We start from the raw sequence: 72,089 nt of genomic DNA on the forward strand, positions 1-72,089 counted from the left end.
GGGAGTCCCTGCTGGGGTAAAATCGCCAAACATGCATTGGACACAGTCTCGGCCTCACAGCCAGTGAAGGGAGATTGCAAAGCATGAGCCCCAGCACAGAGAGGTGTGATTAAGTCAGGTGGTCTAAGAGGATTTCCGTAACGTAAGAAGGAGGACAAGACTTTCCTGGCCCTGGAGAGCAGCAGGTGCAAAATCCCTGTGCCTGGAAGAGCACTGTCCCGCGGCTGGTGCCTGGAAGAGCACTGTCCCGCGGCTGGTGTCTGGGAAGAGCACTGTCCCGCGGCTGGTGCCTGGAAGAGCACTGTCCCGCGGCTGGTGTCTGGGAACAGCACAGTCCCTGCGGCTGGTGGGAGAGGCAGGGCTGGCCTGGAGAGGCGCAGCTGGAAAGGGAGGCAGCGGCCGGAACACGCAAGACTCTGCTGCCTGTGTGACCAGGGTTTCCTCCAATGCAATTAGCAGTGGAAACCCACTGAAGCTCTGGAAAGCCATCTGTTGTTTAAGTGGTGTTAAGGATGAGAGCATGTGTTTGCCTGTTAGGATCAGTTTTTGTTTTCAAGGAGCCTCCTGGTTTTAGAATGAAGAGTAGATTGTAAGGAGGACAGATAAAGGCAAAAATTATGAGCTATTGCAGGTAGACTGGGATGAGTTCTGACAGTGCCTTTACTAGAGTGTTATTGATGAAGCTAAATAGAAGTTTCATCAGAACATTGATAGGAATTGGTAATGGATTGGATGAAGAGTTACCCAGAAAAATGCGAAAGTTTATTCCTGGTTTCTTACTTACATGATTGTAAGAAGAATGTAAGGAAAGAAATATGGGATAAAGACCAAGTTTTCTGGGACGATCATGAGTTTGGTTCTAAATCTATTTAATTTGAAGTACTTTTGAAAAAATAAAACAAGAGAGGACAAAAAGGTAGTAGAAAGGAAGTCTAAAGTAAAACTCTGAACTAGAGATGGCCACTGAAGCTCTGAGTGGGGATGGCACTGACCTAAAAGTATACAAAGTGCAATAAGAAGACGCAGAAGTAGCCTTGAGTCCTCTACTATTCGGGGCTTCCCTGGTGGCTCAGACAGTAAAGAATTCGCCTGTAATGCTGGAGATCTGAGTTCGATCCCTGAGCTGGGAAGATCCCCTGGAGGAGGGCATGGCAGCCCACTCCAGTATTCTTTGCTGGAGAATCCCCATGGACAGAGGAGCCTGGCGGGCTACAGTCCCTAGGGTCGCAAAGAGTTGGATATGGCAGAAGTGACTTAGCACGCATAAACGCACTCTCATATTTAGTGACTCGACAGATAAATCTAGCAGGTTACCACTTGTGGAATGAAGAATTCATCAGTGAGCTGAAGAAATGATGTTCTTAGTTTGTTGTCAGGCAGAATAAACATCTGGTAAAATTGACAATTATGGATTCCTTTCCTTTCCTTCTTGGTTGGAAAAGGAACTCTTCAAAGCGGAGAGGAGAGAATTTGTTTCATTCATGAGGTAAAGGGAACATTTTTAACAGAAAGCAAATGTATCTTCTTCTTGTTCCCTGTTAAAACTTCACGTTCTTGCTGAAACACAAATTTCTCACCAAGCACCTTGAGCAGCACACCAACCATGAGATCAGCCCCTCTTTGCCTAATGATGACCCATCTCGGACCAGTCATTTGCCGAGTCCCAGGCACCTCTGAAGAATGTAACGGAAAAGTTGAAATTCAGTATGACTCCTGTGCTACCAATTAGAGCCGAAGAACCCAAGAGCGAGCTTGCTACATCCTCTGATGGAGAGCAGGCAAGCCTCTGAACAAACATGCCATCTGAAATACACAGTAGCCTGAGGCTCCAACGGAGAAGAAATCCAAAAGCAACAAAAAAAGAGCATCTCTAGCTCACCTGGGTGATTGGGATTAATCTGTCACCTTTTCCAGGTGTAGGCTACGGCCGTCCTTGGGCAACCTTGCCTGGCAACCTCGCCTTTGTCTCACCCTATCAACAGGGACAGACCAGGTTCCTTTCTCACTGTTCACTGGGCTCACTGCAGACAAATAACGTGGGGAGGTTGCAATTCACTGAAAATAACACTCAGCAGATTAAATCTATTGCACATGTGCTGCCTTCCAGATAAGTTCAAGAATATGGTGCATTTTATTATTTTATTTTTAAGTAAATATGACAAAAACATGAAATTGTCTTCTTAACAGAGGTTTAAGCTTAAAAATTGAAATCCCAGGTCAACGGAGGAAAAGCAGCTTTGTCCAGCTGGCCAGTGCGGTCACAGGCTACCTTGCAGAGAGACTACAGGGTGTGTCCTCATGCCCACCTGCCCCTGTGGCTCTCCTTCAAGTTTCCTTTTTTAATCTCTTCTTTATTTTTAAATACATATTTGTTTGTTTCACTGAGTCGGGTCTTAGTGTCAGCCCCCGGCCTCTCTAGCTGTGGCGTGGGGGCTGAGTGTCCCTGCCTCGTGTGCGGTCTTAGTTCCCTGATGAGAGATCAAACCTACATCCCTTGCACCGCAAGGCAAATTCTTAACCACTGGAATTGTTAACCCCTGAAAAAGTCCCTAGCCTTTAAAAAAAATCTTTATCCCTCAGAGGCTCCTTGGTTTGGAAATTGTCAACAGGCTCCCTTAGAGTTGAAGTCAGTTGCCTCCTGACTTAGAGTTGAAGCAGCTGATGAGAAGTGCCTGCCCAGTCCCCAGTACAGAGAGGAGTGAAGCGGAGGCGTTCTGTGGTTCTGGTCTCCGGGTTCCTGAGGGTGACGTGCTCCCTTTGTCACAGATCAGCACCCCCCATGGCCCTCTCTGCCTCCTTTCGTGCCCAGTGAGGCCTGTGGACGGATGCTGTGACCCCCCGTGAAGCCTGTGGACTGACACTGTGACCCCCCCATGAAGCCTGTGGACTGACGCTGTGACCCCCTCGGTAACCAGCCCCTAGGCGCCCTACTAACCCTTATAGTTCCCCTACCCTCAGTCTACATCTTAGCGTGTAGCACCATTATGAAGCCACATTAGTTCTCTGGGGTCCCTGACCCACACTAGTAACACAGTTCAGTTCACTTCGGTTCAGTCAATCCGTCGTGTCAGACTCCACGGGACCCCATGGACTGCAGCACGCCAGGCCTCCCTGTCCATCACCAACTCCTGAAGTCCACCCAAACTCATGTCCATTGAGTCAGTGATGCCATCCAACCATCTCATTCTCTGTCATCCCCTTCTCCTCCTGCCCTCAACCTTTCCCAGCATCAGGGTCTTTTCCAATGAGTCAGCTCTTTGCATCAGGTGGCCAAAGTATTGGAGTTTCAGCTTCAACATCAGTCCTTCCAATGAACACCCAGGGCTGATCTCCTTTAGGATGGACTGGTAACACATATCACAGCCAAATCACTCTGGAACCTCAAATCAGGAATTAAAAACAAATAGAGACAAAGTAAAATGCCTTAGAATGATGCTGATGGACAGACGCTAACTCAAATTATAGTCATTGTTAAAGGATCTCTCAATTCACAGTGACCTTCCTTCTAGGGGCATCAGTTCCCTGGGGTGTGTTTTAGGCCAGTACGTCTACACGGCAACTTCTCCCGTATCCACATTTGGCTGGTCACATGACCTGATAAGGGCCAGTCAGGTCCTTTTCCTGGAAACTGCCAAAGGTCAGTCACTGAGCTGTGGGGTCAATGGCCTGAGCAGTGGGAGGAGGAAGTAAGGAAAGAAGGCAGAGATTGCAACACAAGAGAGGGCTTCCAAGTGGCAGCGCCTCCCCAGACTCAGCCTCGAGTCTCCCTTGGACAGAGTTATCACCACATCTTTAAATAAAACCCTCCATTTTTATCTGTTACCCAAAACTGGATTCTGTTACCTGCAACTTAAAGAGTCCTAACTGATCCATTAAAGCACAAACGATGCTTTTCAGCCGGCAGGAGTGTGATGGGCACCTGTGGCTCTATTCCAGCACCAGTCTAGTGGAACTTCCTGCAGGGATGGAAATCTTCTGTAAAACCTTCAGTGTCCGGTGCAGTACCCACCAGCCACATGTCGATATCAGACATGTGAAATGCAGGTGATGCAATTAAGGACGCTTTTGTTTTATCTTACTTTAATAGCCGTGTGTAGCTAGTAGCCATCATATTAGACAGCTCGGCTCCAGACTTTCGGGTTTTCCTTACTTTTGTGAAGTCAGTTTCCAGAGAAGCCTTGAGGTTGAGGGCTATCTGCTAGCAACACATGCCACAGCTGAAGAGGCAAAATCAGTCAGCCCGGCAGAGGGATCTATGCAGCTTATTAAAGCAACCAGGACACCATCCTCTCAGCCCTTTGGACGGAAAACCTTTGAGCTCTCCATCATTTCTCTACGATTCCATGCCAGCTCTGCCTTCAGAGTATGTCTAGAATACGACCTTATTTGCCACCTCTGCTGCTGCCGTCCTTATTCAGGCCGCTGTCCTCTCATTTAGAATGAGTAACATTCTTACTGGTTATTAGCTGTCCTGATTTTGCCTGCGTTCTGCTTCTAGTTCGTGCTGTGTGCCTGCTCAGTTGCCCACTCATGCCCCGCTCTCTGGGACCCTATGGACTGCAGCCCACCAGGCTCCTCTTTCTAGGGGATTTTCTAGGCAAGAGCACTAAAGTGACATTTTCCTCCTCCAGGGGATCTTCCTGACCCAGGGATCGAGCTTGTGTCTCCTGCGTTGGCAGGCAGATTCTTCACCACTGAGCCACCAGTTTATGCTGGAATATCTTAAAACATATGGTGGCTACGTCACTTCTCTGCTCCAAACTCCCAAGTTTTCCCACCTCATTTAGGGTAGAAGTCAGCATTTCTAGAGCTTTCTACAGGGGTCACGCCCTGTCCGTCCACAGCAATTCTGACACTGTTTCTTATGGATGCTCTGCATCAGGCCCTCTAGGCACCTCCTGACGAGGGACTTTGAGGGAGACTGTGTGCCCGTCCGAGAATACATACCGCCTCTCTTCCCGCCGGGCTTCGTCCCCATTCTACGAGGCCTCTGCTCATGCGTCACCTTCTCAGCAAGGCCTTCTCAAACAGCCTCGGAGTAAACAATGGTTCCCCTACCCTACCATTCCTCAGCACCTTCCTGGACTAAGCAGGGAGATGCTCTTCCTGGGGGAAGCAAACGGCAGTGAACCGAACCTCCACGGTCACCCTTAGCAGCTGGAATTCATGAAGCCACGCGAGGCTGGACTCGGACCACTAGCCTTCACCCCCGCCTCAGGTCAGCAAGACCCCAGTGGGGAGCTGAGCCTGCACCCAGCCTTGGCAGCAGTCAGGCAGAAAGAGGGAGGGCAGGCGGGTGAGGTAGTTGATAATCTGCTTTCTCCTTCCTGCAGAGGATCCCAGGGGAAGCTAAGACTCCACCTTTCCCAGCACCAGTGAGGCAGGGAGAGATGGTAGGTGCTGGACCACGTGGTGCTCCACTTGGCCCTTCTCCCGCCCTGATGTCAGCCGAGCCTAGTGGGAAGCTGCCCTTCCAGGTGCACCTGGAGGCAGTTAAGCACACGGGAGGGTGTCAGCCAGGCTGAGGGGGAGTTAAACCTCCACCTCCCCCTCTGCTGGGAGTCAGCGCCCCACTTTGCTGCAGAGGTTGATGAGGAGCAGCAAGAAGCTGAGCAGACACACCCACGTGCCCCTGGCACGCACCTCAGCAGGGGGACTGCCTGCTACAAACAGGAGGCTAAGCAGGACCCAGACTCTTACAGAATCAAGCATTTTACAGCACATTTGAAAGTCACTGAGACCCAGAAAATAATAGCATGAGAAAATCCGCTGGCACCAATACTGATAGGAAAAAGATACTGGATTATTTACCAGAAAACAAATGAATGTAAATAGTACAAATACCCAGTCAAAGATATCTCCAGGCTATGATGATTTGATTAGGGAACTCTACTGAGCATTTGAAGTCCTAACATGAATTCTACTCACTCTGTTTCAGAAAAGAGAAGAGGAGGAAACATGTCCTAATTCTTTTCACGAGGCTAGCGTTGCTCTGATATCGAAGACAACAAATACAGACAGACCAATAGGCAAAACGATAGACCAGCCTCTCATTAACTTAAACAATTTCTCAGTAAAATATTAGCAAATACAACGAAGCGAAATATGAACGAAGTTACAGACCGTGACAAAGCGGATTTACTCCAAGGGTGTAGGGCTGGTTCAAACTCGAAAGCCAATCACACTGGAGTTTTAAAATCATGAACTAAATTTTCATTGGTAATTATTGTGCTTAAATTGTCCATATCATATTGGGTATGGAGATCATAGTTTGTGCTTCTGATGGATTGATTCATTCCATCTGAATTATAAAATGTCCTCGTCATACTATTGAATGCCCTTACCGTCTCTTCAGGGGTTGTAGACTCTGTAGTGATTACCATTTGTTTCATTCTTGATATTGGTAATTCATATCTTTTTACTTTTCATCTCTGTCAGTTTTGCTAGTGAATTATCAGGTCTTTTTTTTTTTCTTTTCCTGAAGCACCAGCTTTATTTTACCATTGACTTTGTTTTCCTGTTTTTAATTAAATTCCTAACGCTCTATCCACATTGCCTAAATCCATCGTGCATGCAATAAGGAGACTGCCGTATTTCGATCACATCAAATGATGACAAATTTGAAATATGAAGTAGCAAGTAAAATAGAAAACTTAAAGGTTGTCTGTTGATCAACTAAAGTTCTAATTAAAACCTGAGCCTATACTCCTATTTATGACGTTCTCTAACATAAATTTAACACTCTTCTTTGCTTCATTTATTTCTAACTAGGCCTGAGTAGTGTTTAATAGGAAACGGCAGTTACATCAATTGACTGGCGCTAATATGTCTCAAGCATCTCAATTTGATCTCAGTTTCTTTTCATTTGTTGGGTTGTACTTAGGTAAATAATTTCCAAATAGTGCATATATTGAGAACAGTGCTTTTTAAAAAAAGACATCAGGGTTATATTTTTAATAAAAATAGAATCACTTTGAAATTTTGTTTCCTCAGGTAACACCTTAATCATCATGTTATTTAGGATTTTCCATTGTGATATAAACAAAAATTTTGATGGATAGCATTAGTTAATATAAAGAATTAGATGCAACTTCTAAAAGTAGTTTTTAGCAGTTTATATTCGTGGATTTTATACTGCAGACAAAAAAAAAAAAAAAAAAGAATAGCATTCAAATTTCTTCACTTACCATGGTGTTAAAATGCAAATAGAAGTGGGTTTAACACAAAGCTGTCTGCCCTTAAGATACAGTTTGATATGCGAGAAGAGTCTCTTACAATAACTCTAGTAAATTAAAACATTTGCAGACTTTAGGGCATTGTGTTGTAGCTTAGTTAAATTTTACTTCAAAAGACCATTAAGCGTACTATAGAAAGCTGATCTTTATGAGTTGTTTTATGAATGAGACATAAATAAATGAGTAAACATTGAAACTAAAAGTCTTAAGCTTTAAGTGGAATGTAGACATATTTAAACAAAAACAAGATAAATCTTATTGTGATTTGTTCTGTTGATCTCTTCTGTCTTCTGAACATAAGATTTCTTAGAGATATAACAAGTCATAAATTCAAAGGTATGGGATATTTTTTAATCACACAATGATGTTGCAAGCTTATAAAATAAAGCAAATTTGTGCATACAGCTTCGAAAATGAAAATCTACATTCAAATATTCTGTTTTAGTATATTATAAAGAAAATCATGCGAGTGGAAGCTGCTTCCTGTCTAGGAAATAGGATGCCGAAGTAATTACAATGCAGCTGAAATGCCCAAAGATATGGAATAGTAGAGAAAAAAGATGATAGCAGTAGAAACTTAGGAATAAATAGATCAGATTTTCAGAGCCCTCCTAGGAGAAGGCAAATTCAAAGTATAGCTATTTCCTGATTATTTGAGAGATGAGCATCCACTTTATACAGTAGGGCGGGAGTGTGAAGGGCTTCTAGTGAATTGCTTCAGGCAAAACCCAACTCATCAGTCTTTCTAAGCAGCAAAACCAGATTAACACTGAAATGAAAGAAACTAAAGAAAGAAAGAGGACGAAACAAAAGTCTACAGTCTTGGAGAAAAGAAGGGATGAGGTGGAGTGTAAAAATTAGCGTTTAGATGCTCAGGGCTTCCCTGGCGGCCCAGCGGCTAAGAATCTGCCTGCCAGCGGAGGAGACACAGGTTCAACCCCTGGTCCCAGAAGAGCCACACGCCACGTGGCAACAAGGCACTGTGCCGAAACTGCCGGGGCCCATGCAGCCCGGAGCCCCAGCCCTGCAGTGAGAAGCCACCGCAATGAGAAGCCCTGGGCTGCAACTGGGGAGATGGCTGCAGGCGGCGGTGAAGACCTGGCACAGCCAAAAATAAGTGAATAAATAGAACTGTTTTCTAAAAAAAAGGGTACATGCTTAGAGTTCAGTGTGGTTAGCAGGGACAAGATGAGGCTCTGTCCTAAGTGGAATGTATATAAGCCATTTGTCCATTTTATAACCATCACAAGTATGCATATGTTCTTTGCAAGACTTCACTTATAAACACTACAGACATAATTTTTCAAGCCAGATAATGATTTTTATCTCATATAAGATACACGTTTATTCATGAATTCAACACATATATATTAAGCATGTATTATGTGCCAGACCCTATTCTAGGCAGTATGGACTCAGCAATGAAGACGAAAAGCGGTGGCCTTGGGTGGTTGATAAGGGGAGAAAGATAATAAAACCGAAAAGCAAAATACATAGTATGTTAGAAAAATGGTGACCGCTCTGGAGAGAAACGAATCCAGAAAAGTAGCTCAGAAATTCTGGGGCGAGGAGAGCTGCACGCTTAACAGTGACCAGAGCTCGTCCAGTGAGAAGGCGACCTTTGCGTCAGGAGCTGGAGGGTGAGAAGGAGAGGGCGGCTTGGACTTCTGCTGCCGCGTTCGCTCGCTCGGCCGTGTCCGACCCTTTGCAACCCCATGGACTGCAGCCCGCCAGGCCCCCCTGTCCTTCACTGTCACCCAGAGCTCGCTCAAACTCATGCTCGCTGAGTCAGTGACGCCATCCAGCCGTCTCCTCTTCTGCCTTTCCCCTCTCCTCCTGCCCTCAGTCTTTCCCACCATCAGGGGCTTTTCCAATGAGTCTGCTCTTTGCATCAGGTGGCCAAAGTATTGGAGCTTCAGCTTCAGTCCTTCCAGTGAATATTCAGGACTGATTTCTTTTAGAATGGACTGCTTTGATCTCCTTGCCATCCAAGGGACTCTCGAGAGCCTTCTCTAGAGCCACGGTTTGAAAGCATCGGCTCTTCGGTGCTCAGGCCTCTTTATGTAGATTTCTGTGCGTGGGCCTAAAGCAGAGCGTACCTGGAATTTTCTGAACTAACCAGTGTTGGTGACTGGTGAGGACCTGTGAAGGAAATGAGATCATTTAGGATGCTGTGGGCCTTCCTCCAGGCTTGGCTTTTTTTTTTTTTTTTTTTTCTGAGTGATGTAGGAATCCCTCAGAAAGTTTAGGTTACAGGACTGTCTTGACAAGACTTAGGTGACAGCTGCTGTGCTGAGAATAGGGGCTTCCCTGATGGCTCAGTGGTAAAGAATCCACCTCCCAATGCAGGACACTCAGGTTCAATCCCTGGGTCCAGAAGATCCCCTGGAGGAGAAAATGGCAACCCATTCCAGTACTCTTGCCTGGGAAATCCCGTGGACAGGAGTCTGAGGGGGATGCAGTCCATGGGGTCACACAGGGTTGAGCGTGACTGAACAGGCAAGCACGTGCTGAGACTGGACCCTCGCGGTGGCACAGACCGTAGTGCAGCCGGGACCCCGGCTCTGCCATCTTCAAGCAGCTCACTTTCATGAAACGCTAAGCCCCTCAGTTCCCTCATCTGTAAAATACGGATGCAAGTGTGCTAAACTGCTTCAGTCGTGTCTGCCTTTGCGACCCCACTGACTGTAGCTCTCCCGGCTCCTCTGTCCGTGGGACTCTCCGGGCAAGAACACTGCACGTGGGTTGCCATGCCCTCCTCCAGGGGACCTTCTGGATCCAGGGATCGAACCTGAGTCTCTCTGTCTCCTGCTTTGGCAGGCGGGCAGGTTATTTACCACTAGCGCCACCTGGGAAGCTCACAAACAATGATAAAAGTACATATTTCATCAGGTTGGTATGAGGATGAATTGAAGTATTAGGTATAAAATATACCTGTTACATTAGCCTGTGGGCATGCTGAGTTGCTCAGTCACGTCTGAGTCTTTGAGACCCCATGGACTGTAGCCGCCAGGCTCCTCTGTTCATGGGATTTCCCAGCCAAGAATACTGGAGTGGGTTGCCATTTCCTTCTCCAGGGTGTCTTCCTAACCCAGAGATTGAACCCATGTCTGCTGCTTTCGTAGGCGAGTTCTTCACTACTGAACAACCCCGTGTCAGCTACACTTCAAAGAAGTGATGAGATTCTGGATACACATTTGAAAGTGAAACTGATGGAATTTGCCAATCAGCTGGATATGAGCATAAAAGAAAGAGGATGACATCAAAGCTGGTTCCAGCAACTGGGAGTATGTAGTTGGCGTCTAACAGGTCGGGGAGAGTACTTTAGAAGAGCTGGAACTCTGTCAGGAGCTCAGTTTGACTTGATTTTTGTGATGCCTTCTCCTAACCCCAAGGAGAGCTTGGGTGAGCAGCTGCATGTAGGTGGGGGCCCTCGCTGAAGCCTTAGCCCAGGCTGCTAGCCGTCCATAGGTTACCATGCCCACCATGCTTTCCATACTTAGCATTAGTTGATGTGGATTTCCACTCATATGTTTAACTGGCCAATGTGTTTACACTGAAATATCATTTGATATTAAAAACTGGCAGTACAAAAATGGTTTCTCAGTGCAGTATAAGAATCACCACTTCCAAACCAACTGCGCAAATCAATGAAGACAGCTAATGGTCCTTGCAGCTGCTACAGAATCCCAGCTGCTTGTGGAATTTTCTGTGTTATTAATGTAATAGCAGCAGTTAGCATTATCTGTGGCAGGCAATTATGAGCTCGTCTCATCAGTGTTAACCAGCTTCATACTTGAACTTATTTTCCATTACGGGAACCATTTCCATTTCTAAAGTCACCAGACAGGGAGCTAGTGGTGACTTAAGCGCATTTCCTTCCCCTGGCCGGAATGTGGGTGTTGCTGATGCCCATTTAGAGCTGGGTGAGGAAAGCCTCTTGGACCTGTCAGGCCCTCTGTCCTTTCTCCACCCATCTTTAGTGTAAGTAGAAACAGATGTTGCAAAAATAATAACAGGTAAAACCCATGGAGTCACTTGTGTCCTACTGGCTATGCTCAAGGCGTTCCATTTATAGGAAAGAACACTGAAAGCCTTTTTGACTTTCAAGCCTGCAGTCCTCACCCCCTGCCCTCGCCCCTCCCCCAGCACAGGACGCCAAGCCCCGCCCTCCTGTGCTCCGCACTTCACCCCCTAGAGTTTCCCTCTCCTCCTACTTCCTGCTTGGTTTGTTTAGTTGCTTCCCAGGTGGCGCTCATGGTGGAGAACCCGCCTGCCAGGGCAGGAGGCCTAAGAGACGAAGGTTGGATCCCTGGGTGGAAGACCCCCTGGAGGAGGGCGTGGCGATCCACTCCAGTATTCTTGCCTGGAGAATCCCGTGGACAGAGGAGCCTGGCGAGTCATGGTCCATAGGATGACAAAGAGTCGGACATAACTAAAGCGACTTAGCAGGAACAAAGTCGCCAAATTGTGTCTGACTCTTTGCAACCACACGGACTGTAGCCCGCCAGGCTCCTCTGTCCATGGGATTTCCCAGGCAAAAATATTAGAGTGGGTTTCCTTTTCCTCCTCCAGGAAATCTTCCTGCTTCCTAGTGGTCATTTTTAGATGGGATGAAAAGTGTGCAGAATAGTCGAAGCTTAAACCAGGAAAGCTTTCTCTATTTTAGGGACACTTTTAGATGGTCCAACAATGAACAGTTAGTGGATAAAGAGAACGGGGTGATTCAGAACAAAGTTAAAAGCAGATAGGTCTGTGTATTATCTATGGGTTTGAGCTTCTTGTCATTCCACTCAATAGAGTGTGTTCTTTCTAGTGGCCAGAAGTCAGGGGTTGCATAAAGCTCTTTAATTCCCTCTTAAACAACTGGTTTGTTTCGTGCGCTTCTAATCCTATCACATTTCACAGATACCAACCCCTAAAGATGAGGATGGAAAACATGGGAAGTGCTGACGCAAACCTGATCCACCGGGAAAGAGACTGCCCCTTTCCTGTGGATTAAGTTAATGGCGCATGCTTGCATCTGAAATGAGTCCTGTGACTGACTGGAGAGGGGAGGGGGCAGGACTTCAGGAGATCTAAAATATCTTCCGGAGAGGGGGAGGCTATTTTATTGGGGTCAGATTAAATTACTTAGTGAACGGCTTTACTTTTCTTTCTGAAAGGAAGAAACAAAAGATAATCCCTTTGGCTGTCCTCACTGATAACACGCACCGTGCCAGACCACACTATGCAGTTTGTTCATCCGCAGTGAAGAATGGGTCTCTTGCCTGGAATGTCAGGGTGACCTCCCAGGATTTGAATTAAATTAATGTTAAGAAAAATTCTAATGTTTGGAATTAGCTCTTTATTAGAAATAGACATGAGCGAGTGGTGTTGATTAGGTGCATATATTATTCTCTGTATGGATAGATAGATGCCACTTCTGATTATAGGCTTAAAGAATTGTTCTGGTTAGTTTTGTTTCCCAAGCATACAACCTAGCAAATATAGACGCATAAAAGGTGAAAATATTACCTAAAAAACAAGAGCTAGCCACCAAAGTGAGCCCAGTGGCTACGGCATCTCAGCCTCTCTGCAGCGATGAGGCTGCTCCCATCGCCCGGCCTCGGCCTTGGCCTGGGATGCGGCTGATGCTCCTGGGATGCGCCTTTCACGCCTGGCTCCCCAGACTTCTCATCACCTCTGTGACCGTAGCCAACCACACTGCTGCCGCTACACACCTCCTATTCCAGTAACCAAGAGTTGGTTCCTGCAGTTTTCAACTCAGGATCTGATCTATAGAGCCTTTGTAGATATTTACTTTAAATTTGCTTTTCTGATTATTAAAAGAACCTGTGCTAAATCATAGATTACAAGAAAATATATGAACGAAAGAGAAAAAAAAATAACTATAATCCCACCGTCCAGATCTAACAGATTTTAACACTTTATTGTATGTCCTTCTCATAGTATTTTTCATACTCAGGAGGAGATAGTCACTAGTCTTCTGCCTGATTTTTGCTTAAAAATATATAACAACTTTCTGTTTCAGAAACGTTCTCTGATAACTTTGCTCTTTTTAATGGGGCTGGGGGAAAGGATATGGGATTTATTATAAAATCCTGGTTTCAACCGAACATTACTTTGCTGACTAAGGTCCGTCTAGTCAAGGCTATGGTTTTTCCAGTGGTCGTGTATGGATGTGAGAGTTGGACTGTGAAGAAGGCTGAGTGCCGAAGAGTTGATGCTTTTGAACTGTGGTGTCGGAGAAGACTCTTGAGAGTCCCTTGGACTGCAAGGAGATCCAACCAGTCCATTCTGAAGGAGATCAGCCCTGGGATTTCTTTGGAAGGAATGATGCTAAAGCTGAAACTCCAGTACTTTGGCCACCTCATGTGAAGAGTTGACTCATTGGAAAAGACTCTGGTGCTGGGAGGGATTGGGGGCAGGAGGAGAAGGGGACAACAGAGGATGAGATGGCTGGATGGCATCACGGACTCAACGGACGTGAGTCTGGGTGAGCTCCGGGAGATGGTGATGGACAGGGAGGCCTGGGGTGCTGCGATTCATGGGGTCGCAAAGAGTCAGACACGACTGAGCGACTGAGCTGAACTGAACTGAACTGAAGAGATATACAATTAAATATAAAATTTTAATCACTGTATATGGGAAGATGTATATGTATCACTGATTCTCATCTGGGAGTGATTTTGCCATCGGGCGACATTTGGGGATCTCTGGAGTCATTCATGGTTGTCACCCCTGGAGGGTGTCCCTGCCGGTGGGTAGGGGTCAGGGGTCAGGGGTCAGGGGTGCTGCTGGACATTCTGCGTTGCACAGGAAAGCCCCAGAGCAGAGTCGTCTGGCTCAAGATGGCAGGAGCACAGAAACTGGTTGCTGTGTGTACACGCATGAATGTACTAACCGACTGCTTACTATTAGTTTGTTTCCAATTCTTCAATGTTATGATTAGGGCTGTTATAAATACCCTTTGCATGCACACACCTTTCCACACATTTCTAATTGTTCCCTCTAGGTAAATATCTAGAGTTAGAATTGCCAGAACAATCGAGATAATGATTTTTAGAGTTCTCTTTTTTTTTTTTTTAATAAACACAACGAGATTCCCATTTTAAAGAGTTGTACCACCTAATACTCTCCTCATCAGCCGGAAACCCTGTCATTTCCATATCTTTGTCATAACTGTGCATGGCTGTTTGTAAATTTATAATCAATTGAATATTTTCTGGGAAAATGTAATTAATTTTGTATGTATTTGTTTCATTACTGACAAGGTTGAAACAGTAGCATTAAAAATGGCTTTTCTCACTTTAATTATAATGCCATTTCCGTTCAGTTCAGTCGCTCAGTCGCGTCCGACTCTCTGCGACCCCATGAACCGCAGCACGCCAGGCCTCCCTGTCCATCACCATCTCCCGGAGTTCACTCAGACTCACATCCATTGAGTCCGTGATGCCATCCAGCCATCTCATCCTCTGTCGTCCCCTTCTCTTCCTGCCCCCAATCCCTCCCAGCATCAGGGTCTTTTCCAAAGAGTCAACTCTTTGCATGAAGTGGCCAAAGTATTGGAGTTTCAGCCTCAGCATCAGTCCTTCAATGAACCCAGGACCGAACTCTTTTAGGATGGACTGGTTGGATCTCCTTGCAGTCCAAGGGACTCTCAAGAGTCTTTTCCAACACCACAGTTCAAAAGCATCAATTCTTTGGCACTCAGCTTTCTTCACAGTCCAACTCTCACATCCGTACGTGACCACTGGAAAAACCATAGCCTTGACTAGATGGACCTTTGTTGGCAAAGTAATATCTCTGCTTTTTAATATTTAGTAAACTTGATGTTGGTTGTTGATTCTAGAACAGTTTAAGTTTAATAACTGTAAGTTGGTGTTGACCATTGGACAAATGATCTTGTGAGTGAAAGAATCTTTCATTCTGTGAATGAATGTCAAGGCCGTGTGACCTTTGAGTTACTCTCCCAAGGACTGTGTGGGTTCTACACAGATGAGATGAAGGAAAAGTGGAGATTGATTGGAGAGTTAATTTTCTCAGTTGGGGTACCTGGGAGAATTTGGAAGGAATTGAACAGCAGGCAGTCTGGAGACTTTTTAGTGAAGCATTATTCCTCGTAGCTGTAGCAGCAGTCTAAAAGCCCAGTATCTATGTGTATTTGTGACAGGTTGATGATGATGAGAGATACCATGTATTGAACACGTGTGTTCCAGTTAACTATTTCTGTGTGTCTGAAAAGCAAAAGTGGGATGGAAGATACAAGTGTGTGCGTCGGTTAGGAATTCGTACAGTCTTGAGTGAGACATGGCTGATGTCAGCAGGCTGGCTCATTCTTATGGGTGTGTCACAGTCAGTTTAAGGCAAGCCGACCGCAGGCAGAGTAAAGCCCTGGCTGGGGTCTGTCTGTCCCTCTTCTCTGGGGTCTGTCTGTCCCTCTTCTCTGGGGTCTGTCTGTCTCTCTTCTCTGGGGTCTGTCTGTCTCTCTTCTCTGGGGTCTGTCTGTCCCTCTTCTCTGGGGTCTGTCTGTCCCTCTTCTCTGGGGTCTGTCTGTCCCTCTTCTCTGGGGTCTGTCTGTCCCTCTCCTCTGTGGTCTCTAAGTATCTGCTGAGATAAAGTGGGTTTATTTTCATGGTGGAGACATGGTTCCAAGAGGAAACAAAAGCATTCACGAACCTCCTGAGCTGCGGGCTTGAAAGCCTTCTGCCTTTACTGTTGCCACATCTGCCAGGCAGAAGGCTGCCCCCGGGTGAGAACCAGCCTCCGCCTTTGATGGGAAGTCACAGCGCAAAGGGCACAGACACGGGAGAACGGTGAGCTGCAGCCACGTAAGCAACCGTCCTACCGTAACTTACCACGTGGCAGGCCGTATTTAAATGTATGCATGTGTGGGTATTTAATCCAAAAGTCTTGTCTGACTCTGTGACCCCGTGGACTATAGCCCACAGGCTCCTCTGGCCATGACCTTGTCCAGGCAAGGATACTGGAGTGGGTTGCCATTTCCTTCTCCAGGGGATCTTCCCAACTCCAGGGATTGAACCCAGGTCTCCTGCATTGGCAGGAGGATTCCTTGTGGACGGAACCACCAGGGGAGGTGTAATATAATTAAAGAACACTATCTATATTATATAATGTTATTATATTATATTAGGAGTTCCAGAAATACATCTATTTCTGCTTCATTGTCTATGCCAAAGCCCTTGACTGTGTGGATCACAATAAACTGTGGAAAATTCTGAAAGAGATGGGAATACCAGACCACCTGACCTGCCTCTTGAGAAACCTGTATCCAGGTCAGGAAGCAACAGTTAGAACTGGACATGGAACAACAGACTGGTTCCAAATAGGAAAAGGAGTACGTCAAGGCTGTATATTGTTACCCTGCTTATTTAGCTTATATGCAGAGTACATCATGAGAAACGCTGGGCTGGACGAAGCACAAGCTGGAATCAAGATTGCAGGGAGAAATATCAATAACCTCAGATATGCAGATGACACCACCCTTATGGCAGAAGGTGAAGAACTAAAGAGCTTCCTGATGAAAGTGAAAGAGGAGAGTGAAAAAGTTAAATCTCAACATTCAGAAAACTAAGATCATGGCATCTGGTCCTATCACTTCATGGCAAATAGATGAGGAAACAGTGGAAACAATGGCTGACTTTATTTTTCTGGGCTCTAGAATCACTACAGATGGTGGCTGCAGCCATGAAATCAAAAGACGGTTACTCCTTGGAAGGAAGGTTATGACCAACCTAGATAGCATATTCAAAAGCAGAGACATTACTTTATCAACAAAGGTCCATCTGGTCAAGGCTATGGTTTTTCCTGTGGTCATGTATGGCTATGAGAGTTGGACTATAAAGAAAGCTGAGCGCCGAAGAATTGATGCTTTTGAACGGTGGTGTTGGAGAAGACTCTTGAGAGTTCCTTGGACTGAAAGGAGATCCAACCAGTCCATCCTAAAGGAGATCAGTCCTGGGTGTTCATTGAAGGACTGATGCTGAGGCTGAAACTCCAATACTTTGGCCACCTGATGTGAAGAGCTGACTCATTGGAAAAGACCCTGATGCTGGGAAAGATTGAGGGCAGGAAGAGAAGGGGATGACAGAGGATGAGATGGTTGGATGGCATCACTGACTCAATGAACATGGGTTTGGGTGGACTCCGGGAGATGGTGATGGCCAGGGAGGCCTGGTGTGCTACGGTTCATGGGGTTGCATAGAGTCAGACACAACTGAGTGACTGAACTGAACTGAGCCTACATATTAATTTAACTGCCACAAAATATAAAACTAATATAATATCAGAATACCTATCTGATGGTAATTTAATTACCAGAATATATAAAACTATGACAAACCTAGACGGTGCATTAAAAAGCAGAGACATTACTTTGCAGACCAAGGTCCATATAAAGCTGTGGTTTTTCCAGTAGTCATGTGTGGCTGTGAGTTGGACCATAAAGAAAGCTGAGCACCAAATAATTGATGCTCTTGAACTGTGGTGCTGGAGAAGACGAGAGTCCTTTGGACTGCAAGGAGGTCCAACCAGTCCATCCTAAAGGAGATCAGTCCTGGGTGTTCATTGGAAGGACTGATGCTGAAGCTGAAGCTCCAATACTTTGGCCACCTGATGCGAAGAGCTGACTCCTTGGAAAAGACCCTGATGCTGGGAAAGATTGAGGGCAGGAGGAGGAGGGGATGACAGAGAATGAGATGTTTGGATGGCATCACCGACTCGATGCACATGGGTTTGAGCAAACTCTGAGAGATGGTGAAGGACAGGGAAGCCTGGTGAGCTGCAGTTCATGGGGTTGCAAAGAGTCAGACAAAACTTAGCGAGTGAACAACAGCAGCACCATGCCCACACAATGTCAGGATTCCTATCTGGTGATAAAACATGTGTAAGTCTGGGTGGGGAGGAAATGGAGTGGTACCCTGGCATGGGAAGAAACCATATCTTTGTAGAAGATAGAGAAGGGGCTATTATTTTCTATGCTCTGTATTTCTAAATGAGAGAAAAGATAGCAGCTTTCATCAAGTTTCTTTATCAAATGGGTAAGTATGTTAGAAACATCATTCAGTAAATTTCTGTTCCAAATATTTCATTTATCAAAAATCCTATGTAGTGGCTCTGGTCAAATTTTAACTTCAGTTGGAGTTGCAAGCTTATATTTACAAATTTTGATCAGTAATTAGATATAATTTTGGAACAGGCTGATATGAGAACTACTTGTCAGATTCTATCTATTTAAAATCAGAGACTCTTTGATACAGAACTTAGCGTTGACGAGCCCTCCACTCTGGAACACTGCACTGAGCGGAGCTGCCGCCTGACGAGACTCGTGGCGCGTTCTTCCTTCTGCGGCAGCACAATCTGCCCTAACCCTCCCATGGGTCGCAGCCGTGATCGGAACGTTTCCCTATCCTTGTCTGTTCCCTCACTTTGCTCTAGCTTTTTTTAATATAATGTTTCTCTTATCCTTTTCATTGTATCCATTTTGGTTTATTTGTGAACTATCATTTTCCCCATTAGAATGTGGACTCCACAAGGTCAGGGACGTGATTTTGTTCACTGCTGTGTGTCCAGTGCCTGGAATGGTGCCCAGCACATAGCAGGCATTCAGGAAACATTGCTGAATAAGTAACTGCTCCTTCTCCACACGTTAGTCCTTGCTGCATAAGATTTCATATTGCTATTCACTGAGTGTGTCATCCACAGTTGTGACAACATTGCCTTCCATATGTTTACCAAAATTGCTGGAAGAATGTTGAACGAAATGGAGGGGTGTTAATAATATAAAGAATAGTATGGAAGGTATGGAAGCTCCTGTCACTGAGATACTGGAAAAAAGCAATATAGCAGTTGTTATTCAAAGTTACTAATGCCCTACCCCCACTTTGGGGCTTCCCAGGCAGCTTGGCGGTAAAGAGTCCACCTGCCAAGCAGGAGACATGGTTCGATCCCTGATTGGGGAGGAGCCCCTGGAGGAAGCAGCAGCAACCCACTTCAGTATCTGTGTGTGCCTAGAGGATGCCAGGAACAGGGGAGCCTGGTGGGCTACAGTCCATGTGGTGGCTTAGAGTCAGACCTGACTTAGCAGCTGAGCAAGCATGCACCTTTAATCCAAGCTATTTTCCTCATAATTAAAAATAAAATGGAATCTAGATCGAATAAAACATGACTAAAACTAATAATATGTATGAAGAAGGGATCAATGAAAATTAATGGACATGAGATCAACCAAAGAAAGACATTCACAGAGTAAAATGTCAGATGTCCATCCCAGGGCAGAGATCGGAGGGTCCTTCTAAGAGAAGCTCTGTCTCTGTTGCAGAGGTACGTGGGTCATCAGACTAAGCGAGCCATTAAACATGCAAGCAGGTATTATCACCTACCCTAATTCCGATGCTACAAAGCCAAACAACCCTCTGATCATTTTGCTTTAGTCAGAGCTTGCCTACAGGGAAAGAATATGCAGTCAAGCTAGCGTCCTGTTTACCTGATAATTTTATTCTCATTGGAATTCAGTAGTTGTCATTCTGGCAAAGCCCATCACTCTCTTTGAGCTTTACTAGTGTGGTTCGGTATCCCCGAGTCAGATCAGCTCCAGAACAATGACAAGAGCCTGTCTCTGGGTTTGGAAGGCTGAATTCGTCATTCTGGACAGCCAACTAGCCCTCCCCCATCAGAGGTACTAACCGTGCTTCTGGGTGTGAAGTGCTTTGAATATATTATTCAAATCAGGAATCACTTTACAGATGTTCCCAAAGCAAACCTCTGGGGTATTTTCATCAAGAAATCTAAGGGTTTTTTTGTTTTTCCTCCCAAAACAAACACATGTCAGAAAGTGATTGAAAGAGAGCGCAGAATGTGTACCTCGGTCCCAGGATAACCCCCAAATTTATTTCCAAAAAATAGCTGATGTATTCATAGAAAAGGTCATGAATCTTTCTCTCTGATTTTTGTGTTTTTGCTTACTATGGATTATTTGTTGGAATTTTGAAGCACTATTTTCCAATTAGCGAAATTATTGCATTCCTATTATATTTCCCTGCATGCTGCTGTGAAATCTAACGGCTGAACCCTTTGTGTGCAGGTTCTCATTGCAAACACCGTTTTGTTTCTTCCCTTCTTTTACTCTTTTTTTCCCCTTGTATTAAGTGACACAAAGGAGTTGTGATCCGCTCCGGGGAAATGAACGTGTTACTTGCTTGATGCAAGGCACAAGCTTAAACTTTAATGGATTCTTTAAGAAAGACCAGTTCACAGCCAGAATTCTTTTATCCCACAATGGTGACAAGGAAAGAGGAACTGAAGATTTTCAACAGTGAAGAATAAGAAATATGGGAACTTTTTCAAAGGCTAAGATGATGTACAGGTTCTAAAAATATTTCATTTGCATTTAAAATATGCCCTTCTAGTCTAGAAAGGAATACACATTTTTGTTAGATTTTAGATAATTATACTGACATATTGGTGCTTTTAAAAGTCACTGGCCATTTATTATTTAGAAGAAAATAGAGTGGATTTAGGTGTAAAACCGTGCATGAATGTGTTCAGCATAGTGAGAAATATTAGTCATTTTTTTCCTTAGGCTTTCAGTTGAATAACAGCAGCACACTAGGTTATTTTTATAGCTTGTTTATTTAAAAATTAGTATTTCTAAGGCTGAAGTCAAAAGTTTTCACTGGTTTAGGTCAAGCCTAACTAATTCCAGTACAGTCAACTCACACTTTCTTCCATTTATATACTCATCAATGCAAATTGAGCCAATAAATAAGTAAATAAACCTGTTTCGTGTGCTTAGTATGGCTAGAAGGTGCTAGTGAAGACATAGAGACGCTAAAATTTGATCATCAGCTTTGAGAAGCTTTTATGTCAATTGTTCTGGCAAAGCCTGGGCTTTGGGTCCAATAGGAGGGGTGTCGTGAGGCTGACACCTGGACTTACCATTCACTGGCGGGTCCTTGACTTTGGACTTTCCTCCTCTATGAAGTGAATGTTTAGACTTGTTAAGATGAAATAAAATAATATGTTTTAAAAAATCTGGCTCAGTTCCTGGCATAGATAAGCTTTCAAAGGTATGAGCTATGACCTATATAAGCATTGATCACTCTGTCCACTTTTTGATCCAACTTTTTTCAGTTGTTAAGTTGTGTCTGACTCTTTATCACAACACGGACTGCAGCACACCAGGCCTCCCTGTCCTTCACTGTCTCTCAGACTTTGTTCAAACTCATGTCCATTGAGTCAGAGATGCCATCCAACCATCTCAGCTTCTGTTACTCCCCTCTCCTCCTGCCCTCAATCTTTTCCAGCATCAGGGTCCTTTCCAATGAATCATCTCTTCACATCAGGTGGCCAGAGTATTGGAGCATCAGCTTCAGCATCAGTCCTTCCAATGAACATTCAGGACTCATTTCCTTTAGGATGGACTGGTTTGATCTCCTTGATGTCCTAGGAACTCTCAAGAGTCTTCTCCAACACCACAGTTCAGAAGCATCAATTCTTTGGTGCTCAGCTTTTTTTATTGTCCAGCTCTCACATCAATACATGACTCCTGGAAAAACCATAGCTTTGACTATATGGATCTTTGTCAACAAAGTCATGTCTCTGCTTTTTAATACTCTGCCTAGGTTTGTCGCAGCTTTTCTTTCAAAGAGCAAGCGTCTTTCAATTTTATGGCCACAGTCGCAGTGGTTTGGGGCCCAAGAAAATATCTGTCACTGTTTCCACTTTCCCCCCATGTATTTATCATGAAGGGATAGGACTGGATGCCAGGAACTTAGTTTTTTGAATGATGAATTTTAAGCCAGCTTTCTGCCATTGAAGTGGTATCATCTGCATATCTGAGATTGTTGATATTTCTGTCAGCGATATTGATTCCAGCTTGTGAGTCATCCAGCCCGGCATTTCACACGATGTATTCTGCATATAAGTTAAACAAGCAGGGTGACAATAAACAGCCTTGACGTACTCCTTTCCCAATTTTGAACCAGTCCGCTGTTCTGTGTCTGGTTCTAGCTGTTACTTCTTATCCTGTATACAGGCTTCTCAGGACAGGTAAGGTAGTCTGGTAGTCCATCTCTTTAAGAATTTTCCACAGTGTTTTTGTGATCAACACAGTCAAAGGCTTCAGTGTACTGAGTAAAGCAGAGAAGATGCTTCACAATGTGCAGTATTTCGTGCGTTAGTAACATAAAGGCGCCCCTTCATGGGTCACTCATTGTGGCAAAGAGCCTCGCGTAACTCAGTGAAGCTATGAGCAATTCCGTGCAGGGCCAACCACGATGGACGGGTTCTAGCAGAAAGTTCCAACAGAACATGACCCACTGGAGGAGGGAATGGCAAACCACCCCTGTGTACTTGCCTTGAGAACCTCATGAACTGTACAAAAGGCCAAAAAGATAAGTGACCCAAAAAGACGAGTCCTCCAGCTCTGAAGGGGTCCAGTATGCTACTGGGTAGAGTGGAGGAGAGTTACCAGTAGCCCCAGAACGAACGAAGCGGCTGGGCCGAAGAGTAAATGACACTCAGCTGCGGGTGTGTCTGGCGATGAAAGTAAGATCAATGCTGTGAAGAACAGTATTATACAGGAACCTGGTGTGTTAGGTCCATGGATCAAAGAGAATTGAACGTGGGCAAGCGGGAGATGGTAAGAATAAACACCAGTTGAATGCAGAGTTCCAAAGAATAGCTAGGAGAGACAAGAAGGCCTTCTTCAGGGATCAGTGCATAGTAACAGACAAACACAACAGAAGGGGAAAGGCTAGAGGTCTTAACTGGAAACGTGAATGGCGCATTCTGCCCAAAGATGGGCCCAAAACGGATGAAAGTGGTAGAGACCAGTAGATGCTGAAGAGGTCAATGAGAGATGGAAAGAGCACACAGAAGAACTGTGTAAAAACTATCTTCATGAACCGGGTCACTACAACGGTGAGGTGAATCACCCAGAGCCAGACATTCTGGAGGGCAGTCAAGTGGGCCTTAAGAAGCACTGCTGTTCGTAAAGCTATGGATGTGATCGAATCCCAGAAGAGCTATTCAGATCCCTAAAGGGCGATGCCATCAAGGTTTTGCATTTATTATGTCAGCAAATCTGGAAGACACAGCAGCGGCCCCAAGACTGGAAAATGTCAGTCCTCATCCCGATTCCCAAGAAGCGTAGTACCAAAGAATGAGCTAACCATAAGACAGTCACACTCGTCTCCCCTGCTGTGACGGTCACGCTTAAAATCTTGCATGCTAGGGCTTCAGCATTATGTGAACCGAGAACTTCCAGGTGTCCAACCTGGGTTTAGAAAAGGAAGAGGAACCAGAGATCAAAGTGCCAACATTCACTGGATTATAGAGCAAGCAGGGAATTTCAGAAAACAAAAAACAAAAAACAAAAAAAACACCTATCTCTGTTTCATTGACTACGCTAAAGCCTTTGACTGTGTGGATCATGACAAACTGTGAAAAGCTCTTAGATGGGAATACCAGACCATCTTACCTGTGTCCTGAGAAACTTGTATGCGGGTCAAGAAGCAACAGTTAGAATCCTGTATGGAACAGCTGATTGGTTCAAGATCGAGAAAGGAGCACGGCAGGGCTGTCTGCTGCCACCCTGTTTGTTTAATCTGTACTCTGGGCACATCATGAGAAATGCCGGGCTGGATGATTTATAAGCTGGAATTATAGGTGGGAGAAACATCAACAACCTCAGATATGTGGATGACACCACTCTAATGGCAGAAAGTGAAGAGGAGCTAAAGAGCCTCTTGATGAGGGTGAAGGAGGATAGTGAAAGAGCCCGCTAGGACTAAAAATTAAAAAAACGAAGATCATAGCATTCAGCCCCATTGCAGCGTAAAAAAATAGAGGAGGAAAGGTGGAAGTAATGACAGGTTTCTTTTTCTTGGGCGCCAAAGTCACTATGAATGGTGACTGCAGTCATGAAATCAGATGATTGCTTCTTTGCAGGAAAGCGATAACAAGCCTAGACAATATGCTGAAAAGCAGAGGCATTACTCTGCTGACTAAGGTCCGTATAGTCAAGGGTGTGGTCTTCCCAGTAATCACATATGGTTGTGAGAGCTGGACCCTTAAGAAGGTAGAACAGCAAAGAACTGATGCCTTTGAACTGCGGTGCTGGAGAAGACTCCCGAAAGTGACCGGAGAGCAAGGAGATCAAACCAGTCAATCTGGAAAGACTGCTGGTGGAGCAGACACTTCAGATTTTTGTCATCTGATGAGAAGAACTGATTCGTTGGGAAAAGACCCTGATGATTTCCCTGGGAAAGACTGAGGGCAGGAGAAGAGGGCAACAAAGGATGAGATGGTTGGATGGCTTCACGGGTGCAATGAATATGAACTTGGGCAAACTCCAGGAGATGGTGAGGGACATGAGGCCTGGCGTGCTGCAGTCCATGGGGTCACAGAGTCGACACGACTGAACAACAACAACGAAATATAACGGCCAATCATCCCCTTCTCTCTATGGGTCTAATGAGGGGACCCAAGACGTTGCTGATAGGATAAAATTTCCATTATTCAACTAAATGCACATTTATAGAAAATTTTACTCTAGCTCTTCCGTATGACATATGTCCGTGTCATGGGATAATTAGATAAAACAATAAAATAAAAAAAAACAGACTCTAATAATTACCGATTTCATGCTATATGGCAAATACTTGCAATATCTGATCTCCAATATTGTCCTAAACAATAATGGAAAACAGATCACCATGAGGTGTATGTAAAGCTCCTGCTTTATACACTGGGAGATGAGGTTAATCAATCACAAAAATGTCTGTATCTGGAGCATGAACTTAGTTGTGTTTACAGCAATACTATAAAATTTATAATCGCGTGGCCGTCGTTAAGTCCACGAGTCAGTGATGCCATCTGGGTATGGAATATAGATGGAAAACTTTTTTAAAAAAGCAAAGCACAGTTGGTAGGAAAAAATTAGGGGAAATGAATGCTGGAGGTATATATGTTTATATGTATATATGTCTTTATATATTATCTGTATGTATTTATAATTGTACAACCTTGTTTGTATATATGACAAGATACAAAATCAGATTCAATCCAGATCGGACTGGTTTTGGTCCTGTGTTTTAAAAGTCACAGAATCCTGCTGATTAATTTAACCTTGAATGAATGAATGAAGTTGCTGTTGTGTCCGACTCTTTGCGACCCCATGGACTGTAGCCTACGAGGCTCCTCTGCCCATGGGATTTTCCAGGCAATGGTACTAGAGTGGATTGCCATTTCCTTCTCCAGCGGATCTTCCCAACCCAAGGATCGAACCTGGGTCGCCTGCATTGTAGACAGACGCTTTACCGTCTGAGCCACAAAGGCATTTATTGGAAAGTTATCAAACAGTTCGCAAAATGGAGTGCTGACAAGCCAGGCCTTATGAGAGAGCAGAGTAAGCACAATCGGGACCTTAGGCGTGGGGTCGCACAGTCAGCCTCTTTTCGGCTCTGCCGCCGCCTGCCGTCCCTTTCCTGAAGTGCGCGGGTGCATCTTGGGCTTTTTCTGCATGCTGTGTCTGCCCTTATCAGGGGGTGTCGCTCCAAACGCCTGCAGCAGTTTGGATCCACAGGAAATAAAGCAAGGCGTGTTGACCAAAGGAAGAAATACCAAGCAGCTTCTCCAGGGTGCTCAGTCCCCGGGAGAGCCCTATCTTCCCTGCACAGTTCCTGCCCTTTTGAGCCTTAGAACAGCTATTTTTGTGAGAAAAATCAGGCAAGTCAACAACGGAGCTGAAGTTATTTGCAGTTTTCATACTGTTTGGCCACCTGATAGGAAGAGCCAACTCACTGGAAAAGACCCTGATGCTGGGAAAGATTGAAGGCGGGAGGAGAAGGGGCGACAGAGGGTGAGATGGTTGGATGGCATCACCGACTCGATGCACATGAGTCTGAGCAAAATGGGGTCGCAGAGTCAGACATGACTTAGCAACTAAATAGCAACAATAACACCGAAATGCTGCTTGTTTCACTTAGACAGTCCTCAGAACTTCCTCGGAACTCTTATGCGGAACACATTTGTGTATTTCAGTTTCCCTTGGGTGGAAGAAGTACTAATTCATGTGAGAAACTGCCCTTCAGACTCTTTGGATAAAGATTCCTGGATGCAGCCAGTGAGGAATAGCCGCCATTCCCAGTTCCCCACTGTTGCTCGCACTGATGCCGGGGATGACATTATATAAAAATCACCTTGACAGATCAAAACAAACAAAGCTAGTTCAGGGTGCGGAGAGCTGAAAATATTCTCTAACAGTCACATCCTGAAACTGCAGGGCTTAGAGAAGCAAAGGCACGTCCAAATTAAATAAAATAAATCATTTAAAAAGTCTGATCTTACCACTGCATTTTCAATCCCCAAACCAGACAGTCTTTAAATAAAAAGAACTAGTTGGTGAGATTTTGCTGCTTTCAGAATGCTAAGATTCAAAACTGAAAATAATTGCTATATTTTGGTGACCTTAAATGCATACTTGAAATCATTGTATATATCAGTTTGGTATCTCAAAAGATCTATGTAAATCAGAGTGTATTTAAAGTATCCTAGAGTTACTGTTAGTAAAATAAAATAAAAGTATTCATATAGTTTCAATGATGAGCCTCTAATTGAATTAGTTTTTAAAGACTTGTTTGAGCTTTGATGGTCCATCATTTTGAATGTTTCATATGTTACGCTTCCTTTCTGATCCTTCTCTCTCCGTTGTCTTTTATTTATTTATTTAGCAAATATTAATGATGATACTATCCTGGGTGTTGGTAGCAACCTATCAAAAATCTTTCTCCCCATGAACTGACAGTCTAGTTGGCAAGAGAAAGACATTAATCAAATAATCAAATGCACACATATATACATACATAATTATAACAAAAAAAATGCAGTTTGTCCTGAGAATATAATTTGGGCTGCCTCATTGAGACTGGGGCACCAGAAAGACTGCAGGACGAAACGGCATTTTCGAGGGACGTGAGGCAGGGAGGGAGCTAAGGATGCAGGTGGGATGCTCACACGTGTGGAGGACATGGAAGAGCATTCCAGACAGAGGGAACAGCATGTGTAAAGATGTGAACGCCAAGAGTAGCTTCCTCTGAGAGCCTGAGGGAAGGCCGTGTGACCAGCTGTCAGGGCGTGAAGGAAGAGGGGACTAAGATGAGCTTGGGGTGAGAGGTCAGGGGAGAGATCACGGGAGCGCGAGGAAGCCTGGAAGGCGTCTAAATGGGGAAGGAAACCAGGTCTCTTCTTTCTAGAAGATTTCCCCAGCTTCCTGGTAAAGAAAGCATTGGAAGGAGGCAGGAGTAGGTGAAGGCAAAGCAGCTTGGCGTCTACAGCGGCAGGTCAGGCACAGGAACAGACGTGGGTCTCGGTGTGTCTCTGTGCTAAATCCTGTGCTCAGGTTGCTTAGCCGGCTAGAGCTTTACTAGTCTTACCTGGAAAATGGATATAAAGATAAATATTTCCCCAACATGCTGTCTGTGAAGACTGAGATGTAAGATGTAGAAAGTGATCGCACGACACATGGGGAGTCTTCTGTCGCTAAGAAACACTAACTGTTAACCAGCTAGCAAAGTGATGCTCAAAATCCTCCAAGCCTGGCTTCAGCAATACGTGAACCATGAACTCCCTGATGTTCAAGCTGGTTTTAGAAAAGGCAGAGGAACCAGAGATCAAATTGCCAACATCTGCTGGATCATGGACAAAGCAAGAGAGTTCCAGAAAAACATCTATTTCTGCATTATTGACTATGCCAAAGCCTTTGACTGTGTGGATCACAATAAACTGTGGAAAATTCTGAAACAGATGGGAATACCAGACCACCTAACCTGCCTCTTGAGAAATCTGTATGCAGGTCAGGAAGCCAGTTAGAACTGGACATGGAACAACAGACTGGTTCCAAATAGGAAAAGGAGTACGTCAAGGCTGTATATTGTCACCCTGCTTATTTAACTTCTATGCAGAGTACATCATGAGATACGCTGGACTGGAAGAAACACAAGCTGGAATCAAGATTGCTGGGAGAAATATCAATAACCTCAGATATGCAGATGACACCACCCTTATGGCAGAAAGTGAAGAGGAACTAAAAAGCCTCTTGATGAAAGGGAAAGAGGAGAGTGAAAAAGTTGGCTTCAAGCTCAACATTCAGAAAATGAAGATCATGGCATCTGGTCGCATCACTTCATGGGAAATAGATGGGGAAACAGTGGAAACAGTGTCAGACTTTATTTTCTTGGGCTCCAAAATCACTGCAAATGGTGATTGCAGACATGAAATCAAAAGACGCTTACTCCTTGGAAGGAAAGTCATGACCAACCTAGACAGTGTATTCAAAAGCAGAGACATTACTTTGCCGACTAAGGTCCGTCTAGTTAAGGCTATGGTTTTTCCTGTGGTCATGTATGGATGTGAGAGTTGGACTGTGAAGAAGGCTGAGTGCTGAAGAATTGATGCTTTTGAACTGTGGTGTTGGAGAAGACTCTTGAGAGTCCCTTGGACTGCAAGGAGATCCAACCAGTCCATTCTGAAGGGGATCAGCCCTGGGGTTTCTTTGGAAGGAATGATGCTAAAGCTGAAACTCCAGTACTTTGGCCACCTCGTGAGAAGAGTTGACTCATTGGAAAAGACTCTGATGCTGGGAGGGATTGGGGGCAGGAGGAGAAGGGGACGACAGAGGATGAGATGGCTGGATGGCATCACGGACTCGATGGACGCAAGTCTGAGTGAACTCCAGGAGTTGGTGATGGACAGGGAGGCCTGGCGTGCTGCGATTCATGGGGTCGCAAAGAGTCGGACACGACTGAGCGACTGAACTGAACTGAACTGAACTGAACTGAACTGAAGGATCCTTCCTCTGAGATCTACTTCGATGTTGGTATAGCTGTTTCTTTCCTTTTACTGTTGTTTAATTGCTCAGTCACGTCCAGTTCTTTGTGGCCCCGTGGACTGCAGTATGCCAGGCTTCGCTGTTCTTCATCATCTCCCGGAGCTTGCTCAAATCATGGCCGTTGAGTCGGTGATGCTATCCAACCATCTCATCCTCTGCCGTCCCTTCTCCTCCCACTTTCAATCTTTCCCAGCATCACGATTCCTTTCCAATGAGTCGGCTCTTTGCATCAGATGGCCAAGGTATTGGAGCTTCGGCATCAGTCATTCCAATAAATATTTAGGGTGGATTTCCTTCAGGATTCCCTGATTTGATCTCCTTGCTATGCAAGGAACTCTCAAGCGTCTTCTCCAACACCACGGTTCAAACGCAGCAATTCTTCGGTGCTCAGCCTTTTTTACTGTCCAGCTCTCATATCCATACATGGCTACTGGAAAGCCACGGCTTTGACTATATGGACCTTTGTCAGCAAAGTGATGCAGTGACGACTCTATTTCTTAATATGCTGTCTATGTTGTCATAGCTTTTCTTCCAAGGAGCAAGTGTGTCTCGATTTCATGGCTGCGTCACCACCCACAGTGATTTTGGAGCCTAAGGAAATAAAGTCTCGCTGTTTCATTGTTTCCCCGTCTATTTTCCATGAAGTGATGGCACCAGAGGCCATGACCTTCGTTTTTTGAACGTTGAATTTTAAGCCAGCCTTTCACTCTCCTCCTCCCCCTTCATCCTTCAGTTCCTCTTCACTTTTGCTGTGAGGGTGGTGCCGTCTGCATATATGAGGTTATTGATATTTCTCCCAGCAATCTTGATCCCCACTTGTGATTCATCCAGCGTGGCATTTCACATGATGCACGCTGCTGCTGCTGCCAAGTCGCTTCAGTCGTGTCTGACTCTGTGCGACCCCATAGACGGCAGCCCACCAAGCTCCCCCGTCCCTGGGATTCTCCAGGCAAGAACACTGGAGTGGGTTGCCATTTCCTTCTCCAATGCAGGAAAGTGAAAAGTGAAAGTGAAGCCGCTCAGTCGTGTCTGACTCTTAGCGACCCCATGGACTGCAGCCCACCAGGCTCCTCCGTCCATGGGATTTTCCAGGCAAGAGCACTGGAGAGGGTGCCACTGCCTTCTCCGATGATGTCCTCTATGTAAGGTAAATGGGCAGGGTGACAGTGTACAGCCTTGAAGCACTCCGTTCCCAGTTTTGAACAAGACTGTTCGTGGTTCCACATTGTTTCAAGTCCAGCTCTGTTACTTCTTCACCAAAACACAGGTTTCTCAGGAGGCAGGTGAGGTGGTCTGGTATTCCCGTCTCTTTAGGAATTTTCCAGTTTGTTGTGATTTCAGTCGAAGGCTTTAGCATAGTCAATAAAGCAGAAGTAGACGTTTTTCTGGAATTATCTAGCTTTTCCTATGATCCAATGGATGTTACAATTCAATTTCTGGTTCCACTGCTTTTTTAAAATCTAGCTTGTAGATCTAAAAGTTCTCAGTTCATGTACTGTTGAAGAAGACTAGCTTGGAGAATTTTGAGCATTACTTTGGTAGTATGTGAAATGAGTGCAATTGTGTGGTCGTTTGAGCATTCTTTGGCTTTGCCTTTCTTTGGGATTGGAATGAAAACTGACCTTTTCCACTGCTGTGGCCACTGCTGAGTTGTCCAAATTTTCTGGCATATTAAGTGCAGCACTTTCACAGTATCATCTTTTAGGACTTGAAGTAGCTCAGCTGGAATTCCATCATCTCCACTGGCTTCGTTAGTAGTGATGCTTCCTGAGGCCCACTTGACTTCATCCCTCAGGATGTCTGGCTTCAGGTGGGTGATCACACCACCGTTATTATCCAGGTCATTAAGACCTTTTCTATGTAGTTCTTCTGTGTGTTCTTGCCACCTCTTCTTAATCTCTTCTGCTTCTGTCAGGTCCACGCTGTTTCTGTCCTTTACTGTGCCCATCCTTGCATGAAACGTTCCCTTGGTATCTCTAATATTCTTGAAGAGGTCTCTAGTTTTGCCCACTGTACTGTTTTCCTCTATTTCTTTGCATTGATCATTTAGGAAGGCTTTTGTATCTCCTTCCATCTTGGACCGCATTCTTTGGGATTTCTATCTCTCCTTGCCATTCTTTGGGATTTCCCTGCATTGCTCATTTAGGAAGGCTTTCTTATCTCTCCTTGCCATTCTTTGGGATTTCCCTGCATTGCTCATTCAGGAAGGCTTTCTTATCTCTCCTTGCCATTCTTTGGGATTTCCCTGCATTGCTCATTTAGGAAGGCTTTCTTATCTCTCCTTGCCATTCTTTGGGATTTCCCTGCATTGCTCATTTAGGAAGGCTTTCGTATCTCTCCTTGCCATTCTTTGGGATTTCCCTGCATTGATCATTTAGGAAGGCTTTCTTATCTCTCCTTGCCATTCTTTGGGATTTCCCTGCATTGCTCATTTAGGAAGGCTTTCGTATCTCTCCTTGCCATTCTTTGGGATTTCCCTGCATTGCTCATTTAGGAAGGCTTTCTTATCTCTCCTTGCCATTCTTTGGGATTTCCCTGCATTGCTCATTCAGGAAGGCTTTCGTATCTCTCCTTGCCATTCTTTGGGATTTCCCTGCATTGCTCATTCAGGAAGGCTTTCGTATCTCTCCTTGCCATTCTTTGGGATTTCCCTGCATTGCTCATTCAGGAAGGCTTTCGTATCTCTCCTTGCCATTCTTTGGAACTCCGCATTCCTTTTCTCCTTTGCCTTTTGCTTCTCTTTTCTCAGCTAAGACCTGAGGAAAGAGAAGGCCTCCTCAGACAACCGTTCTGCCTTTTTGCATTTCTTTTTTGGGGATGGTTTTGATCACTGCCTCCTGAATAATGTAACAAACGTCTGTCCATAGTTTTTCAGTCACTCTGTCTATCAGATCCAATCTCTTAAATCTATTTCTCACTTCCACTGTATAGTCATAAGGAATTTGATTTAGGTCATACCTGAGTGGTCTAGTGGTTTTCCCTACTTTCTTCATTTTAAGTCTCAATTTTGTGATAAGGAGTTCCTGATCTGAGGCACAGTCAACTCCTGGTCTTGTTTTTGCTGACTGTATACAGCTTTCCCACCTTTGGTTGCAAAGAATATAATCAGTCTGATTTTAATATTGACTATCTGGCGATGCCCATGTTTAGAGTCATCTCTCGTGCTGTATGAAGAGGGTGTTTGCTGTGACCAGCACATTCTCTTGGCAAAACTCTGTTAGCCTTTGTCCTGATTCATTTTTGACTCCAAGACCAACCTTGCCCGTTACTCCAGGTTTCTCTTGGCTTCCTGCTTTGCCTTCCAGGCCCCTGCAGTGAAAACGACATCTCTTTGCGGTGTGAGTTCTAGGTCTTATAGCTCTTCATAGAGCCCTTCAGCTTTTTTGGCCTTACTGGTCACGGCGTAGACTTGGATCACTGTGATACTGAATGGTTTGCATTGGAAACGAACAGAGATCACTCTGTTATTTTTGAGATTGTTCCCAAGTACTGCATTTTGAACTCTTTTTTTTTTTTTTTTTGACTATGAGGTCTACTCCAGTTCTTCTAAGGGGTTCTTTTCCACAGTAGTAGATATAATGGTCCTCTGAGTTAAATATGCCCATTCCTGTCCATTTCTTTCCTTTAGATTAGTGTATATATATATATATATATATATATATATATATATATATATGTTATAGCTTGTTTTTATCCTTTTGCTTATATCCCACTGGTGTGTTCATATTTAAAATAGATTTCTTGCCAATTTACGTTTGGTTTTCCTCCATTCCATATGTCTGGTCAGAAAGTTTCCTTCTGATAGAAAATCTGGACAATCACGGAGCTTGCTTCCTTTGTTTCCTTTCTCTCGTGGATCATGCTTTTGTGTGATCCAATGTCCTGTGCTTTGTCCAGTGTCCTGAGACAATAGTTTTCTGTATTCTGTCCAGTTTTCTAGCAGGAGGTTACATTCTGGTTCTTCACATGCATAAGGAAATGAAAGTGATGTGATATTTGACCAGCGACTTGAATGATGATGCATTTTATATTTTAACTTAGTTATAACCAGTATTTTTTAATTTGGAATTTCTTTAATTTCTCAAGCACTTACTAACAGCTAACAAAAGAATCAAAGTTATTTTTAAATTTAAGTTTCTAGTACCATCCATCTGATATTGATATTGACATGACATTCTCACAATGGCTTCAGGATTCTGTAACTTCTAAACATCATAAAACAAAATGGTTATTCTGGTGCAAAGAAAACAAAAATCCCATAAAAATCTTACAGTAGGATCTTATTGAGTGCTTAAAATGTTAATGTGTGGGCCCCAAATATATGAAGTTGATATTGGGGGAATGATCAAAATCTCCTTAGAAGACTTTCAGACATTCACAAAGCACTTTATCAATGACAGCACTTCCCACTTGATGCTTAGTCACCCAGGCCCTCAAATTACACGTGTGTGTGTCTCACTAGGATTAGTGTCAGTGAAAACAGTGCCTGGTATGCTGTCTTTTCCTGTGTTTACTATTCCATTTCCTTAACCCCTGAGATGGGCTCAAATCCTTGGTTGCAGCAAGGCCAGAGAGAGCAGTGTAAGCAATATTCTTGTAAAATATCTACTAATCCCAGCTAATCCACACTGGCTGCCTGAGAAGGAAACTGGCCTGCCCGTGTGGGTCCGCAGGCAAAGCGGGGGTGTCATTGTGATGGTGAAACACATGTCACCTCTTCGAAGCTAGATGAGCCACGGAAGGCTCTCAGGAGCCTCTTGTGCAGACAGGCCCAGGGAAATCTCTCTCCCAACTTTCTCCTTCAGTTGCAACCCCATTGCTATTGCATCACTGGCCTGTGGAGTAAATTCTCACCAAACTCATTTCAGTCCTTCCGCCAAAATGGAGCCTGACCAGCTCACATGTTGTTTTGGTCCAGATCTGTGTCTATTCCACAGTTATGTGGTTTTCCTCGGTTTGGTGTCTTTAACCTCAGGAGAGGCCTCCGTGACCAGAACAGATAGCAGCAGGAGCTGGTGGAAACTGATTCCTTCACAAAACTCCCCCTGAGCCTTAAGAGAGCTTGCTCTTGTTTTACAGATGTACCAAGGTATCAGGCCTTCTTCCTTCTTAATACATTACTATCATATGAATATGAAAATTCTTCAGGTTTGTCTTGATGATCAGAGAAATTTAACAGAGCGTATGATATTAGCTTCCTGCAGCTGCTGTAGTAAATTCCACAAACTGGGTGGCTTAAGACAATATACGTCTTTTTTCTCATAGTCCTGGAGGACAGAAGTATGAAACCAAGGTGTCATTGGCAGGAGTCTTGGGTTCAATCTCTGGTTCGGGAAGATCCCCTGGAGAAGGGAATGGCAAGCTACTTCAGGACTCCCACCTGGAGAATCCCATGGATGGGAGACCCTGAAAGGCGACAATTCATGAGGTCTCAAAGAGCTGGACACGACTGAGCGAGTAACACTTTCACTTTCAAACCTATGTTACACACAGAATCTTTCACACTCCAATATCTCTCATATCATTATTTTTCTCATTTTTCCCCAAATACCAATGTTGCTTTTCATACTATATACATAAGTATGTATTCACCAAAAAACTGCCATTATTCTCGTGCTAATGTGCTCAGTTTCACGTGTTCCTTACTGGTTCCATGTGGACTGCTAGGCTGACAATCGCTAGGATTATCTTTTCAAAGAACTACATCTTCATTCGTGACTGGCCAGAGCTCTTAACTTCCGCATCTTTTCTCTCTGCTATCATCTCTCAAATCCCTCCTTAGGAGGTCAGGTTTTCTTCCTGTCATTTTTCTCTGCTGTTTTCTTATATCCCCGCGATAATCTCTGCTGTTCTCTTCTATCCCCGCGATAATCTCTGCTGTTCTCTTCTATCCCCGCGATAATCTCGGCTGTTCTCTTCTATCCCCGCGATAATCTCGGCTGTTCTCTTCTATCCCCGCGATAATCTCGGCTGTTCTCTTCTATCCCCGCGATAATCTCGGCTGTTCTCTTCTATCCCCGCGATAATCTCGGCTGTTCTCTTATATCCCCGCGATAATCTCTGCTGTTCTCTTATATCCCCGTGATAATCTCTGCTGTTCTCTTATATCCCCGTGATAATCTCTTATATCCCCGTGCTAATCTCGGCTGTTCTCTTCTATCCCCGTGATAATCTCGGCTGTTCTCTTCTATCCCCGTGATAATCTTGGCTGTTCTCTTCTATCCCCGTGATAATCTCTGCTGTTCTCTTATATCCCCGTGATAATCTCTGCTGTTCTCTTATATCCCCGTGATAATCTCGGCTGTTCTCTTATATCCCCGTGATAATCTCGGCTGTTCTCTTCTATCCCCGCGATAATCTCGGCTGTTCTCTTCTATCCCCGCGATAATCTCGGCTGTTCTCTTCTATCCCCATGATAATCTCGGCTGTTCTCTTCTATCCCCGTGATAATCTCGGCTGTTCTCTTATATCCCCGTGATAATCTCGGTATCCCCGCGATAATCTCGGCTGTTCTCTTCTATCCCCGCGATAATCTCGGCTGTTCTCTTCTATCCCCGCGATAATCTCGGCTGTTCTCTTCTATCCCCGCGATAATCTCGGCTGTTCTCTTCTATCCCCGCGATAATCTCGGCTGTTCTCTTCTATCCCCGCGATAATCTCGGCTGTTCTCTTATATCCCCGTGATAATCTCGGCTGTTCTCTTATATCCCCGTGATAATCTCGGTATCCCCGTGATAATCTCGGCTGTTCTCTTCTATCCCCGCGATAATCTCGGCTGTTCTCTTTTATATCCCCGTGATAATCTCGGCTGTTCTCTTCTATCCCCGTGCTAATCTCGGCTGTTCTCTTCTATCCCCGTGATAATCTCGGCTGTTCTCTTCTATCCCCGTGATAATCTCGGCTGTTCTCTTATATCCCCATGATAATCTCTGCTGTTCTCTTATATCCCCGTGATAATCTCGGCTGTTCTCTTCTATCCCCGTGATAATCTCGGCTGTTCTCTTATATCCCCATGATAATCTCTGCTGTTCTCTTATATCCCCGTGATAATCTCGGCTGTTCTCTTCTATCCCCGTGATAATCCTCCTGTGAAGACGCGCCTCTTCAGCGTGTGCCTATGTGCGTTCAGCTCAGCTCGGGCGCTCGGTCGTGTCCGACTCTGCAACCCCATGAACCGCAGCACGCCAGGCCTCCCTGTCCATCATCAACTCCTGGAGTTCACCCAAACCCATGTCCATTGAGTTGGTGATGCCTTCCAACCATCTCATCCTCTGTCGTCCCCTTCTCCTCCTGCCTTCAATCTTTCCCAGCATCGGGGTCTTTTCAAATGAGTCAGCTCTTCACATCAGGTGGCCAAAGTATTGGAGTTTCAGCTTCAGCATCAGTCCTTCCAATGAACACCCAGGACTGATCTCCTTTAGGATGGACTGGTTGGATCTCTTTGCAGTCCAAGGGACTCTTAAAGGTCTTCTCCAACACCACAATTCAAAAGCATTCATTCTTTGGTGCTCAGCTTTCTTCACAGTCCAACTCTCACATCCATACATGACCACTGGAAAAACCATAACCTTGACTAGACGGACCTTTGTCAGCAAAGTAATGTCTCTGCTTTGGGGTCAGATAATGTAGAATTGGATGTGATCGTGTGATGCTGTCATGTATAATATGAGATATATATTTGCTCTCCAGCCCATTTCTGATGTAGGGCTCCTAAAACTCTGTATAGCTCTCCTTCTGGCTGTTTCTGAATTATACTCTTTCGAAACACTTCTTTGAGTTCTCGGAGTCATTTTAACAGGTTAGTAGAACCCAAGGTGTGGTCTTGGGGACCATCTGCATTACAGCCAGTTGGTCAGAAGTTTAGGTAACAACCTGGGCTTGTGACCGGCACTCTGAGTTAGAGAACCTCGAATCTGTAGATTGAGGAGAAGCACAGGTCTGCCACTGGCCTCTGAAGTGTGAGCAAGGGAGGCTGCGATCCTGTAGGACTGAACCTTTAACCTGTACAATCAGATGCTATCTCTGGGTAGACAATGTCACAGTTGAGTTGAATTCTTAGACATCCTGCTGGTGTTGAAAGTTGTTGGCATGAGGGGAAGACACAAACCTCCACGTTGAGTCTCAGACAACCGAACAGATCATGATAAAAATAATATCTTTCCTAAGCCTCTTTTGCAACATCTGTCTGGGAAAGAAACCATAAGTTATCTAGCCTGGGATCGTGATTCACCTTTTAGTGAAAGTGAAAGAAAGTGAAGTTGCTCAGTCGGGTCTGACTCTTTGTGACCCCATGGACTGTAGCCTACCAGGCTCCTCCTTCCACGGGATTCTCCAGGCAAGAGTACTGGAGTGGGTTGCCATTCCCTTCTACAGGGATCCTTCTTCCCTACCCAAGGATCGAACTTGGGTCTCCTGGATTCCAGGCAGAGGCTTTAACCTCTGAGCCACCTTAACCCTAAATCCTCTCTCCTCTAGTACTTACCATCTTATTTCTTCTCTCCTAAAACTCAAACTGATGTCTGCAAAAGCCGTTGCGATGACAGTCTGCAGTGGAATAGGGACGACAATGTGTACATACAGACATTTCTTTTCTTTTCTTTGTATGGAGTCTCAGTATGGACATTTTGTTTGTGCTTTTGTGGGATTTGGGGGGGTTCTTGTCAATGAACGCTGCATGGCCATGGGAAATTGAGTCCTAAAGTTAGATAGGATAAGCCAGAATTGAAGCTTTTATGATGAGGAAATTTCTCTTGGAGGTGACATACCTAACGACTTCAGACCCCACCTTAAAGACAACATGGGGCAGAGCTGGAGCAGCGTTTGTGATGGGAGCGGAAGTAACTAATGGCGCTTTCTTCCTCTACTGTTTTTCGACTCACCTTTTCCCTCTTACTCACTCTGTAGAGCCTGCTGCTGCTGCTAAGTCACTACAGTTTTCATTTTGAGTAAAACCGAAAACTGTGTGAATGATCGCTTTCTCAGGTCCCTCTGTCTAATATCAGTGCACGCCCTGCCCCCTGCTGACTTGCTGCTACCTGGAAACGTTCTTTCTTAAAATCTCTGCGTTTCCCCCTTCTCACTGCCTTTACTCCTACTTTTATTTGAGAGCCTAAGCCCCTCTTTTTTTGAGAATTTTATGACACAGTCAAATACTGTCTCCCACCCCAACTGTCAAGCCCATCACTCTAAACCATATCAGCCTTTTAAATGTCACTTTAAATGTTCACTTATCTTCTTCATTAGAATATAAGCTACATGAGGGGCAAGATCTCCGGTGACTAATTTGTTGCTATCTGCCCTCAGTTCTGAGGTGAATGTGCTGGATGTAATGGGTTCTCCAGGAGAGTGTTTTTGGAAAATTAAGTGCGCACCCCCTTCTCATCCTTATACTAATGAGGAGCCGAGTAATGTGCACCCATGTGTAGACAGTGGGGTTCAGTTCAGAGGTTTCCAGTAAGAACTGCACTAAGGCCACTCCACTCATCTTCTCCTCAGTCTTTGAGTATGAAGCAGACAATGGAAAAAGGATCACACACCTGCGTCCAGACCTGGGCTAGATTGAAGCAAGGCCGACTAGGATGCTAAATACTAGAACTTACTCTCAGAGCTGTGCAAATGGTGACTCTGTGATTGAGCGGCCCTGGGAGTGAGTGTCTCCTTAAATTTTGAGCCATAGGTCTCTTGATTGCTTCTTCATAGCCCTAACCCTGATTGTATTTTACTGAGGTCAATTTGGGAACTTAAAACAGGCTCCTACAATACTGGATGACGGTTTGTAACATTGTACAGGAGATGGTGATCAAAACCATCCCCAAGAAAAAGAAATGTAAAAAGGTAAAATGGTTGTCTGAGGAGGCCTTACAAATAGCTGTGAAAAAAAGACAAATGAAAGGCAAAGGAGACCAGGAAAGATATACCAATTTGAATGCAGAGTTCGAGAGAATAGCAAGGAGAGATAAGAAAGCCTTCTTCAGTCATCAGTGCAGAGAAACAGGAAAACAATACGATGGGAAAGACCAGAGATCTCTGCAACAACATTAGAGATACCAAGGGAACATTTCATGCCAAGATGGGCTCGATAAAGGACAGAAACAGTATGGGCCTAACAGAAGCAGACAGGGTCAAGAAAAGGTGGCAGGAATACACAGAAGAGCTGTACAAAAAAAGATACGAATGACCCAGGTAACCACGCTGTTGTGATCACTCACCTAGAGCCAGACATCCTGGAATGTGAAGTCAAGTGTGCCTTAGGAAGCATCACTAAGAACAAAGCTAGTGGAGGTGATGAAATTCCGGCTGAGCTATTTCAAATCGTAAAAGATGATGCTGTGAAAGCACTTCAGTCAATATGCCAGCAAATGTGGAAAACTCAGCAGTGGCCACAGGACTGGAAAAGGTCAGTTTTCATTCCAATCCCAAAGAAAGGCAATGCCAAAGAATGCTCAGACTACTGCACAATTGCACTCATCTCACATGCTAGCAAAGTAATGCTCAAAACTCACTAAGCCAGGCTTCAACAGTATGTGATACGAGAACTTCCAGAGGTTTGAGCTGGATTTAGAAAAAGAGGAACCACAGGTCAAATTGTCAACATCTGTTGGATCATAGAAAAAGCAAGAGAGTTCCAGAAAAACATCCACTTCTGCTTTATTGACTATGCCAAAGCATTTGACTGTGCGGATTTCAACAGACTGTGGAAAATTCTGAAAGAAATGAAAATACCAGACCACCTTACCTGCCTCCTGAGAAATCTGTATGCAAGTCAAGAAGCAACAGTTAGAACTGGACATGGAACAACAGACTGGTTCCAAATAGGAAAAGGAGTATGTCAAGGCTGTATATTGTCACCCTGCTTATTTAACTTCTATGCAGAGTACATCATGAGAAATGCTGGGCTGGATGAAGCACAAGCTGGAATCAAGATTGCCGGGAGAACTCTCAATAACCTCAGATAAGCAGATGACACCACCCTTATGGTAGAAAGTGAGGAGGAGCTGAGGAGCTTCTTGATGAAAGTGAAAGAGGAGAGTGAAAAAACTGGCTTAAAACTAAACTTTGACAAAGTGAAGATTATGACATCCAGTCCCATTGCTTCATAGGAAATAGATGGGGAAACAGTGGAAACAGTGGCTGACTTTGTTTTGGGGGCTCCAAAATCACTGCAGATGGTGACTGCAACCATGAAATTCAAAGACGCTTACTCCTTGGAAGGAAAGTTATGACCAACCTAGACAGCATATTCAAAAGCAGAGTCATTACTTTGTCAACAAAGGTCCATCTAGTCAAGGCTATGGTTTTTCCTGTGGTCATGTATGGATGTGAGAGTTGGACTGTGAAGAAAGCTGAACGCTGAAGAATGGATGCTTTTGAACTGTGGTGTTGGAAAAGACTCTTGAGAGTCCCTTGGACAGAAAGGAGATCAAACCAGTCAATCCAGGAAATCAGTCCTGAATATTCGTTCGAAGGACCGATGTTGAAGCTGAAACTCCAATCCTTTGGCCACCTGATGTGAAGAACTGACTTGTTGGAAAAGACCCTGATGCTGGGAAAGATTAAAGGCAGGGAGGAAAAGGGGGCAACAGAGGATGAGATGGTTGGATGGCATCACCAACTCGATGCACATGAGTTTGAGCAAGCTCCAGGAGTTAGTGAAGGACAGGGAGGCCTGGTGTGCCGCAGTCCTTGGTGTCGCAGAGTCCACCACGCCTGAGTGACTGAACTGAACCGAACTGATGTTCCAAATATCTCACAGGGTGTGGTTATACTAAAAAATTCATTTGATGTTTAGCTGAAATTCAGATGTAAGCATGCATCCTGCATTGTTATTTGCTGAACCTGACCACACCTATCTGGAGGTTTTTTGGGGGTAATGATCTCATGATGGTTATGTTGTGACCAACTTCACCTCTACAATGGTCTCGTAGAAGGATGGTTTGATCTGTCCTGTGAATAGTGGAAAGCCAAGTTAGGGGTCTCAATCATCATTGCTGTGCTGTTCATGTCTCTCCAACCTTGTCAGTTTGCTCTGCAATGAAAGTATATCAGATGAAGCAAACATTACCACCTGAAACTTTTATAAAAGACTGAATACTTAGAGTTTCTCAAAGCAGATACACCTGCTTTAACTGTTTGAAAATTTGTTGAATTCACTAATAAAAGATCCCCAGAGATTTGTGCTCTCTGACCTAGAGTGGACTGAGCAAACCCCTTTGTTCCACTACATTCTTTCCAAGAGGCTTAAAAATAGGCCAGATATGCAGCTTATTAACAAAACCACCTTTAACACAGATTGTGTTATGGTTCCTGGAAAGATAGCAATACCCTTTGGGCTTGGGGGAAAGGATTTCAGTTAGAGTAAGATACTTGCTTCTCTTCTTTGAGTATCAACTTGCTGAGCCTTTCTCAGAGCAAGAAATGAGTATATGAAGGTGGAGGAATTCAATTCAGCCACATCAGATAGGAAGATGCATCCAGGGTAATTGAATATCCACAAGATGAATTCTCTATGATAGGTAAAGAGTAGTCATTTATCAAAAGGCAGTATGTTAACAAAATCTAAAAAGCAGAGCCAACAAGCTAGCATCTTGTAGTAAGAAGTAAAGGCAATGGTTATCTTAAAATGAACGAAGTAGCAAACAGCTGTAAGGAAGACAGAAGCGTCTTAGATACATCAGCATCAGTATGGTCCCTTATCTGGATACTCCGAATACAGTGGGAGTGTCAGGAGGGCATTACCCTATTTCAGTGGTTTCAAACCTTGCTGAAATATCAGATCCAATAGGTATATTGAGGTGGGCTCTCCTGGCCTTCAGATCTGAGAGTCTGTATTTTAAGTCTCCTTAAGGAACTCTGACATGACACATCTGGGGATATAGTCGCATTTATTTATTTACCCACTGACATAATAAATTTCAGGAAGCTCGCATGAATACAAGCTAAATCGCTTCAGTCGTGTCCAACTCTCTGTGACACCCTGGACTGTGGCCCGCCAGGCTCCTCTATCCACGGGATCCTCCAGGCAAGAATACTGGAGTGGGCTGCCATTTCCTTCTCCAGGGGATCTTCCCAACCCAGGGATCGAACCCGGGTCTCCTGCATTGTAGACAGACGCTTTACCGTCTGAGCCACTAGGGAAGCCTTATTATTCTTGGTTTTTTGTTTTTTTTCCCCTCATTTCCAGATTTCATAAATATCCATTCTAATGGAGAGAGAAAATTCAAACAAAACTGAATAAAGAAAATGAAAACAGATAATATGGTAGGGCTTCTCTGGCGGGCCAGCGGTTAGGACTTCTCCTTCCAGGGCAGAGGGTGCAGGTTCGGTCCCTGGCTGGGGACTAAGATCCCATATTCCTCGTGGCCAAGACAGGAAAGCAGGAAACGGAAGGAGCAGTGTAATAGCCTCCATAAAGACTAAAAATGGTCCATGTCGTTGAAAAGCAAGATGAGTAAATAGCGTGACAGAGTGGTGCATGGGGCAAGCGAAGGGAGCCGGAGGGGCCTGTCTGTGTGGGGGAGAGTGGATGCTACGGTGAGCACGGGGCAATGGGAGCCTCTGAGGTGAGCCAGGATAAAAGGGGCAGTCCAGACCCAGAGGCCCGCACCCTGAGGCAGGAGCGGATTTCGGAAGGTGCCTGGAGGAACAGGGAGGTCGGTGTGGCTGGGGAGGTGCTGAACACGCATCCGGGATCCCACAGACTGATAACAAGGCTGGATTTCACTCTGTGGATGATGGTTCGTCACTGTGGATTTAGGACAGGGAAGTGACCTGAGCAGATTTTATTTTAAAGTCTCACTCTGGTTGTAGAAATTAGGGATGCCGAGTACACAGCTACGCAGTTATCCAAATGTGTGGCGATGGTGGCTTGTGCCTAGTGGATAGGAGTGAGAAGGGGTTGGGTTCAGGACATGTTTTTAAAAGTCAAGCGTCAGTAGAACTAGCTGATTAATTGGTTGGTTAAAGCGTCTGCCTCCAATGAGGGAGACCCGGGTTCGATCCCTGGGTTGGGAAGATCCCCTGGAGAAGGAAATGGCAGTCCACTCCAGTATTCTTGCCTGGAGAATCCCATGGACGGAGAAGCCTAGTAGGTTACAGTCCACGGGGTCGCAAAGAGTCGGACACAACTGAGCGACTTCACCTTCACCTTCACCTTATGAGGGAAAGGCAAGATTCCAAAGTGCTGTAAATGTTTGCTATGACCGCTTGGTCAATGGGGATAGCAGTGTTAGGGCGGTGGGCTCACTGAAGGTAGCAGGCGTGCCCAGGGCTTTGGGGCTGGTTTCAGATGTATTGCGTTTGGAATGCTTCTGAGACACCCAAGGAGCAATGTCAAATCAGGCAGTTGAATGACAGTCAGGTTTAAAGGAAGATTTCAAGACTGGAAATAGGAAATTTGGGAATCATCAACACACAGAGTATTTAAGCCACGAGATTAGGAAATTCATGTAAATGGAGAAGAAAAGGGATACAAGGTCAAGGCTTGTGGCTAAAAAACAAAATTTAAAGATAAGTTAGATGACATAAAGGTGTTACTGGCATTTTGGGTCGAATGGTACTTTGCTATTCAGGACAAGTGTGAGGATTGTAGGGTGTTTAGCATCCCTGGATCCAGAATTATTAGACACCAGTGTCACCTGCTAATTATCGCCATGGCAGATACAGCTCCATATACATGCACACCACTCCAGAGATGCGTCCTGGTGGAAAACCCTCGACTATATCATTATTGAAATCAATAACTGGCTTCAGAGATTTTAGTTTAAAAGATGATGTTTCAATTATACTTGCATTAGTAAAGTATATATTATGAAGGGTTATGGAATTATGGAATAAAAGAAAATTTGTTTGCTAACATTCTCCCAGGGCCAAGAAAATAAAGCAAGCTCAGAAAAGCATTAAATCCACTCTTACCATTTTTACTACTTAACCAGGATTAACTGATTAATTGATTCTTGTAATATCCTTTGTAAAACATTCAAAACATAATAAGTGCTGGATTAATGAACTAATTTCGGTAATCTAGCACACTTGGCAGCAGCCGTCCCCACCTTAGAATTATAGGCGCAGGCGTTTTTGTTCTCAAATCTATTCTGTAAATTGTCCATAATGTCATAAATACACTTTTTAAATTTGATATTATATATGTATAAAATAGGGCTTCCCTGGTGGCTCAGCTGGTAAAGAATTTGCCTGCAATGCTGAGGACCTGGGTTCAATCCCTGGGTCAGGAAAATCCCCTGGAGAAGGAAATGGCTCCCCACTCCAGTATTCTTGCCTGGAGGATTCCATGGACAGAGGAGCCTGGTGGGCTGCAGTCCACGGGGGCGCAAGGAGCTGGACTCGACTGAGCAACAAACACACACACACACAGTAAATGCTATTTAGTGCATTGTTTCAAGATCAGTATCTGTCGAGCATTAGCTCCATGAGATGGCACCCATTTATTTCTGGGGTGATGGTAGCGTTCTCTATGTGTGCCTTATATTTCTGGGGTGATGGTAGCATTCTCTATGTGTGCCTTATATTTCTGGGGTGATGGTAGCATTCTCTATGTGTGCCTTATATTTCTGGGGTGATGGTAGCATTCTCTATGTGTGCCTTATATTTCTGGAGTGATGGTAGCATTCTCTATGTGTGCCTTATATTTCTGGGGTGATGGTAGCATTCTCTATGTGTGCCTTATATTTCTGGGGTGATGGTAGCATTCTCTATGTGTGCCTTATATTTCTGGGGTGATGGTAGCATTCTCTATGTGTGCCTTATATTTCTGGGGTGATGGTAGCATTCTCTATGTGTGCCTTAACAGGGATTTGTGACCAGATGTGTGTTCCTGCGTGCTGAGTCAGTCAGTCATGTCTGACTCTTTTGCGACCTCATGGACTGTAGCCCACCAGGCTCCTCCATTCATGGGGTTTTTCAGGCAAGAATTCTGGAGTAGGTTGCATTTTCTCCTCCAGCGGATCTTCCTAAGGCAGGGATTGAACCTATATCTCCTCCGTCCCCAGCATTGCCCGTGTCTCTACCTCTGAGCCATCAGAGAAGACCAGATGTATGCATTTGTCAAAACCACACCTCTGGAACTAGGTCCTTTTGTTTTTCCTGACCTTAGGTTATTTTCAGCTGCTCTATGTGTGTGTGTGGAGGGGGCATTCAGTCCTGTCTGACTTTGCGACCCCGTGGACTGTAGCCCCCCGGGCTCCTCTGTCTCTGGCTCACCTGTTCTATAATTTTGTATAAATTGAATTTCACACGAGTCGCATCCTGTAGTGTGTACCCTTCTGTGGAAGGTGTCTTTCACTCAACATGTTTTAAGATTCACAGGTGACATTTTAAGATTCATTCAGTTTATCAGTAGTTTATTACTTTCTATTGCCAGACAGTGTTTCATTGTGTAAATAAGCTACAATTTCGTTCTGCACATACCTCTTTGTGAGCATATTTTTTCATTTCTCTTGGGAAACTACCCAGTTGAATTGGTCCGTTAAATGGATATATATATAGTTTTAGAAGAAACTGCCAGAATTTTCTCCAAAGTGATGGTATTATTTTAAATACGCATTTGCATTACATAAAACATGGGAAAGTTCTGATTGCTCCATATCCTTACCACTACCTGATGTTATCAGGCTCATCAGTTTTAGCCATTCTAATGGGGGGTGTAAAGGCACTTCTTTGTGGTTTTTATTTGCATTTCTTCAATAACTGTTGATACTGAGTACTTTTTCACGTATTTATTGGCCATTTATATATCTTTTTTTATGAAGTGACTATTCAAGATGAGTTGCTATAATAAATTTGCCTCAGAAGAGTTACTATCAGTCAATATTGGGGGAAGTTTGTTTATGTAATACCCACTAGTCAAGAAGGAAGTTATCTAGATATATGCTTAAAAATAATTATAGGAGATCACAAATACTTTTTTTCTGCTGGTTTCCATTGAAAGTTAATTAATGCACCATACTTCTGGAGAATAATATTGATATTAGTCAATACATATAATTTATTAATTTTAATTGTAAAAAAAGTAGAAACCCTAAGACACTTACTAACTTGGGTAACTTTTCTGCTACTTTTCAGTTATGTAAAGACATAACTGAACTTTGTTGAAGAAGCAGTATCCACATATTGTTCTGATAAAATACCTTACGTCTGACATGCTTTACTCATTTTATGTGAAAACCAGTTCATAATAAGCACACAGCTGGGTATGTTCCTGAATGGGTACATTACACTTTTCATTATACAGCAAAGAGACTAAAAGTCGAGAAACCCAGCCTGTTGGATCACTAAGGAGCCATCCACTCTGAAGAAGGTGAGGTTGTGATCAGACGCCCATTCCGGTGGTAAGAATCCAGGGTGTAGTTTGTTCATCTGTATGAACACAGACATCTAGTCTCTGAATCGGGATAGTTAGCGGCCATCGGAGATTTTTATTTGCATAAGTATACTTTTAACCTCACAAATAAGATAATGTTTACATAATTCAAAGGAATAAAAAACAAAAGAAGGCATTCAGCTCAAACTTTGGTCAGCAACCGTTTAGCCACAGGCCTTTCCAGAGGACAAAATAGTGTCGCTCAGTTGTGTCCGACTCTTTGCCACCCCAGGGACTACACAGTCCATGGAATTCTCCAGGCCAGAATGCTGGAGTGGCAAGCCTTTCCCTTCTCCAGGGAACCTTCCCAACCCAGGGATGGAACCCAGATCTACTGCATTGCAGGGAATTCTTTACCAGCTGAACCACAAGGGAAGCCCGTGATTTGTAAAATAATGTATTTAAGTATCAGGTGCATATTTACAAAACAAAAAACATTATCACAGTTTTCCTGAATAGTCTCTTTTTCTCATATTAAGCTTACCGTCAACCTGGTTTGGGCTGCTGTTGGAACAAAATCACCTACTACAACTCTAAACAGCTCCCCACTCTGCATGATAATACTACTTTGCAACTGGTCCTTGCTCAGGTAAACCTACCTTGAAACAGCTGACTTGTCAGTCAGTGCTGAGGGAAGGTCAGCCCTGCAAGGAGGCTCCTTGCAATCTAACACCTGAAGTCTTTATGCATGCGTGCAAGCTGTGCCTCAGTCATATCCGACTACTTGCGACCCCATAGACTTCAGTCCACCAGGCTCCTCTGTCCATGGGATTCTCCAGGCAAGAATACTGGAGTAGATTGCCATGCCTTCCTCAAAGTCTTCTATGAGACTTACAAATTAATAATAACATAATGTGTGAAAGAAGCTTAAGCTAAAGAAAAGCAGATTGTTGTGTTTTGCTGAGTTTTCATTTGTTGTTCTGCTGGTATGTGTAGCTGACACTTCTCAAGTTCGCACTTACTTACAATACTGTGTGATGCCTTTTGGCAGAGAGCAGACCACTGTATTAAGTCACGATAAACATATTCAAGTGTAGACTCTGTGGTACTCAAAATCTGTCCTTGAGTCAAATTCACTTCTTGAGCTTATTTTCTAGTTACTGGGGATAACATTTGCCCTGCTGAGTCCCACAGTGCTCTGAGGTCATGAGGGGGACAGTAGACATGAGAACATGCTTTCAGAAAAAGTGCCATCGAACCATCCTTGAGGATGTCCTTTAGCCGCCCATTTCCAGCAGCTCTCGCTGCGCCTCCCATGACCCCGGGGTGCTGGAAGTCTTGCTCATGAAAACGCCGTCCTTCGTGACTTCACGGTCACTGCCAACGTCTTATTCAGATGGGCTCCGGCTTGTGTAAACAGCCCAATAAATAGTTTATTTGTTCTGAATCTTTCCTCTGGGAATTCTCTTTAGAAGTACAGCCTAACGTCTCATTTCAAAGAGGGCAAGGAAAACATCAGCCGCTGAATGACTGCATTTTCTAAACATACAGCTTAAAAACACCGCATCTGGTGTGCCTAGAGACGCATCTGTCTGTGCAGCTGTAAAGCTGGGTCACGCTCTTCACGTGCCCAAGCAGCTACATTCATGTAGCGTCCGTGTGGCTCCTGCAGGGTGTTCCTGGGGTTTGCGAATGGTAGCCACAAGTGCTCTTTCTTTTATAATATCTACGTTTTGATGCTAAAGATTCTGTATTAGAATAAAGCGAAAGTAGTTTGTCTATCTGAATTTCCAAGTCGATTACTGCTGCTCAAGTCTGATAAACCACAGTTACAAAGCCAGGCCAGGCAGGTAAATAATCAAAGCAACAAGCGCACTTGCCCTCTCTCTTCTGCTGCCACATCAGAGCGGCTCAGCAGAGGCCGTTCTGAGTGTCGGGTTTCAGCGTTAGAGGCAGCAGCTTTCTCAGCCCCGTTAGAAGACAGAGATGAGAAGATGTCATCTGATCCAGAAACTCGAGTTACAGCCACATTTTTTTGATCAAGAATGAATAGGGAGGCCTCTCATGTGGGGTTCAGGAGCTCAGAAAACAGTCTTTATCCGCGCTAAACGCCCTGCAGCTGCAGTCTGCAGCGCCTCGGGCAAGGAGAAGCATCTGGCGTTCTGCTTCTTGGGCTGCTCCGGGCACCTCGCTGGCAGCCCCTGATCCTCCCTTCCTGACCTGGGCAAGTCACAGACTCACCCAGCGTCACAGAAGACGCATTACAGCTTTCCATCCAGTTCTTCAGTTACGCACCCTACCATCTATCTTTTATTGTTCTCAAGTATGATCTGTGAAGGTAGATTTAAATTTATACTAGTCATTGTCATGAGTAGTCTAACTGCTATTCTCAATTCGGTCATTCATTTATTCAAGGAATATTCATCAAAAGCCAGTTTTCCTACATTTATTGATGGAGATGTGTGGATGCAGAGGGTGTGAAGATGAAGCAGGCAGGACGCCCTCCCAGGGGATTGGCGCTCTCATACACGCATCCCCACGGGGACTCAGACATGCCTCCCCCCGCTCTCGGGGCAGGTTGACCACTGCTTTTATCTGAGCAATTCCAGCTGTGGCCCAGTGTATATCTTATCTCTCAAATGAACCTGTGGGCTCATTCAAGCCTTTGTGCATATTTTTAAAGATGTTTTCAACCCTTTCTCTGATATAGAGGAACTCTGGGGACCCTGAAGTGCAGAAGTGCTTGCAAGCCTCTGGGGGCCTTTAGAACAAGAGGGCCAGTTCTAGACCAAGTCTGTCTCCATCATCTACTCCACTCTCTGCGGGAGACACTGGTAAGAGTTTAGCTCACACTTCCTCACTGACATTTAGCCCTGCCTTTGGCCTGCTAATATATTCCTGGGGGCTCAGTGGGCTTCCAGGGTGGCTCAGCTAGTAAAAAACCCATCTGTGGTGCAGCGGACCCCAGTCTGATTCCCGGGTCGGGAGGGTCCCCTGGAGAAGGGAGGGGCTGCCCACTCCAGTATTCTTGGGCTTCCCTGGTGGCTCAGCTGGTAAAGAGTCTGCCTGCAATGTGGGAGACTTGGGCTTAATCCCTGGGTTGGGAAGATCTCCTGAAGGAGGGCATGGCAACCCATCCCGGTATTCTTGCCTGGAGAATCACATGGACAGAGGAGCCCGGCAGGCTGCAGTCCAAGGGGTCACAAAAGAGTCAGACACAACTTAGTGGCTAAATAGCAGCTGACCTTTTTTTTTTAACATACTACTGCTCCTGGCAACCAAATAAACCAGTTAATACTGACCCCGGATAGGCCCTTATCCTTATTCATCAAGGGCAGACAGAATGAAAACCACAATCACAGAAAACAAACCAAACTGATCACATGGACCACACCCTTGTCTAACTCAGTGAAACTATGACCCATGCCGTGTAGGGCCACCCAAGACGGATGGGTCATAGTGGAGAGTTCTGACAAAATGTGGTCCACTGGAGAAGGGAATGGCAAGCCACTTCAGCATTCTTGCCTTGAGAACCCCATGAACAGTATGAAAAGGAAAAAAGATGGGTCACTGAAAGATGAACTCCCCAGGTTGGTAGGTGCCCATTATGCAACTGGAGATCAATGGAGAAATAACTCCAGAAAGAATGAAGAGATGGAGCCAAAGCAAAAACAATGCCCAGCTGTGGATGTGACTGGTGATGGAAGTACAGTCCGATGCTGTAAAGAGCAATATTGCAGAGGAACCTGGAATGTCAGGTCCATGAATCAAGGCAAACTGGAAGTGGTCAAACAGGAGATGGCAAGAGTGAACATCGACTTTTTAGGAATCAGTGAACTAAGATGGACTGGAATGTGTGAATTTAACTCAGATGACCATCATATCTACTACTGTGGGCAAGAATCCCTTGGAAGAAATAGAATAGCCCTCATAGTCAACAAGAGAGTCTGAAATGCAGGATGTGAGTACAATCTCAAAAATGACAGAATGAAGTCTGTTCGTTTCCAAGGCAAACCATTCAGTATCAAAGTAATCCAGGTCTATGTCCCAACCACTAACGCCAAAGAAGCTGAAGTTGAATGCCTCTATGAAGATCTATGAGACCTTCTATAACTAAAACCAAAAAAGCTGTCCTTTTCATCAGAGGGGACTGGAAGGCAGAAGCAGAAGTAAAGACGTACCTGGAGTAACAGGCAAGCTTGGCCTTGGAGCACTGAATGAAGCCGGGCAACGGCTAACAGAGTTTTGCCAAGAGAATGCACTGGTCATAGCAAACACCCTCTTCTGACAACACAAGAGATGACTCTACACATGGACATCACCAGGTGGTCAACACTGAAATCAGACTGATCATATTCTTTGCAGCCAGCAATGGAGAAGCTCTATACAGTCAGCAAAAACAAGACTGGGAGCTGACTGTGGCTCAGATCATGAACTCCTTCTTGCCCAATTCAGACTCAAATTGAAGAAAATAGGGAAAACCACTAGACCACTCAGGTATGACCTAGATCAAATCCCTTACGACTATACAGTGGAAGGTGAAAGCTGCTCAGTCGTGTCTGACTGTTTGCGGCCCCGCGGACTGTGCAGTCCATGGAATTCTCTAGGCCAGAATCCTGGTGTAGGTAGCTGTTCCCTTCTCCAGGGGATCTTCCCAACCCAGGGAATGAACCCAGGTCTCCCACATTGCAGGTGGATTCTTTGCCAACTGAGCCACCAGGGAATCTGAAGAATATTGGAGTGGGTAGCCAATCCCTTCTCCAGGACATCTTCCCAACATAGAAATCAAACTGGGGTCTCCTGCATGGCAGGTGAATTCTTTACCAGCTGAATTCCTAGGGAAGCCCCTTGATTATACACTGCAAGTGACAAATAGATTCAGGGGATTAGATCTGATAGACCAAGTGCCTGAAGATCTATGGACAGAGGTTCAGGACACTGTACAGGAGGCAGTGATCAGAACCACTCCCCAGAAGAAGAAATGCAGTGAGGGAAAATGGCTGCGAGAGGAGGCCTCACACACAGCTGAGAAAGGGAGAGAAACGAGAGACAAAGCAGAAAAGGGGAGATCCATCCCTCTGAACCAGAGTCCCAAGACTAGCAAGGAGACACAATAAAGCCTTCCTAAGTGATCGGGGCATAGAAATAGAGGAAAGCAATTGGATGGGAAAGACTACAGATCTCTTCAAGAGCATTAGAGATATCAAGGGAACATTTCATGCAAAGATGAGCACAATAAGCGACAGAAACAGTATGGACCTGACAGAAGCAGATGTTAAGAAGAGGTGGCAAGAATACACAGAAGAACTGTACAAAAGATCTTCATGACCCAGATAATCACGATGGTGTGATCAGTCACCTGGAGCCAGACGTCCTGCAATGTGAAGTCAAGTGGGCCTTAGGAAGCATCACTACGAACAAAGCTAGTGGAGGTGATGGCATTCCAGCTGAGCTATTTCAAATCTTGAAAGAAGATGTTGTGAAAGTGCTGCACTCAGTATGCCAGCAAATTCGGAAAACTCGCAGCGGCCACAGCACTGGAAATGGTCAGCTTTCATTCTGATTCCAAAGAAAGGCAAGGCCACAATGCTCACAGCACCGCACAATCACACTCATCTCACACACTAGCAAAGTGATGCTCAAAACTCTCCAAACTAGACTTCAATGCTACGTGAACTGAGAACTTCTAGATGTTGAAACTAAATTTTGAAAAGGCAGAGGAACCAGAAATAAATTTGCCAACATCTGTTGGATCATCCAAAAAGCAAGAGAATTCCAGAAAAAAAATCTACTTCTGCTTCACTGACTATGTTAAAGCCTTTGATTGTGTGGATCACAACAAACTGTGGAAAATTCTTCAAGAGATGGGAATACCAGACCACCTTACCTGCCTCCTGAGAAATCTGTATGCAGGTCAGGAAGCAACAGTTAGAACTGGACATGGAACAACAGACTAGTTCCAAATTGGAAAAGGAGTACGTCAAGGCTGTATATTGTCACCCTGCTTATTTAACTTCTGTGCAGAGTACATCATGAGAAACGCTGGACTGGAAGAAACACAAGCTGGAATCAAGATTGCCGGGAGAAATATCAATAACCTCAGATATGCAGATGACACCACCCTTATAGCAGAAAGTGAAGAGGAACTAAAAAGCCTCTTGATGAAAGAGAAAAGGAGAGTAAAGAGTTGGCTTAAAACTCAACATTCAGAAAACGAAGATCATGGCATCCGGTCCCATCACTTCATGGCAAATAGATAAAGAAACAATGGCAACAGTGACAGACTTCATTTTCTTGGGCTCCAAAATCACTGCAGATGGTGACTGCAGCCATGAAATTGAAAGACACTTGCTCTTTGGAAGTAAGGAGCTATGACAAACCTAGACAGCATATTAAAAAGCAGAGACGTTACTGACAAAGGCCCACCTATGGATATGTTGGAAGATCTTAAAGAAAGCTGAGGTCTTAAAAATTGATGCCTTTGAGCTGTGGTGTTGGAGAAGACTCTTGAGAGTCTCTTGGACTGCAAGGAGATCAAACTAGTAAATCCTAAAGGAAATCAGTCCTGAATATTCATTGGAAGGACTGATGTGAAGCTGAAGCTCCAATACTTTGGCCACCTGATGTGAAGAATGACTCATTGGAAAAGAGCCTGATGCTGGGAAAGATTGAAGGCAGGAGGAGAAGGGGACGACAGAGGATGAGATAGTTGGATGGCATCGCCGACTTGGTAGATGTGAGTTTGAGCATGCTTTGGGAGCTGGTGATGGACAGGGAACTCTGGAGTGCTACAGTCCGTGGGGTTGCAAAGAGTCAGACACGACTGAGTGACTGAACTGAACTGAGCTCACCCAGGAGATGAAATCTATGTGTTATCCTTGCTTGGAATTCACTAGTCTTCTTTTACTTCATTGGGACCGTTGATCCTCATCCATAACTAAGTATTCACAGAGCCCACAGTTGTAGAGCTGCATGAGGTCATTCAGGTTTCACTCATTTGGATCCCAGGAGGCACGATTGTCATCAGTATTGACCTCTGACTTCATTTTAGGAGAAATCTAGTCTCTAAATTTCATCTGTAGCCACAACTTCCACAGCTTCAAGTCCTTTTAAACTTTCGTCTTAAACTCACATTCAATCTCCAGCCTTTATCCCTTATTGTGCATTAGCAAGCTAAACAATAACACCAAATTAGTTTAATTATTGTTCAGCATTCAGTTTAATATAGATTGTTGGGGTGTGTTGGAGGGGAGGGTCTCTATTTCTTAAACTCATTCAGAGACCCAAGACCTTTCCCCTAGAGTACTGTAATCTTCCAGGGGCTTGGGGTCATCTACCGGATCCACTCCACTGAGCCAGTGAGCAAAGAATGTGGGGGTCGTGTGTGTGTGTGTTAGGCACTCAGTCATGTCCAGCTCTTTGCAACCCCATGAGCTCTAGGCCACCAGGCTCCTCTGTCCTTGGGATTCTCCAGGCAAGAATACTGGAGTGGGTAGTGATTTCCTCCTCCAGGGGATCTTCCCAACCCAGGGATAGAACCCTCGTCTCCTGTATAGCGGGCAGATTCTTTACCATCTGAACCACCAGGGAAGAATCATACACACCGCTTTTAAAATTTGAGGCCCTGGAAGTCAATATGCATCATTTCTGCCACATTCCACTCACTTAACTGCAAGGGACGCTATGAAGTCCTGCCTAACAATTTGACTAAACTAGATAAGCTATGTTTGATGACAAATAAATTCACAGATTTTTTTTAACGTAAGAAAGCTTATTTTACTTTTGCAGAAATTCTAATGCAATGGGAACAGCCTATAAACCGTTTGAGCAATACCCTGGGACATTTTGTCCCAGGATTCAGGATGCTCTTCTCTCACGGGTCTGCTTCATGGTCTCCATGGTTACTCCCAAAGGGAAAGGAAAAATGCAAAGGTGAAGGTGAAAGAGGAGCGTGAGAAAGCCGGCCTAAAGCTCAACATTCAGAGAATCAAGATCATGGCATCTGGTCCCATCACTTCATGGGAAATAGATGGGGAAGCAATGTCAGACTTTATTTTGGGGGGCTCCAAAATCACTGCAGATGGTGACTGCAGCCATGAAATTAAAAGACGCTTACTCCTTGGAAGAAAAGTTATGACCAACCTAGATAGCATATTGAAAAGCAGAGACATTACGTTGCCGACTAAGGTCCGTCTAGTCAAGGCTTTGGTTTTTCCAGTGGTCATGAATAGATGTGAGAGTTGGACTGTGAAGAAAGCTGAGCGCCGAAGAATTGATGCTTTTGAACTGTGGTGTTGGAGAAGACTCTTGAGAGTCCCTTGGACCGCAAGGAGATCAAACCAGTCCATTCTGAAGGAGATCAGCCCTGGAATTTTTTTGGAGGGAATGATGCTGAAGCTGAAACTCCAGTATTTTGGCCACCTCATGCAAAGAGTTGACTCTTTGGAAAAGACTCTGCTGCTGGGAGGGATTGGGGGCAGGAGGAGAAGGGGACGACAGAGGATGAGATGGCTGGATGGCGTCACGGACTTGATGGACGTGAGTCTGAGTGAGCTCCAGGAGTTGGTGATGGACAGGGAGGCCTAGCGTGCTGCGATTCATGGGGTCGCAAAAAGTCGGACACGACTGAGCGACTGAACTGAACTGAACTGAACTGATACATTGGGTTTAAATGCTTCAGCCTGAGAAGCGGACATCTCACTCTGCCCACATTTTTTTGGCCTAGAAATAGTCACATGACCTTACCTTGCACAGGGACTGGGAAGGAAGTCTTCAAATGCCCAGGAAGGACAGAAGACCAGGGTGATCACTCGCTACCCTGCCACATGGGGACAAAAACATTCTCTTAGAAGGAGATGGAAGTAGATCGTGGGAAACACACGGCATCACAACAGCCAGGAGGCACCTCCTTCCCTCTTCTCTCGTAACGTTCTACAAGATCTCGAGTGTACTCAGACTCCAGATGATTTTAATGAAGACCAGCTGCTAACTGGAATGTAATTGGAATGTAATGTTTAAAGAAAGAAGCTGGTAATACTGTGATTTTTCATAAAGTGACTCTATTTCCAAGCATATCCCGGTTTCATAGTTGGAGTTTGAAGGTATGCACAAGAGAGGAATTTCTTGATCAAAAATGAGGGAAATCTAATTTGAATAGTCATGAACCAACGAACGGATTTCATTGGCTCATGTAGTTGAAAGATCTTGGCATGGCTATATCCAGGTGCCTAAATGATATTGTCATGAATTTGCAGGATTCATTCTCAAACAGGCTGCTCTTAAGTTGTGGCAAAATACCTACCAGGAGCTCTAGGTAGCCCCAGGAAGAGAGAATGTGTTTAGCTCAGTGATTACAGCAAAGGTTGGAGAGAGGATGCTCCCTGGACTGTGCTGGGGTAGCTGTCCACTCATCTAACTGATAATAGAAGAAGCAGATAATAGAACTGCCTGGGTTTGAAATCAGCTGTTACATCATCCCCATCTAAGCCACAAAATAAAGATGGGAAGTGAGTAGGTTCCCAAAGGAAGCTACTGATTGTTGTTACAAGAAAACAGAACCAGAATACCCGCCCCGCCCCTACCCCCACCCGTTTCTCACTGCGAGACCCAAAGAGGAGGCGATCGCCCTGCTGTCTAATTAGGTCCTCGTGGTGAGTTTGCCCTTAAAAAAAAGAAAGAACAAGTGACCGTGGCCCAGAGTCTGCTCATTAGATTTGCAGGTCTAAAAACCTCATTTGTTATTGCCGTAGGTTCCCCTTGGTCTCTGGGATAATGACTTGTGCTAACCCACCTCATAGAGACTGAGGCATAGACTAGAACTCTGGCTTGTTCATTGTCCATAAAGAATGTAACTTCTTACTGGACCAGCAGATTTGAGCTACACTGAACAGCGCCTTGTACACATGAGAAAGTAAACTAAAGCCAGTAGGGAATTAGCAGATCATGAAATCAGACTCAGGGCATTCGTTACATCAGGACATGCCGTGACAAATAACTGTTACTGCTCAGTAAACGCACCTGGGAGGCATAACATACCTGCTTAGGAGACTCGTTCAGACAGGCCATCTTCACACTCTTCTCCACACCCCCAGCACATTCTGGGTGACTTTTGCCCTTCTGATGCTTAATTCCTATCATTGTATTTTCCCAGGGACCATTTCCTTTCACTGATACCTTATTTAACTGAATTGTCTTCATTTGCTTCTTGATTAGTTAACAATCCATTAATAATTACTGTATCTTTATCTAATTAGGCAAAGTGTCAGAAATCTCAGCTTATGTACCAATCACAAGTGTTCAAATAGGCTCTTCTGAGAACTCTCTGTGAAATTACCAAGCATCTTAATGGGTTAAGCTCTTTAAAATCAATATAGTGAGGAGAAAATATTTCCTGGATTTTTAGATTATCAGAGTCTTGCCTATCTTCCTGGAATTGTGCAAACCACATTGGTAAAGTTTGTCAATGGAGAATATTTTCTTTTTATATTGAAACAAGTTCAAATTAAGCATGTAAAACATGGCCATTATTTTGAAATCATTTGACACTCGCATCAGACCCCAAGAGTAGGGCCAGCAGCTTCCCTCTGTCTTTTTCCTACATCAGTCCAGCTGCCCATGTCTTGCTCCACTGGCTCTGGCCATCTCTCTTTATGGGGCAAGTTGAAAACCTACTGTCCTTTTCCCTGGATTCTATGGAGTGCGTATCCTAAAAGCAAGGATTTTTTTTTACATAGCTATATTACGATGATCAAATTAGAACATTTAGCATTGGAACAATGCTATTATGTAATCAACAGCTTGCTTAATGTTTCTGAAATTACTCCAGGGATGTTAGTTTTAAAAAGTTGCTTTCTCGCTGGTTCAGGTTACATCCACTCTTATGCACTGGCTTGAGTTTTCTCCTCCTTTTGGAGTTCATCATCACTGAACGGTTGCATTGCCTTCCTCTGTTGCTTCCGATGCGGACATTTTTAAAGAACTTTTGCTTACTCGTTTGCCCTTGGCGGTGCTGTGCCTGATGGCTGCGCCCGGGCTTCCTCTGGCCGCGGTGAGGCGGGGCGCCTCCCCGGCGGTGTGCGGGCGTCTCTTTGCGGCGGCTTCTCCGGTTGCGGAGCACGGGCTCTGCGGAGCGGGGGCTTCAGCAGTCGCGGGGTCAGTGGCTGTGGCTCCCGGGCTCTCGAAGGCGGGCATAATAGCTGTGGCACGCGGGAGTCGCTGCTCCAGGGCGTGGGGGTCTTCCTGGACCAGGGATGGAGCCCCTGTCTTCTGCCTTGACAGTGGATTCTTCACCACGGAGCCACCAGGAAAGCCCTGACCCGGACATTTTTGAAAGGCATGAAGCTAGTCTTTTGTAGAATGTCCCTAAACTGGGGGATTTTCTGATTTTGTACGTGATCGGACTCAAGTTATATCCTTTCCGTGCATCTTGGTCTTTGTTACGGCAGCACGTCCAGGTGCCCGTGGCCATGTGCCAGTTTCCATGTGCTACCGATCCCTGCTTTAACATTGGCTTATACAGTGGCAGTGTTACGATGGTGTCCATCAGGTCTCTCCATTGTAAAGTCAGTTCTTCCTTCTGTTTGCAGTTAAGTAATTTAGGGCGAGGTTTTTTGAGGTTATGTGTGTATCCTGTTTCTAATATCTGCACCCTCTTTTACTCCTCCTGGGTGTGCTTGCGTGCATGCTAAGTCACTTCGGTCACGTCTGACTCTTTTGTGACCCCGTGGGCTATAGCCCACCAGGCACCTCTGTCCATGGGATTCTCCAGGCAAGAACACTAGAGTGGGTTGCCATGCCTACTTCCTGGGGATCTACCCAACTCAGGGATTGAACCCATGTCTCTTAGGTCTCCTGAAATTGGCAGGCAGATTCTTTACCATCTGGGAAGCCCTTACTCCTCCTAATAAATTGTGTCAAATAAACACACATATTCTTAGTCCATTAGACATGTGAATGGATGGAAGCCAATGAGTTAAAAGAACTGCCTTCACCTGTACTAGATATTTGGAGAAGGCAATGGCACCCCACTCCAGTCCTCTTGCCTGGAAAATCCCATGGACGGAGGAGCCTGGTGGGCTGCAGTGCATGGGGTCGCTGAGGGTCGGACACGACTGAGCGACTTCACTTTCACTTTCCACTTTGATGCATTGGAGAAGGACATGGCAACCCACTCCAGTGTTCTTGCCTGGAGAATCCCAGGGATGGGGGAGCCTGGTGGGCTGCCGTCTATGGGGTCACACAGAGTCGGACACGACTGAAGCGACTCAGCAGCAGCAGTACTAGACATCGGATCAGAACCCGGGTTTTACAGTTCTCTGTGTGACGCTTCTCCCACTTACTTTTTGTACAAACTCTTGGTCGCGGGCTCCGCTGCTTCGGTGCGTACTGTTGTATATTTGGAACAGCTTTGGAGGGTCCATTACACCCAGGACAGAACTGGACTGTCCCTTGTGGGCTATGTATTCTTCGTAAAGTTTTATAAAATTTCTGAATCTCAACTTACTCTCCATAAAAAGAGATAATGTTACTCAACTTTCAACGTTGCTTTGGGATTAGGTGAGACAATGCGTTTTTCTCAGGCGCTGTGCAGTCATCTGCAGTGCAGTCAGTGGTTGATAAATGTGGGTTCTCTTTCCTCGATCCCTCCAGTTTTTGCTGCTGTTGTCTGTCTGTTTCTTGTTTTTTGAATGACCGGCATTTGCTAGGGCCGCTCTGTATTCTGGGGACTTAGCCATGAGGAAACTCAGTTTTTGCTGAAATGGAAAGAAAACGTTCATCAACAAAGTGGATTTGTGTGTCTGGTAGGCATGTGGAAGAAGAGAGTTCCAGGCAGAAGAAGCAAAAGGATCAGAGGATCTGACTGGCCATATTCTTGACATCCTTGAGGAAGAATAAGGAAGTCAGTATGGCTGGGGTAGAAAAAGTGAGCCAAGAGTGAGAAGGATGGGATCAAACAGGTGGTCAGGGGCCAGATCGTGTAGGTCAACATCAGCACTGGAGATTTATTCTTACGGAGATGAAAGACACTGTAGGATTTGAGGCAGAAAAGTGATGTGTTTCTTTTCCTGTTTTAAATGAGTCACAGCTGTGTGTTGAACTGTGTCACCCAATAAGATATTTTCAAGACCAAATCCCCAGTGTCTGGAAATAAGGTCTTTGCAGATGTAACCAAGATAAGGTCATTCGAGATTAAAGTAGGCCTTGATCTAACATAATTGGTATCCCTGTAAGAAAAGGGAATCTGAAAGCAGAGATGAAGACCCTGTGAAGAACAAGGCGGCAATGAGGTGATGCAGCTGCAGGCCTAGGGACCCCAGCGCTTGCTGGCAGCCACTAGAAGCTGAAGCAGCGAGGAGGGTCCTCCCTGGAAGCTGTAGCGGGGCTGCAGCCCTGCCGGCACCTGCATTTGGGCTTGCAGGCTCCGTAAGTGTGAGGGAACACGTCTCCTCTGCTTTAAGCCACCTAGTTTGTGGCAGTTGTTGCGGCAGCCCGTGTTGCAGAAGATTGTAGAGGATGGACGTGGGAGCAGAGGGCTATGAAAGACCACGGTGACCTGAACCACAGTGGTGGGGATGGAGACGCGAGATGCGGCCAGACTCTGGCGGCCGGGCTCTACTTGACACTGGGCTGGGGGCCCAAACAGGGAACGCTTTCCAGTAGAAGGATATGTTGCTAATAGAAACACAGGGACACCAGCCAGCATCTAGGGTGTGTGCTTGAACATGAGTCAGCAATGACTCTAAGATTGTGATCTAAAGTCTGGGATGAATAGACTCAACCGTTTATGAGATGAGGAAGACCATAGAAAGAGGGGTGTGGAGGAGAAAATCATAAATTCAGTTTGAGATCTGTTAAAATTTTAAATATCTCTTAGGTACACAAGTGGAAATTTGAGTAGGCAAGTTGGATGAAGGAGCCCAATGTTCAAAGGGGAAAGTTTGGTGTACATGTATATATTGAGTTGTTATTTAATAATGATTTATTTTTATTTTTATTTTTACTCTATTTTACTTTACAATACTGTTATTGGTTTTGCCATATATTAACATGAATCCACCACGGGTGTACATGTGTTTAACACCACGACTGCATGGGATCTAAAACCTAGAGGGTGAATGACAGAGAAGGTAATGAGTCCTCCATATTCTCCTAATGATTATTAGATCTGCAAACAGTAGTAGGTGCCTGTGTTTATATTTGCTGGTTGTTTGAAGATGAGATGTTTGAACGTGTACAGTTCAGTCACTCAGTTGTGTCCGACTCTTTGTGACCCCATAGACTGCAGCATGCCAGGCTTCCTTGTCCATCACCAATTCCCAGAGCTGCTCAAACTCATGCCTATCGAGTCGGTGATGCCATCCAACCGTCTCATCCTCTGTCGTCCCTTCTCCTCCTGCCTTCAATCTTTCCCAGCATCAGGGTCTCTTCTAATGTCAGCTCTCTGCATCAGGTGGCCAAAGTATTGGAGTTTCAGCTTTAGCGTCAGTCCTTCCAGTGAATGTTCAGGACTGATTTCCTTTAGGATGGACTGGGTGGATCTCTTTGCAATCCAAGGGACCCTCAAGAGTCTTCTCCAACACCACAGTTCAAATCTTCAGCGCTCAGCTTTCTTTATAGTCTACTTCTCACATCCATACATGACTACTGGAAAAAACATGGCTATAACTAGATGGACCTTTGTTGGCAAAGTAATGTCTCTGCTTTTTAATATGCTGTCTAGGTTGGTCATAACTTTTCTTCCAAGGAGAAAGTGTCTTTTAATTTCATGGCTGCAGTCACCACCTGCAGTGATTTTGGAGCCCAAGGAAATAAAGTCTCTCACTGTTTCCATTGTCTCCCCATCTGTTTGCCGTGAAGTGATGGGACTGAATGCCATCATCTTAGTATTTTGAATGTTGAGTTTTAAACCAGCTTTTTCACTCTCCTCTTTCACTTTCATCGAGAGGCTCTTTAGTTCCCCTTTGCTTTCTGCCATAAGGGTGGTATCATCCACATATCTGAGGTTATTGATATTTCTCCCTGAAATCTTGATTCCAGCTTGTGCTTCGTTCAGGCTGGCATTTCACGTGATGTCCTCTATATGTAAGTTAAATGAGCAGAGTGACAGTATACAGCCTTGACGTACTCCTTCCCCAGTTTGGAGCCAGTCCGTTGTTCCATGTCCAGTTCTAACTGTTGTGTCTTGACCTGCATACAGATTTCTCAGGAGGCAGGTCAGGTGGTCTGGTGTTCCCATCTCTAAGAATACTCCACAGTTTGTTGTGATCCACAGTCAAAGGCTTTGGCATAGTCAAAAAAGCAGAAGTAGATGTTTTTCTGGAATTCTCTTGCTTTTTCAATGATCCAGTGAATGTTGGCAATTTGATCTCTGGTTCCTCTGCCTTTTCTAAATACAGAAGCAAAAGACATTAAGAAGAGGTGCCAAGGATACACAGAAAAGATCTTAATGACCCAGATAACCATGATTGTGTGATCACTCACCTCGAGCCAGACATCCTGGAATGTGAAGTCTAGTGGGCCTTAGGAAGCATTACTATGAACAAAGCTAGTAGAGGTGTGAACATGAGAACATAATACATTTTGATAAATTGAATCATACCTTTGAAACAACAAGAGTTTAGCTCTTTATGTTGGTAATGCTTATTGTTAGGGTACTGGGGAATTAAATATTAAATTGCTGCCCCTCAATCTCTTACATTTTCTTTCCATAGCTCTAAGGCAAGGTCCAGAATTCTTACTTTGTGAAAAGTAAAGTAAGAAATTGTAATTCAGGGAATCACAGGCTACATTTTTAGAGACACTTCTTTGACGAATGTCTCTAGTTAAACTTTCTTTTGTAGTATTCACACCAAATTTTTATGTTGTGGATGTTAAGAGCTTTTGTGCATTTGATTTCCTGAAATCGTACCATTACCATAACAGCTGCCTGAATCATGTAAACAATCTCAGGGTGACAAGTGTGTATAAAAATGACGCCAGCATTTCTGAGTTTGTGAATCTGTCTTGAACAGAGACGCTACAGTGGGACAGGTGAGTGATGCGTGGTTGGAGCTTCCCAGGTGGCGCTGGTGTGAAGAGCCCGCCTGCCAGTGAAGGAGACATAAGGGGTGCGGGTTCCTTCCCTGCGTCGGGAAGATCCCCTGGAGGAGGCACGGCAGCCCACTCCCGTATTCTTGCCTGGAGAATCCTAGGGACAGAAGAGCCTGGTGGGCTATGGTCTACAGGGTCGCAGAGTCAGACACGACGGAAGCGACTTAGCACACACACGTGCAGTGACGTCCGGTTGGTGGGAAAGAGTCCGAAGGATGAGGGCCATCTCCTGGCTGGCCATCCTCAGCCTCAGAAAGCCTTCCCATCCGTCCTGCGCTCTTAGAAGCCCAGCCTGGAAGCGTAAGGGCCCCATCTCTCCTTTCGATAGCTTTTCCATCTGCCTCTTGTGTCCCTTTGAAATGTGTTGGCTCTATTTTACCTATAGCTCTAGTCATTCCAAATTGATTCCTAATCAGAAAGGCAGCATGACTCCCCCTCCAGCTCTGTCTGTGGGTAATTGGCTCTTTTTATATTAATATCATTCCCCATGAAAATATATCAGAAACGTGGTACAATGACAACAGAGTTTCTACAGCTGCAATTACTTTAAAGTGTTCTTAATGCTCTCGATTAGCTAATTACACCCTGTGCATGATTAGAGGAATGTTATAGGTTAAAGTTTGTAATCACTATGGGGGTGAGAGAAGATGTGAGCATTTCTGATTAGAGTTTAGAAATGTGTCCTCCTTGCAATGATAATTGTAGAACTAGCATTTTTAAGAAGAATGACAATTAAGGAGAAAGTAAAACAAAAATGAAAGTGAGAAAAAAATTGAGAAAAAAATTCTGTCAGCTGAAAGATACATTCTTTAAAAATGTCAGAATTATCTTTATGTCATTTAAATATTTTATCCAAAACTCTACTAGGATAGTAGAAAGAGACTATGCTTCCTGTGTTGAGTCACTTCTGCACCTGGGTCAAGAATCATACTTTATGTGGGGTTACTTCCAAACTCTCGATTCTGTGCCACTGATCTGCGCATCTGTTCGCTCGCAAACACCATGTTGTCTTGATTGCATGGCCATACAGCAAGTCTTAAAAATCACTTAGTGTGACCCTCCAACTTTATTCTTTACAAAGTAATCTTGATATTCTAATTCCCTTGCCTTTCTATATAAATTTTAGAATCAATTTATCTGTTACCATAGCTGCAAGGAATCCTCCTGGGATTTTTGACCATAATTGCCTTAAAGCTGTGGGTCAGTGTGTGGAGAGCTGACATCTTTACTATGTTGACGCTTCCATTCCGTGAACACAGAAGGTCTCCATCTATTTCAGGCTTCATTGATCTCTTTCATTAGCATTTTCTAGTGTCCAGCTTACAGGCCCTGCGCACTTTAGGTTCCTGTCTAACATCTTTTATGCTTTGGAGGGTGATTGCAAATGGTAGCAAAGGTATTTCAGCAGCAAGTATCAGACATCTGTGTGGCCCTTTGAAAACATGGGAATTGGTTCTTATATTTCCCATTTTGCAGAGAAAATATCATATAAGGACAAGTGTTCAGAATCCACTGTTCTAAATGCAAAGCCCACCAAATATGTAGGATTGTGTATCTTTCACTGACCCAGAATAGAGTCTAATACGTACCAGGTACTATAACTGTGCTGAAGGAATGAATAGATGAATTGAAAACCTTTCCAGATGCTTGAGTTAGTTTTCAGCTGATGTGAATGTGACGGTAAATCGCCGACACAAAAAGATGCACAAATTCCCGGCCATACAACTTCTCAACAGTTCTCCACAGCCCGGACGTGCCCCAAGGAAATCTTAGCGGAACATCTGAGAGAATAAATGTGGGCTGAGGTTGCTCTACAATTTTAAGCTCTGTGCGAGTCTAAAGTGTGAGTTCCTTGTTCATTAGTGATGGTTGCCCGTGTTTAGCGCACTCTGTGGGACAAAGCCGCGGCTCGACAGACATTTGTTGAATAATTAAATGTATGACTGAGGGAAAGAATAATTAAGATAATAAAAAATATATGACCTCTAACTGTTCAACATGGTTTATATCATAGAATTCTCTGCACCCAGAGATATGGTTTTAATTTTCAAGTTTGGATCATAATATATTATTTTTTAAAATTAAACTGAAGAGTATATATAAGCATCTCCTAAGTCATTAAAAATTCTTTCTGTTATATATGATGTTAATGGGTAGGCTATATCCATTAATATCTCTGTAACATATTATGCTATGAAGAGTCTACCATTTAAAATAACAACATCCCTGGTGGCTCAGAGGTAAAGACTCTGCCTGCCAACGCAGGAGAGGCAGTTTCCCCCCCTGGGTCAGAAAGATCCCCTAAAGAAGGAAATGACAACTCACTCCAGTATCCTTGCCTGGGACGTCCCATGAGCAGAAGAGCCTGGCAGCTTACAGCCCACGGCCTTGCCAAACAGTCAGACTCATCTTAGCAGCTAGACAACAACAATGCGGACGCTACCCTCTGATTTTTCACACTTGTTATTATCATTATGTACATAAAATACATATATATTTATGCTGCTTACTTCCTCGGTATACCTTGGTGGGAGAATATTTATTGACTTAATAGGCACACATATTTTAAGATAAATGATGCGTACGCAACATGGCTCTCCCGAAAGGATTTTCCAGTTAATCTTTGCCAAGCAGCGTTAGGGCGCTCTGCGTCTTAGACCTCAGCCAGTACCGGGAGACACTGGCGTTTCCTATTCGAAAGTTGAAAATGAAGCCTCATTCTTCCCACCCTTACTTCTCTAGAAACTGAGAAAGACAAGCGTCGCTGCGAGCTCGCCAACACGAACGTGGAGCTGCGTTTGGAGCCTGCCGCTGTCACCCTGCCTCCTCGTGCTTGCCCCTGAGACGAGCGCTCGCAAATTGGCAGTTGCAGGGATTCGCCTTGTTTCCCTCCTTGATGTACGTGTAATTCGCACTAGAATCCTTCTTCCGAATCTGAAGATGAGGGCTGTGGTTCGCATACCCCTTAAAACATTTCTGAAGTCACATGCATTGAAATATCATTGCGAGTTGGCTGAACTGTTGGTTGGGGGTGGAGAGTCGACGGGACAGGAGTGTGGTGTGTGCAGAAGCGGGCTCGTGTGAGCGAGCGCACAGAGGGCGGCGGCCGTTCCGTGTGTGTTTCCTTGGCGTGTCCTAGCGAGCAGGGAGAGAGAACTAGAGGCGATGTCTCCTTTTGCTTTAAAAAAATATGTCGGATGTAACAATTTTTATGGTTTAAAGATGCAAATACAGAGACTCATCTTATTTCCTGTGGATAGATTTAGGACCAGCTTGACAATGTTTATTCATTTCATAAAGTAAATAATTTAACTTCCTTTTATTAGTTTTGGAGTTTCTACATAAATATCTACTCTCACTTTTGAATACCCTCAAGACTGATGAGAGAATACTAGGACCTTCCCTTTAAAATGAAGAGAATATGTTAATTTAGGAAGCTTTGGGGTTTGTTTCCAATAAATAAAATTTGGAAATCTTAAAAGCCAAATAACCTTTTGGATGCATTTTCTACAGAAGATACCTGTTTACCTAGAGATACAAACACGTGTGGAAGGGAGAATTGTTTATTTATTCAGAAGTGAACCTTTCGACAACCGGAATAGCCTTTGCATTGAAGGAGCAATTTCAGGAGCAACCGTATTCTGGAAATAGGAGCAAAACAATGGTCTGGAAACGAAAGTGGGATGAAGACACCGCCTTCATCCTGATGACACCAAAACCCTTTTTCCGGAAGACCTAGGTGCTCAGACGCCGCTGTGGGCCTCTGCTGCCTGTCAGCGGCTGGGGGACTCGCCACGCCCGCGCCCAGACACTGCCCTTGCTTCTGGGCACTTTCGGCTTCCCACTCACGCATTTCAGTTCTGTCTCTAGTCCTTGGATCTCTGCACTTCCATCCTTACAGGCGGGTCTCAGCTGTTCTGCCTGGTGACACCGATAGCATTTGGAGACTCTGCACCTGCCTCTGCATTGTCCTGCGAGTTTAAAACTTCTCTACAAACATAGTCTTAGAATACAAAAAAATAAAAAAATACTGTCTATTTTTTCATCCTAATGGAAACCCTTACAAAGATTTGATAATATGACTGAGCCTGGTCTTGAAGCTAAGGGGTTATTTATGATGTTCAACCTGGGCTAGAATAGTTTCATCAAAACCCTCGTGGGGCGCTATGTCCACGAGCAGATGGTGGAACTTCAGACACAGGGCTGAGGGCAATGAGGCCCAGCTGCCCCCCCACAATGCCATACTCTTTTTCTTGTCAACTAACACACTTCTGAGCAACATTTAATTTTGAAACCTTTCTTTATTAAACCATCCATTCAACCCATCTCATATTCAGCAAACACGTGTTGAGTAAGTCTAATGCGCTAGGTACTAATACATTAGGCTAGTATCATCAATCATCCTTGTGTTTCAGATACAACAGTGACCACTACTATCTTCCTCCCCTTGAGGTGCATTTAGTCTAATATCGTTACTTCCAAATGAAAAATCTAAGTGAATGCCACACTGAGTGAGACATGTGAGCGCGGTGAGCAAAGGGATGCGGGAGTTCACGGCCGGATGGTGTTTCCGTGATTGTGGACGCCCACACGGGATTGAGCAAAGAGGGTATATTCTATGAATACCCAGATTAGGTATGGGGGGAACAGAGAGTATTTTAGTGAGGGGAAATGATAATAAATTGTACAGAAACCAGAGGGCAGAAGCATGCTGGGAATAGGTACGCAGTCCCATTTGACTAGAAAAGAATGTTGAAGAGATGAAAAAAGTAAGATCAAGATAGAAAAAGGCCAACTTATAGAAGGACTATGAATCTTAAGAAAACAATGGAAAACATTAATAGTGGAGACCAGAATGAAGGTTAAAATGTTCCCGATGGAATCTCTGCTGGATCCCCGAAGGCTAAAAGGGTAAGTGAAAAGAGACATTAGCATTATCACAAAAGATCATTTCTGAAATTGAGACTATTAAGTAAAGAGGAGATAATCCCCACTTACATGGAAGTGGCGAGAAAATAGGTACAACTGGCCCGAGTTAGGGATATTTATTTCCATACTTATATTTCACATTAACAGTCTTGAAATGTGATACATAAAGAGATGAATAGAATCTGATTAAAATATAAAATCGACTTGGACTGGCAATGCAGAAGGAAGAATGGATTTTATTGTAAATAATGTAATTTCAAAGTTTTAAGGAACCTATTTATGCATCTTCCATCACTCCACTACCGACCCCACTACTTGGGATTTTTTTTTTCTTTTTCAACAAAAAGATAACTTGGGAGAGTAACTGAGTTACTATCAAAGGGAAATGATTCAGGCTGTTAAGAAGGGCGCTCTGCAGTGCCAGCCTCTCATTACTAATGGCTGCAATGCTAACGACAAAGAGCTGCATGGTTGGAAGTCTGCACCTGTCTTTGAGGAGGAGGAGGAAAGAAAGAGCCTGCCTGTGGCCCGGCGGGGGATGGGGGCAGAGGCCGGGAGGGGGCAGCTTTTCCCAGCGGCTGAAACTCCCCTCTTGCACCTTTAGACACAGAGGCTCATCAGGTAACAGCTACAGAGTCGGAGGAGGCGCCCAGATGCCCCATACATGTCAGAGTCTCAGCGCCGTGCGGGCACAGCCGTCAGGACTGGACCCTGCTGCCCTGACACGGGGCCGCACTGGGGAAGCACCTGCGCCACCCGCCTGTGGGCAGCTGGCAGGACAGAAGCAAGACAGCGGCAGGCTTCCTGCCTGGTCAGAGAAGGAGCAGTGTGCCGTTCCAGGGAGGAGTCAACGTGCGCTGTAGGGCAATTGCTCCAGCAGCAAGTGACCAGGCAGGGAGCCCCGAGCGCTCCTGGAGACCACCGGCGGCTCAGAGCCAGGAGAGGGAGGGGCTGCTGAAAACGAAGGTAGCCGGCGAATTCATGAGTTTGAAGAATTCTGCGGTGAGACTTGCTTCCTGCCAGGGGTGGAAAAACAAAAGGAACTAAGAGGCTTCTCTGAACACAGTTTTGGTTTCTTAATAAAGTGGAAAATGGCGCAAAGATGCCTGGCTCCTCAGTTCTGTTTGTGTGGTTACTGAGACAGAGCTCAGACCCAGACCCTGAAAAATGGCATCACCAGGTCTGATGAAAGTCTGACTTCCTTCCAGTAACTACTTGATCAGCCACTATAGATGCCTATTCCTGTGTTTCTTTCTGCTCATTAGCCTGTGACCTCATTGAAAGCAGAGGGTATATTCATCTCAGGGTTTATGATTTCCCACAGAGTGTCCAGCATGGAGAATATAAAGCAAATATTTAAGGAAAGAACATCAAGAGGGCGTAAAGGTTTGCACGTAGTGCGGGTCTATGATCAGGTCCTGGTGTCCAGTCACCTGAGATGACACTGTGAGTGATCAGTGCTTTGGGGACCCTCTGCAAAAGTCTCATGGCTCCCAGAGAAGAAACACTGTAGCAATCACAGAAGTGTATGTGCTTCCAGGGGGAGAGGGGCAGCGAGAGGCTTACCGACCACACAGAAAGAAGTCACCCCTGAGCACAAGGAAGGGTCCAGATTTGACCATGCAGATTTCCCTCCTGAAACCCTGGCGTGGTTTCTCGTTACACACACCGCACACCCCAGGCCCCTCATCATGACCTGTAACGCCCGTGCGACCCAGCTCCCTCCTCACACTCAGCCTTGCCCAGATCGCTTCCTCTCCAGGTTGTTCTGCTCTGACCATACTGGGAGCCTTGCTCTTCTTAGAGTTTTCAAGCTCGTGACAATCTTATAAACTTTGAATTTGCTGTGGTTTTCTTAGATTGTAAATATTATCCTGTAGGCCACTACATGGCTGCCTTTTTACCGTTTAGAGCTCAGCTTTGCCGAGAGAAACCTTCACTGACTGCGCCGCCTGACATCCCGTCTCTGCACTGGTCACTGCTGCCCACCCTGACTGGCCTTCTCCCTGGGAAGCACAGGGGTCATTCGCATGCTTCTCGTCTGCCCTTGCTGGCTGCAGCTGTCCTTGGAGGTGAGGTCCTGCTCACCTCATTCCTGCCTATAGTCCTCAGGGTCTAGAAGGCCCGCAACAGAGTAGGTGCTCAATAAACTTGTGGAGGGCTTTGTAAAAGAAGTCAGCAATTGAAGAGCAATAACTTGGGATAGATGGGCGTGCCCAGAGCCCTAACCCTGGGAAGTCTCTCCCCACCAGTTGTTGGCTAAAGAAACAAGAACAAGCAGTGAAGCCAGACACAGTAGCAACTGAAAGCCTGTCGGCCGACCACCCGAACAGTTAAACCCACGCAGGAAGTCAGCGGCTCCTGCTCCAGGAGCACATCCACGTTTATTTAATGCATCGCTTGGAGAAGGCAACGGCGCCCACTCCAGCACTCTTGCCTGGGAAGTCCCATGGACGGAGGAGCCTGGTGGGCCGCAGTCCATGGGGTCACAAAGAGTCAGACACGACTGAGCGGCTTCACTTTCACTTTTCACTTTCATGCATTGGAGAAGGAAATGGCAACCCACTCCAGTGTTCTTGCCTGGAGAATCCCAGGGACGGGGGAGCCTGGTGGGCTGCCATCTATGGGGTCACACAGAGTCGGACACGACTGAAGCTACTTAGCAGCAATGTATTGCTGTTCACTCTTCCTGTTGAAGACTCAAGCCTTGCCTGGACTGAGAGCCATCTCCAGCTCTCTCAGCCGCCACTGGCTTCTCCCGGGTTTCTTCTGCGCGTGCTAAGTCGCTTCAGGCCCGTCTACCTCTGTGCAACCCTATGGACCACAGCCCGCCAGGCTCCTGTGTCCAGCTCCCTGCAAGAACACTGCAGTGAATTGCCATGCCCTCCTGCAGGGATTTTCCAGACCCAGGGAGGGAATGCTCATCTCTTGCGCCTCCTGCATTGGCAGGTGGGCTCTTTACAACTGGCACCTGAGAAGCCCAGTTTGTTCCACCCAGAGTAATGCTTTCTCCATAGTTCCACCCCCGCAGAACTTCTGTAGATATTACAGCCGTTTTCCTCCCAACAGGGAGAAGAACAGCTGTCTTCTCACAAGGGGCCCCCAACACTTCCAAGGTGGCATCTTTTTTTTCCTTTCCAGCAATGTGAATCCAATCTGAGGCACACAGGAGAAGCAGTGCCAACAAAGTCTGTTCTTGTCAGCCTCACAAACAGCCTCATTATTAGCTGACTGCAAACATGGTTTGTAGCTGCTGCTCCTGCCAAGCTGAAGTCTTCAGGTGTCGGGGTCGAGTGATTGAAAATTCCGGATTACAGGCAGAGGAGGATGAAGAGTTGTTCTGAGTTCTTGCTCATCGGCTAAAAGCCTCTGGCCACAAACAGCTCTCTGTGTGAAGGAAAGTAAATTTCTTCCAGAGCTGAAAATTAATGTGTTTTGAGGGGAATCTAAGCAGGATGTGTGGCAGGGAACATGGCTTAAGGGCCCGAGGAAGGCGTGAGGAGTGACGACAAGGAGTCATTTCTTAAACCAGAGAGCTCTCGGTCTGACAGCAACCGAGGCTGGGAGCATTGACTTAACTGCTTCTCCCAACGTGGGCTGGGGTCAGTTTGCCCTTGCAGAAAACGCCTCTCTAGGTTGGTCACAGCTGTAACTTCGACCATATCACATCTGATGGGAGGGCGCTGTCTCACCTGACACTTTGAAAGCCTGGACCATACTTCACTGGATCTGGAGGTGCCAGGATTCTGGTTGAAAATTAAAAAAGGTAAGGACCTTAGCTGGGTTACTGAAATCTCTTTATCTTGAATTGTGTTCAACACCAAATGATTCTTCAATGACAGCTTCACGCAGGAAGAAGAAACAGGAGCACATTCCCTGTTCCTCAACATTCAGCAGACGCACACGCGTCCATTCAGCCGGTTATTAGAGATTATGGACTGAGCTCTTTCTGACACGTGTTAGGTGGTGGTTATGCGAAGTATCTGGAGCGGTTCAGTAACATGGTCCCTGGTGTCAGCCGCCTTGCATTCCCCCTGGGGAAACAGAGCAGATGCTTAGACAGACACTCCTGGTGGAATGTGATGAGCCCTGTAGTGCAGGGAAGCGCCAGGTTCTGGAGAGCTCAGATGTTGGAGTGATTTGTTGTGCTCACTCTTGGAGAGGACTTGATGAAATTACAGAAGTTAAGTAGGACGAGACCTCGAGATCTAAATTGGGGCTGGAGGGATTGAATAAGTGATTTTCTAAATAAATAAACACCAGAAAGCAAACATGTTTAGAGATTATTGGTTCTGGGGATAAAGTTGTGGACAGTACCTTTGAAGAATATGATGAAGTGTTACCTTTCTCACTCAAAAAATAATGCCCGTAAACATATAGCTTTTAAAAACTGTAATTCCAGGGAGATCACAGAAGGTCCCATAACAGGTACAGGTTAATAATATCAGAAAATGTTACTCTAAATTCCCTCAGTTCACTTTCACCTTTAAAGCAGTGTTTCTCAAGTAAAGGCTTGGGACAGCTGCCTTAGAAACACCTGGAATGTTTGCTTAAAATGCAGATTCCCTAAGCCCCATCCCAGATCTGTTAAAAAAAGTCTCTAGTGCGG

This window comes from Capra hircus, chromosome 13 (genome assembly GCF_001704415.2).
Source record: "Capra hircus breed San Clemente chromosome 13, ASM170441v1, whole genome shotgun sequence".
In the NCBI taxonomy this organism is placed as follows: Eukaryota; Metazoa; Chordata; class Mammalia; order Artiodactyla; family Bovidae; genus Capra; species Capra hircus.